At 47.1% G+C, this 71,349-nt stretch overlaps 1 protein-coding gene across 1 annotated transcript; it reads left to right on the forward strand.

Moving 5' to 3' along the window:
- The first annotated feature begins 6,071 nt into the window (after nucleotides 1-6,071).
- LOC124246350 (myosin-13) lies at nucleotides 6,072-53,760 on the forward strand. Its single transcript, XM_046674410.1, has 39 exons — nucleotides 6,072-6,275; nucleotides 7,983-8,126; nucleotides 8,213-8,369; nucleotides 9,840-9,867; nucleotides 9,956-10,067; nucleotides 11,087-11,179; nucleotides 13,033-13,096; nucleotides 13,186-13,284; nucleotides 13,390-13,493; nucleotides 15,884-16,022; nucleotides 19,192-19,310; nucleotides 20,015-20,164; nucleotides 20,283-20,453; nucleotides 21,524-21,833; nucleotides 22,649-22,722; nucleotides 22,818-22,905; nucleotides 27,633-27,750; nucleotides 29,064-29,187; nucleotides 30,248-30,384; nucleotides 32,020-32,275; nucleotides 33,780-34,022; nucleotides 35,795-35,971; nucleotides 37,017-37,162; nucleotides 37,284-37,374; nucleotides 38,529-38,918; nucleotides 41,030-41,156; nucleotides 41,245-41,363; nucleotides 43,129-43,325; nucleotides 43,706-43,889; nucleotides 44,290-44,455; nucleotides 45,103-45,227; nucleotides 46,016-46,324; nucleotides 46,406-46,609; nucleotides 48,624-48,749; nucleotides 49,027-49,197; nucleotides 51,365-51,469; nucleotides 51,565-51,660; nucleotides 53,153-53,287; nucleotides 53,731-53,760. The coding sequence occupies exons 1-39, from the start codon at nucleotides 6,072-6,074 to the stop codon at nucleotides 53,743-53,745; spliced, it is 5,817 nt and encodes a 1,938-aa protein (XP_046530366.1). The 3' UTR covers nucleotides 53,746-53,760.
- The last annotated feature ends 17,589 nt before the right edge of the window (nucleotides 53,761-71,349 follow it).

Here is a 71,349-nt window from a genome sequence, read left to right on the forward strand (position 1 = left end):
GTTGGTGGTTGAAGGGACATGGTTATGTAGGATTGGAAGTAGTTCAAGCTCTTGGAATAGAGAAGAGGCCAATTAGTGGACTTTCTGGGGTTAGAGTCCAGGGGCACCAGGAGTCATGTCAGAGAGTTGGATCACACCTAACAAGGCAAAGTTTATCAGCCAAGAAAGAATGGTTTCACCCTTGGGTCCCAGAACACAGGTGCATAATATGGGGAGAAGATTTGACTTAGCAACCACACGCACGCGGAGGATTGAGGGGCTTTGCTCAACAGTGAGCGGTGAGTCAGCAGTGTGACGAGGCTGCCAAAAGGCAGTCACCACCTCAGGCATTACACCTAGGTCAAGAGAGGTGAGGGCACATGCTGATGGAGGATGACGCGTGGTTTGGATGTCTCACTTTAAGAGATTAACAGAGGTAGGTTCACCGTGACAGTAAAGGAGATTCAGAAGTACATCATGGAAGAAGCAGATGAAGGTAGAGCTGGGGCTATTTAGCATGGAGAAGCCAAAGCTAAGGAGAATACAGAGCAGCCAGCAAATGGGTGAAGAGGGGTGTTGCGGGAAGAAGGTCTGAACTCTTTCTGTTGTTACCAAGAGCTGGAATGAGGATAGATCGACCTGAAGTTACAGAAAGCCAGATTTTAGTTTAAAGCAAGAAGAATCTTTGGCCTGTGAAACCTGCCCAAGATGGAAATGAGTTGTCCCTGAACAATTTCAAGTAGGCCAGACATCACTTTTGCAAGAACATTGCTGATACAACTCACATACCATCTAGGTAGTAAAATTAGGAGCCACTGGGTTCTGAGTCACCGTGAGAGTGGTCTAGGGTGAAAAGAGAAAAATCTCCACCTCAAAACTGGTAGTGACTTGAATCCCAGATGGAAAGTCTTCTTTTTCTAAGAGGCCTAAAAAATATAGCTTGACTATGAGCTAGTGCAGTCTTTCCCCAACTTCAGGCTTTATTCTCATACCACCACCACAAATTTTGCCATATCCATTTAACACCATTACTGTTAATTCACTTAATATTTTTATTTACTTTCATTCCTTTCTTTTTCTTAGGTTTGTTTTTTAAAGTAACCCTATATACTTGCAATGAATGCATGGACCATCTACATCAGCATCAGCTGAGTCATTCGTTAGATATTCAAACTCTCAAACTCCACTCCAGACTTGCTGAATCAAAATGTACATTTCAACAAGACTCCCAGTTGGACTCATAAGCGCACCAAAGTTTGAGAAACACCATTTTATATCACTAGTATAAACGGATATCACACAATCTATAAATGGGAAGCGCATATTATCGTATTTTATCAATTCTAATTTTCTTCACATGTTTCACAAAATGTTATCTCAGAACTTGGGATGCACCTTATAATCAATGGAAGGAGTATCATAATTAGCTGTATTTTTTAATTGATTTGGGAAACACAAAATAGTTTATTTTACAATTGATGGCATATTTTGATAGAATAAGGTAATAGGCTTTAAATGAGTATATAATTATTAAAATTAAGAAATATTTGCCTAAAATCTTTTTGTGGATGACCAATGGGACCATGCCATTGTTTTAGAAAGAGTGGCTTTAGAAAAGCAAAATAATGCTTTAAACCAATGGTTCCCACACATCACTGTGCCTGAGGCCCTTGGGAAAAATTCAGATTCCCCAGTCCCCACCACAGAGATACTGTTGCAGAAGATTTTAACGTGGATCATCTTCCAACACTTTGGGTATCGTGTTTAACACTAAGTCAAGTTAAGTAACACAAGGTCATAAACCTGTAACCTGACAAGATTCCCTCTTGCCACAGTGCAACCATTCTCCACGTGTGGCCGTGGAACCTTGGAGATCCCTGCGAACTTTTCAGGAGGTACATGAGGTCAAAACAATTTCCATAATAATATCTGGATGCTATTTGTCTTTTTCACTGTGTTTTCCCAATGATGCAAAAGCAAGGATGGATAAAACTTCTAGTACTTTATTACAAATTGAGGGACAGCACCAAACTACTAGAAATCATTGTATTCTTTACTGCCATACACTGGCACTGAAAAAAAAATTTTTTTTAATTTAAAAAGCCAGCTTCGCTTTAAAATGACTTAAAATTTACAGCAGTAAAAATTATTAATTTTATCATATCTCACTTGTGTACACATCTTTATAATATTCTATGTGATAAAATGGGAAGTCTGCATAAAGCACTCCCGCTGCACACCAGAGTTTGGGGTTGTCTCAAGGAAGAGCACATGTGCAGTTGTATAAGTTGCAAGATGAACTAGCCACTTTATTCTCAAAGACCATTTTTACTTGAGAGAACAACTAGTGGGCAAACTATGATTATTCAGAGTTGGATATTTGGCAGCCATTTTCTTGAAAAAGAATAGTGTGCTCATTATTTCAAGGAAAACAACTGATAATATTTGCTACTAATGACAGCTTTGAGCTTTCAAGCAAAAATTAGAATTTTGGAAAATCTGTACCTGCCACTATTAGCTTGACAATTTCCTAATACTGAAAGAATTTTTTAATGAGAACAGTGCTGATATTAATGATTGTGATTTTTTTCTATTAAACAATGAAACGTGTCAACATTTGGAAGTTCTGTATAATTCAGTGAACCAATATTTTCCAAATAACCAATGTATGATATTCACACATGGGTGAAAGATCCATTCAAAGTTTAAGCCAGACCAACGGATTATAATGTAACTGAGCACAAAATGTTTGTTGATGAGATTTCAGATTCCACATTGCAACTAGCCTTTAAGAAACTAGCACTTTTCAAGTTTTGGTATAGTCTCGAAGAAAAATATCCACAATTTTTGAAAAGGCAATTAAAATACTCTTTGTTTTTCGAAATTTCATAACTATGTAAGGCCAGATTTTCTATAGTTACTTTAACCAAAAAAAAAAAAACCATACAGCAACAGATTGAATACAGAAGTAGACGTGAAAATCCAGTGGTCCTCTATTCAGGAGACACGAAAGAAAGTAGCAAAAATGAAAACAATACTTCTCTTCTCACTAACATTTTTGTTTTAGAAAATATAGTCATTTTCATAAAATACGTTACTTGTGTTAACATGTAATGGATTTGGTAGTAATTTTAAACGAGTTAAGAAATATTTTTAAATTTTCTCTATTTTAATTTCTAATATAGTAAATATCAATAGTTATGACCAATACATAAGCCAAAACTCATTGAGTTCACAGTCATTTTTAAGAGTGTGAAGGGGTTCTGAGCACAGAAAGTTTGAGAACTGCTGCTGTAGGAAACCCCACCCACGCCACACGTGAGGGTCGGCCTTCAGAGAAGGGGAAAGCAACGCGGATGAATTCTTCCTCCTCCGACAGGTAGAAACCGAGAAAATTTAAACCTGCCTAACGGGCAGAGGCCGGGAGCTCTCTCTGTGGGTGCTATCGAATTCCAGTCTCTTACCATGAAAACTTAACCACAATCCCACAGATAGTTCAGCAGAGTCACCGGCCAAAGTAAAACTAAAATGCAACTGAATAAGGCCCAGAGGGAAGCAGATGCTTCTCTTTCTGCGGGAATCGAACTCTGCAGAATCACAAGAAGGGATGTTACCAATGAAGAGTGCTTTCATGAAGGCTGAGAACGAGGAGGTGACTTCCAAGAGAAAACTATAAAATATTCAACTTTCCCTCTTTTAATAGGGAGCGTAAAGACCTTATTAAAAAAACAGGGGCTGTTTCTTGCGAGATACGGTGATACATGTGTGTAATTGAACTCCATTTTACAGTCAAAGGAGAATGAATGGGAAGGAAAAAAAGAGGGAAAGAAAGGGAAAGGGAAGAGATGTGGGGAAAACAAGTAGAGGACTCGGGAGAAAAGAGATCCAGGGGGAAATGAGGAAAAGGAATCATAAAGCCGCACAGCCTGCAGGGACTTCGAAGTGAGCGAGGCTGGCTGCTTCACTTTCGGAGGGAATAGACAGGGACCCAGAGAAGTTAAGTGATTTGACCAAGTTAAGTCCCAGGACTTTAAGCCAGATTTTCCAGCTTGTCAGCAGGGAAAACACATAAAGAGAAGGGCCAACTGGAAAGAGGGATGGTTTGGGGACGGGGTGACAGGAAGGATGAGTGGGAGTGTAGGGAAGGGAGAGGGAGAGAGAGAGAGGCAGAGAGAACTCCTACACACCACACACATACACGCATCAGGCTGTGAGTTATAAGGCAGATATTAATCTAATTAAACACTGTCACCCCCTGACACTGCTACACACAACTGAAGTTTGGAGACCCCTGCACTAGGCCCCGTATTTCTCATCTCTACTATGTGTAGAAATCACCTGAGGTCTCATTAAAATGCAGATTCTTTTTTTAACCTATAATTCTTTTTTCTAATTGAGGTATAATTGATATAACATTCTATTAGTTTCAAGTGTACAACATAATGATTCTATATTTGTATGTGTTGCAAAATGATCACCACACTAAGCCTAGTTGACATCCCCTGTCTGTTCCTTCTGGGCCCCTGTCTATTCCCACCACATATTCTTAGGAAATTTATTTTTCTTGTGATGAGAACTTTTAAGATCTACCCTCTCAGTAACTTTCAAATATGCAATACAGTATTATTGACTACAGTCACCAAGCTGTACATTACATCCCCAGGACTTATTTATTTCATGACTAGAAGTTTGTACATTTTGATCCCCTGGACCCATTTCACTCACCTCTCCCCTCTGGCAACCACCAAATCTGTTCTCTGTATCTATGAGCTCTTTTTGCTTTTTTAAGAATCCACATATAAGTGAGATATAATGGTCTTTCTCTGTCTGACATATTTCATTTACCCGAATGCCCTCAAGCTCCATCCATGTTGTCACAAATGGCAAGATTTCCCTATTTTTTGTGGCTTAGTAATATTCCATTATATATATATTTTTTTCTTTGTCCGTTTTTCATTATCCACTCATCCATCAGTGGACACTTAGGCTGTTTCCATGTCTTGGCTATTATAATAATGCTGCAATGAACATGGGGGTGCAGATTTTTTTTGAGTTAGTGTCTTCATTTTCTTTGGGTAAAGACCCAGAAATAGAATTGTTGGATCACATGTAGTCCTATTTTTAATTTTGGGGGGAACCTCCATACTGTTTTCTATAGTGGCTGCACCAATTTACATTCCCACCAACAATGCAGAAGGGTTCCCTTTTGTCTACATGCCTGGAAAATGCAGATCCTGATTCCGTAATCTGGGCTGTGTCTGAGATGGTGGGTCTGCATTTCTAATACACTCCTGGGTGATGCTGATGCAACAGGTTAAAGGACCACACTTGCAGTAGGAAGGCTCTGTGCTAACAGTTGTCAGATGTGGTGCTTGGACCAGCAGCAGCAGCATAACTTAGGAACTTACTGGAAATGCAAATCCCCAGGCCCCACCCCGGACCTGCTGAATCAAAAACTCCGGGGTTGGGGCCCAGCAATCTGTGTTTTAATAAGCCCTCCAGGTAATTCTGGTCACGTTAAAGTTTGCAATCATTACACCAGGACCTAATGCTTCTCACCACCTTGTTACCTATCATTAGTTAAATGTGCAGCCAATCTTTGTGTTCAAGTTATTACTTTTCACTGGGCTGTCTGAAATTTCTGCTAGGAATTATCAACATTCCAATAATTCTTTTCAGACATTTGGGGACAACACCGGGACCACAGGGCTCAAACATGATGCTTTTGGAAGTGATTAAGGAAGTGCTTCCCGAGGCCTCTTTATTGGGCTCCCCTTGGCTTCCTCTCCTGGTTCAGACTCCCCCACATGGGGCTGAACTAAGAGATATTCCCAAAACCAACACTCAGAGGTGAAAACAACCCCCCCAAACTTTTGTCTTAGAGTAAAATATCCTCCTTACCTCACTCCCACTTGCCCTCTCTTAGCCCCTAGACCTCATCCTAGGTTCCTGAGGAGCTAGGTTAATCCCGGGAGCTTTTGAATCTGGCCCCCTATCTGAATGGAAATAACAGGGTGGAACCCTTCAGATTCAAGAGTCACCCAGGCTCCAGACTCAGAAGTCCCCCCTGGTCTTCCCAGCCCCCAGCAATCATGAGCTCTGATGCAGAGATGGCTATTTTCGGAGAAGCAGCTCCCTATCTGCGGAAACCAGAGAAGGAGAGAATCGAGGCTCAAAATCGCCCATTCGATTCTAAGAAAGCCTGCTTTGCAGTGGACGATAAGGAATTGTATGTGAAAGGTATGATCCAGAGCAGGGAAAACAACAAAGTCACAGTCAAGACCGTCGATGACCGGGTAAGTGTTGATCTCAGATGTCTTTGCTAAGATGGGCGTCCTCATTTTTCTTTGGAGTGGAATACTAAAGATTGCATGGTCCATGGAAATTTACATCTATCTGTTCTGTAGTAAAGTAGCAGATAAAAACCATCATTGCACACTCCTTTGCTCCTGCCTCTTTGCTTCTCTGAGGACTTGGGCTTCGAGTGTTTTTGTGATATTTGCTTTGGAGAAAGGGGAAGGTGAAGGTGGAAGAGGTTGGACTATTTAAAGGAGAGATTGATGCTAATTGCTGCTGGGTGGACCCAGCAAATAATAACTCTCTAGGCTGCAGGGTGACTTACAGAGGAACTTCCGGAGGCAATGTCTAGTTTAATGCAGAGAATTACAGTGCACCGTTCAATTCAACATGTACTGAACACTCACTATGTTTAGGTCACAGTGTCCATTACTTTGCACATATAAGCAAATCTCAGCACCTGCTTTCCCAAAGCTTACCATCTAGTGTCAGAAGCAAGATGTACATGGCAGATATGAATCTCAGTTCAAAAACTCGGGCATACCAAATAGATTTTTCTTTTATTTATGTTTTTATTATTGAACTTAACCTCTGATTTCAGCTTCTCTTCATTGGGCTGGAAATACATTTTCTTCAGTCATTTTTAGGGCCTCACCAGAATTGTGCCATATTTTCAGAACCTTACACATATCACACTGGGGTCTCACTGCTTCCCTGGAGGATCTTCTAAGAAACAAGTCCCAGTCTCTGAAGATTCAGGATGCACAGACTTTTCCATCTCCCAAGGTGTCTCTCTCTAGTGTAGGGCAGTGGGCGGAAGAGTCTCCTTTCCTCAAGAGATGTGGTCCACACCAACACATCCTCTTTCTTTTGTCTTTTCAGTAAAACCCTCCAAGCTCTTCTAATGACTTAGGCTTTTAGAAAACAGAAGCCAGAAAGCCTTATTGGCTCTTTCTCTTTTCTGCCCTATTTTCTACCTCTCCTGAGTAACAGAGTGCAGAGCCAGCTATATGCTTGAATGGGGGAGAAAGAAGGGAAAAAATGGAAAGGAGAAAATTAAGTGATAGTCTCAAAGTATTGTTCAGCCATCCACCATGCTGCAAGTCCAAATCCAAATGTTTTAACTATCAGAGCAGAGGTACAAGGAATTATGAAAGGCTTGAAAAGACAGGGGAGAGAGGAAATGGGTCATAAGAGAAGGGACACTTAAGAAGAGCTTTGGAGGTTTCTAGACACCGTTTCAATGAAGATATTCCAGACAAAGGAACCCACATGAGCAGAGGTATTGAGGTGGAAATACACAGAATGCATTGGAGTAGTTCTTCCCAACCCTTTCTCATCGCAGCATTTACAGCAAATGGGGTAAACAGAGGCAACCTGGCCTGGCCTTGGCCACCCTGAGTCCCAACTGGCCACCCTCAGAGCTAAAGGGCACTATCACTCTGTACACCTGCAACCTGCTCCTGGCACACAGGATGGTATGCCTCCTGGGGGGCATGAGACTAGAATTGGTTGTGCAGTTTGACCAGAATTAGATTAATCAAGGACTGTTATTTACAGATCATCTCTGGGCGTGGAAATTATCCATGAAGTTATTCATAGTAATGGGGTAATCGCACCACAACATCTCTCTACTTCCAGCATACTAGAGTGAGGTATGGATCTCAGCTCTCCCCTCATCACGTACTTTTTCTCTCAATACCCAGACACTGACTCTGAACAGTGACCAGGTGTTCCCCATGAACCCTCCAAAATTTGACAAGATAGAGGACATGGCCATGATGACTCACCTGCATGAGCCTGCTGTGCTGTTCAACCTCAAAGAGCGCTACGCAGCCTGGATGATCTACGTGAGCGCTCCTCAACATCTCTTTATTCCACTGATCTCTCTGAGTAAAAATAAGATCCACATGTTGAATTTTCTGATTTTTCTCAGACCTACTCAGGTCTCTTCTGTGTCACCGTCAATCCCTACAAGTGGCTGCCGGTGTATAACCCCGAGGTGGTGACAGCCTACCGAGGCAAAAAGCGCCAGGAGGCCCCGCCCCACATCTTCTCCATCTCTGACAACGCCTATCAGTTCATGCTGACTGGTGAGTAATTTCTTCCAGTCAATTTTTTAAAATAGTTTTTAGTTAATTATTCAAATCCTTTAACTGGACTGGTTCTTAGTTATTCACGCCCTTCACAGGCCTCGGTCATCTTGTGCAATAATCAAAATGACCTTAAGAGATTCCAATGATTTCATGATGGAAAGCCAGGGGTGCAGGATCTTCCATTACCAGTCACGATGCATGGCCGGTGCTCATGACTGAAACCACACCAAGGACATGCTTATTTGGGGGGAATGTGGAACATAGAGAGATACCCTGGCCCCACCTCCAAAGAACTCCCCAACATGGACGTGCTTAGAAGAGAGATTATATTAGTAGCCAGTTAGGAATGCAAAGTTGGAGAAACAGACATAGCAATGTCGCTTCACCTGTCTTCTTCTCCAATCTCAGGCTCCTCTTTCTCCTCCCTAAGTTGCCAGAATGGCCCCGGGAATAGAGATGTGGTACTACTGTCACACCGTCGTGGCTAGTATGCTTCTGTCTGTTTAACTTTCACCTGACTTGACTTGACACAGATACGAGAAGTGGAAGCAAGCATCTGAGATCTGATGATGCTTACATGTCATCTAGTACAACGTTGCCCAAACTTCAGTCATTCTGGTCTCACCTTCATCATCCTAATTATTTCTGAATACTCAATATTTTTCTTAAAATTGGCTGAAGTAACATCAGCTTCAAAAAGGAAGGTTAATATCACTGTTTGTAAGAGTTTCCTAGGCCTCTGTAACAAAGTACCACAGAGCAGATGGCTTAAAAACAACAGAAATTTATTGTCTCACAGTTCTGGAGGCCAGAAATCCTAAATCAAGGTGTTGGCAGGACCACGCTGCTTTTGAAAACTTCAGGAGAATCCTTCCTTCCCCTTCCTAGCTTCTAGTGGTATGGCAATCTTTGGTGTTCCTTGGCTTCTAGAAGCATCACCTTGATCTCTACCTTCATCTTCACAAGGTGTTCTCCCTGTGTGCATCTGTCTCTGAATTTCCCTTTTTACAAAGACACCAGTCATATTGGATTAGTGGCCCACCTACTCCGGGATGACTTCCCCTTAACTAATTACATCTACAATGACCCTATTTCCAAATAAGGTCACATTCTGAGGTACTGGGAGTTAGGCTTTACAAGCTCCGAGTCTGAGACTTGCCTTCTTTATTAAAAAGGGAAATGAGAAAGTGCAGGGGAAGAGTTAAAGGTCTGTGAACAAGAGTAGCTTTCATCCTGGGGGATTCCCTGTTCACCTCCCATGCTGCCCACGTCACACATCCCTCGTTTGGGAAATCCGCACAAAATGTTTCAAAGAAGATTAGAGATGCTGAAATCATCACACCACCCATTAATGGCAAAGCCAGAACTAGAACCCATGTATGCTAACCACCCCTAATGTTGCCCAGTTTTTATATTCTGCCTGTTTGTTGTTTATTTATTTCATTTTGCTTCCCTCTGCACTTCTAGATCGAGACAACCAGTCCATCCTCATCACGTGAGTAACCGTGTTTGCACCATGATGACTTGGAAGCCAGGGCCGTCCCTTCTACTCTGCTTGATCGCACTTACTTTTAAATTGGCAGCGGAGAATCTGGGGCTGGGAAGACTGTGAACACCAAGCGTGTCATCCAGTACTTTGCAACAATTGCAGTTACTGGAGACAAGAAGAAGGAGCAGCAGCCAGGCAAAATGCAGGTGAGCAGCTCCCTGCACCCAGAGGCTGGCTAGAATAAGTATAACTGAAATCCAGGTGAGCACCAAGCGTATGCAGGGCTTTGTGCTCAGCGGAGATGCACAGCACAAGGACTTGCCCCACGAGTGCTTATGGGGCAAGGCAGGAAGTGGTCCCACCCAGTGGACTCAGCCTGTAGCACCAGCTCCATCAGTAATACCGAGAGACCTTGAGCAACTCCACGACCTCCTCTGGAGAAGGAATGGTTTAGGCCAGCGGGTCTCAAACTGGAGAGCACATCAGAATCACCAGGCAAGCTTGTTAACCACTGATTGCTGTGCCCCAGGCCCAGAATTTCTGGTTGAAATTCCTATCTCACATTCACAATCCTGATATTTTGCATTTCTAACATGTTCCCACTTTCATGCTGCTGGTCCAGGGATCATGCTTTGAGAACCAGTGGCTGGACAGTAGTTGCCAAACTGCTCTGGAGCCAGAAAGAGAAGCAATCATGGGGGATGAGGGTGAAAACTCTGTTTTCTATAGGTACTTCTGAGCAATAATTCTGATGAAATATTTTTTGCTACGTAAAATTTTTGTTGAGAACCACTGTTTCTATCATGTGATCTCTTGGGTGACTTTCATTGCCCACATTCTATTTATACTTCTGAACCCAAATATCTGTATTAGATGGGTCATGATGCATGCAGTAACAGAGGTATATATTGTACAAATCCATGATTTATGATGAAATATTATCAGAGAAGAAAGACAGTCTGAGAAATCAAGATGGAGCCCGGAATCTGGTGTGGCCAGAAGTTACTTTGATGCTATACTAACAAGACCCTCCCTAGGATGGGACCTTGAAGACTGCTCAGCTGGGAGGGGTTGGGGGGAGTTGGGCACCTCTGCACTGGCTACCAGGCTGGGCTGGTCCACATCTCTCCTTGGACCCTGCCCAGAGCACCCACACTTCTGAGTCATCAATGGGCTACTTCAGAAGTCCTAAGTCCTCTCTTTTCCTCTTCTTGTGTATTATTAGGGGACCCTGGAGGATCAGATCATCCAGGCCAACCCTTTGCTGGAGGCCTTTGGAAATGCCAAGACCGTGAGGAATGACAACTCATCAAGATTTGTAAGACCCAGTCCAATTTTCAACCATCCCCAATAATTAAATCTTTTCCTCAAATGTCGCATAAACTAGAATATACCTGGCCTTATTCCACCACCAAGCAATTCAGGTCACTCTACCCAACTGATAGTCTGATACACTTTGAAGAATGTGTTGGCTTGTGCCCGGCAGAGGGAAGACCTAGCTGTCCCTCCCAGCTGGTCAGCATCACCTCAGAGCATCCTGAAATCACAGTGATTCCCTAATGCTAAAATTGATCTCTCTAGGTGGGAACGTTTTAAGATGCCGAAGTCTGTTGAGCAATATCCATGGGCTTGTTAGCCACAGAAACTTTAGCGTGAATTAAGTTAGTGGATTTGAACTCCTCCGAGTCAGGAGGCATTGGGAGTAGGGAAAACCTGGTGAAAGCAGAAGAGCTCAAAAATCAGGAGTAAGTTGATATTGAAGATATTGAAGATGTGTTCCATCCTCCAACATTTCACTTTGGATTAGTTCCACCAAAGAGGCATTTACTTCCACACTGGCAAACAAACAAACATCCAGCCTTCTACCTAATTCCACTGGCCAGTAGAGTAAGTACCCTGAGGTCAAGCCATCATTTATGCCTGTAGTTGCAAAAGTGCATCAGAACTTCACATGTCTCAGGAGCTGGTAATTGCAAGCTTGCATTTTATTGTCACCTCTCAAAGATAAAATGGTCACTGATGAGAAAGTAGATACATCCATCGAAGACTGTGGCTCTAAGCTTTGACCTTTCTTTCTTTCCTTTGGTCCCCTATACATTGTCCATTTGCACATCTGTCTTTCCAGGTGCACAACTAAACTCTTCCGTGTGGAGGATCTGGATGCATGTTACACAGCAGGGATATGTTACACCTGCTTAGACAAGTTAGTTACTGCACTAACTAGGCACCAGCTTAAAGTGGAAGACAATGCCTTCAGGCACTCCATGTTTTCACTCCCACCGATTTAGTTCATAGGTCTCTCCTCTTGGCCCTGACCTAGAAATCACGGTCATTCTGATTTTTCTGTCTACCTTCCACCCTCCAAACATGTGCAAGTTAAGAATGACTTTTATCATCTTCCATTAAGCAGCTAAAAATCCTGAAGACCAAACACTTAAAATTTACACATACCTCCACTGAGCCTTTCCTAACTCTTTTTAGGCTTCATTCAGAAATATTGAGAATATTATTGAGTACGCACTACATTCCAGATTCTGTGGGTGAACAAGTAAGGCAGCATTTTTTTTTTGTCCTTAGGTATGCTCACAGTGTGATAGAGACCAAGTAAGTGAGTAATGTAAGAAGGGAGTGTACACACACACACACATATAAAATTTCACCTCTCGATCCCCAAAAACAGGGGAACCTGGACCCTGAGTGAGTCATTTGGGAGGCTGAGAACTAGGTTTGCGTGTAGTAAGCGGTAAGGGAAACTGAGGCAAGAAATCTCAGAAGTAACACCCAGATGCAAAAAAGAAGTCAGAGAGATGGTCCATCCAGGCTATCAATTCAAAGGTGTTATAAAGGTTTTGAGAATCCAAGTACAAGAGAGCAGGATAAAAACCAAAGAGACAGTCTGGAATGAGGCGGTCCCAAGCAGAGATCTGGGCATCTCTTGAGCTGTAGGAACAGAGCCAGGCACTCTGACTACAGCTACGTGAGTCTTGGCTGGCCTAGCTTGGGGACTCTGGGTACCAGGCAAACCAAGAGAAGGGAGGTCCTCATGCTTCCGGTATCACTTCTTCCCTGACCCTACACTTCCCGCCCATCTGTGGTAGTACCTAACAGAGGCCAGCCACAGCACCATATAAATAAAATAACTGAGGTGTTTGTCAATCTGCCATTGGATAGGGGAAGTTCATACGGATTCATTTTGGAGCGACGGGAAAGCTGGCATCAGCAGACATTGAAACCTGTGAGTCCAAACATTCTATTGGGCATGCTGGTATTCGGCATCAGAGGTATCTCCGGCACCTGAAATCACATGATTTTTTGTTACTTTAGATCTCTTAGAAAAATCCAGAGTGACATTTCAGCTATCCAGTGAGAGAAGTTATCATATATTTTACCAAATCATGTCAAACAAGAAGCCAGAACTAATTGGTAAGTTCTTAGGGTATCATTCTCATCTTCCAAACCAGTCACGTTGGATAAAAGCCCCAGAGTAAGTTGTGCATAAAATGCTAAAGGGATCTTCGTGTCTCTCAGACTTGCTTCTGATCTCAACCAATCCCTTTGACTTCCCCTTCGTGAGCCAAGGAGAGGTCACCGTGGCCAGCATTGATGACAGTGAGGAGCTGTTGGCGACTGATGTAAGCATTTTGTTTATTCATTTATTTATTTTTTATTTAAGCACAGGCATACCGAGTTTATGATCTGTGAGGCACCTTAGTGATCTAATGAGAAAACTAGGATGCAGAGATGCTAAGCAATTAGACCCGATATCTCAGAGAATTAGTACAGATTGCACCCCTCTCCACTCAACTCCGCTGCAGGAGACTCCAAAATAGGAATACAGAAAGTTCTCCAAGGCAGGCCTTCAGGCTGTTCTCTAGCATTTTAATTAGAGTCAATTTTTCGTATATAAGGTTTTTAAAGGTTTTGTTGGAAGTTTTCAGGTTATAAAACCATCTACACAGTTCTTGAAGAAAATTTAGAAAATACAGCAAAATATAAAGCAGAAAAAAAAACAACCCCACTCTGTACAGCTGCTCTGTTCCTCCTGCTACCCACCACCTCGAGCTCACCTCTACACTCACCTCCTCTGCAGGCAGGTCAGGCCTCTGGCCTTTGGCTTTGGGGAGTGTCTGCAGGGTCAATAATTCTAATAATAATAGTAATAACTAAATGTGCTGAGCACTTGCATATACTAGGAACTGAGAACTGCATTTTCTCAGTTAGCCTCAAAAAGCCCTCCGGGATAGGTCCACCATTGCCCCCCTTTCACACAGGTGGACGCTGAGTCTTATAAATAATACATAATCTGCTGGAAGACACATAGCTTGTAAATGACGGAGTGTTTGAACCCAGCTCTGCCCAACCCCAGAACTTGCATTTTTAACTAAAATACACCATCTCTGCGCAATTAACCTCCACCCCTGCTAGCTCCGCCCTCACAGAAGGGCAAGAGCTTGTAGAAAGGGGTCTTGTCCAACATCCCAGGGACATTGCCCAGTCCCTGGCTTCTTGGCCTTCATTTTGTGACATTTCCAGGTGACACTAATTGTTTTAAGGCAAGTAGAAAATTTTCGCGATCAAATAAGCTTCAGTTAACTTAAGTCTAGTCATTACGTATTTTTAACCAGGATTCCCCAGCCTTTCCTAACTGATGAGTACAGAAAGGGCTAGTTAATGACCGATGCAGGGCCTACAGCCCTCAAGAGAGGCCCTCGTACGTAATTCTAAAAGTCACCAAAGGTGTCTCAAGTCCTCACCGTACATGCCCTGCTGTCAGGGGCTGCTCTTGTTCATCTCTGTCGTGGGGTTTTCCTAAGCTATGGCTTACGGCCAGGTAGAGGGGGATTGCTTCCTTCTCCAAGGACTGTGTTCTCCGAGAGGCTCCCTAGATGGTACTGCTTTCCCCTGGTTCCTTTCAGCATTTAGTGGAAGTTCTTTTTCTTTTAACCTACAGTGACCCCTCTTTGGGACACATATCTGCATCTGCCAGGGTGGGATATGGATTCAAGGGGGGCCATCAAGGCCTCAGAATCTCCTCCCCTTGGTCAGCTCCTGGCATGGATTCTTCTTCACCCAAAAGAAGGCGCCACGCCAAGAATGCCTCACTTCAATACCATGCTGATACTGACCTACTGGGTCTGTCCCACCAGCTCACCAGACAGGTCTAGAGGTGTTCCAGCCCTACCAATAGACATTGCTTAGGCTCAGGCTGCAAACCCTGCTACCCATCAACATGTATATCCCAGAGGATTTTCTAGTTGAAAGCTTTGTGGTGGAAGATGGAACAAGTGATTATAAAACCAGACCAGCACCTGCTGTAGGCTTTTAAGGGACCCAGTGCAAGTTCCAGTCCCAATATTATCACATTCTGCCTGCATGACATGGGGCAGGTGACTTACCCTCTTAGGATATCAGTTCTTCACCTGGAAATTTAGAAAAATCTGTACCCGTATAGGCTTCTTATAGGTATTTAGTGAAATGACACATGGATGGTGCCTAACCCCTTGCCTAGCACATAGCGGGACTCTGCAAAAGTTTACTCCTTTCTCATTTGAAAAATGATGATATTTCCTTCAGTAATCTTCACTTCCAGTTCTAATATTCTGTGATGCCATGTTGTCTCAATTCTGAACAACACTGGAATTCCTGGATCACAATGCCAAACTCTCAAGCTATTGAACACAATTTCTCAAATACTATCCATGAGACCTCCTTCTCCCAGTGCCCCACAATGGTTCTCAATGCTTCATCTAGAAAACAGCCCCAAATCTATGTACAGTGGGAAAAGATTATAATCAGTTCTTATTGGATGGAAGAAAGCAGATTATTCACATTTTCTTCACAGTCTCCACCCACCCACACAAACACGTTAAAGGAATGGTTTTTAACTCCTAACTTACCATACCCCACCTGTCATCCACTTATTTAGGAAAATGCTATACAAGAAGGTGAAGTCTTTACCAGGAAATAGCTGCACTTGGCTCCCTGGGTCCTAGTGTGATGGCTGTCCTTTTTTAATTCCCAGAATGCCATTGACATCCTGGGCTTCAGCTCAGAGGAGAAAGTTGGGATCTACAAGCTCACGGGGGCTGTGATGCATTATGGGAATATGAAGTTCAAGCAGAAGCAGCGTGAGGAACAGGCAGAGCCAGACGGCACAGAAGGTAACCGCATCTGGGAAGGGGACTGGCTTTGACTCTCCAGCTCTGTTCACAAGTGACTGGGCCCTATGACAGAAACTTGTATTCATGTCAAGAGCTGCTCTTCCAAAGTTGTACAAACCGAATTTGGGTTGTCTAAAGCTCATTGTGCATGCACTGGGGAAGTCCATTCACTCAGTTAAGGATTCCTATTGTGGTAAATCCTTGGAATACAGAAAGCACTGTTCTCAAAACTGAATAATCACTCTCCACTCTGCACCTCTCACCATCACAGTTTCCCTGTTATTGTAAGGTGGACATTTATGAGAGGTTATGAGTAAGTGAACCTCACTTTCTCTCTGTGCATATCAATATCAATATCCAGAATACTGTCCTCATCACCCCAGCCTAGGACAAGGCCTTTGGTAAGGTGGCAGCTAGGTGTCTTCCTCCCATCGCTGTCTCTTCCACTCTGACACCTGTTGAACTTGACCCTGAACCAAGGACTGGTGTACAAATACTCTTCCCCATGACTCTCACCTGGATGATCTCACCATCCTGTCACTGTGCTAACATCTGTGCCAATCTTCCTCCATTTTGTATGTTGGATGCCACCATAGCATGGCTTGATAAGCAGTGTGTAGGTCCACACCCAGGATTGGACCCTCTGAACACCTGGTCGCTGAAGAAGAGCACTTGAACCTTACTACTATGCCACTGGGCCAGCCTGATAATCTCTCTTTTTATTAACTCAAAATCAAGTGACTAGTAACCTCATCACGTAAGTGAAGGAGATTATACAGGAAATGTACACCAGGGGGCACAAATCTTGTGTGCCATCTTGAAATCCTGCCTATCACAGTGGTGCATGCTAAGAAACAGGAGAGGAACTCAGTGTTCACAGCAGGAAGCACTTCTGACTGGGGTAATCAAGGAAGGCTTCCTGTGGAAAGGGAGGGACTGACATGGATTTTGAAGGATGGGTGGGATTCTAAAGGTGGGAGAGAGAGTGCAGTCTAGGCAGAAGGAACAGCATGAGCAAGAGGGCAGAGGAAGGAATGTGATGGGGACTGAGGAGCAGAGAGTGGTCCACTTTGACTACAGAAGAGGATACATGTAGTGGATTTGTAAAAGATGAGAATTAAAAAGTGATTATTTTGGCATCAGTTTGGGAAGGCCTTGAGTGCTAGGATAAATGGTTTAGAATGTGTGTAGTAGGCACTGGAAGCCATGGACCCTCCAAGTAGCAGGAGAAGTACGTGTGACAACATGGAATTAATCTGTGAGCAGCCTCACCAAGAGTGTAGAACCTTGGAAAAAATGTATCAGGCTCCTCAGCAAGGGTGGACCGTATTGAAATTTATCATGGCAGAGTCCCAGGCCCTCTTCCAGCCCTGATAGCTATGTGTTCAGTGTTTAGGAGCAGAGAAAGCCTGGAAAAGGGAAAGGTGGGGGCAGTAATTGGATCTGAGCTCCTCTGCTGATGATACCAATCCAAGCTAACATTTGCTGAGTGCTTGCAATGCACCAGGCCCACTTCACAACCCAATCAGTGGGGTACTGTCACCATCCCCCAGTTTACAAGTCATAAAATTGAGGCATAAAGAAGCAAAACCAGAGCCAGCCCTGATGGCCTAGTGGTTAAAGTTCCATGCTCTCCACTTCGGCTGCCTGAGTTCGCTTCCTGGTTACGGAACCACACCACCTATCTGTCAGTTGCCATGCTGTGGTGGCAGCTCACACAGAAGGACTTACAACTAGGCTATACAACCATGCACTGGGGCTTTGGGAAGGGAAAAAAAAGAGGAAAGATTGGCAACAGATGTTAGCTAAGAGCAAATGCTTCCTTGCAAAACAAAAGAAAGAGGGAGTGAGGGATGGAGGGAGGGAGGGAGGAAGGAAGGAAGGAAGGAAAGTTGAGTAAAAAAAAAGAAGCAGCAAAACCAAAATCTGAACCCAGTGGGGCCGCCCCGTGGCCAAGTAGTTAAGTTCGTGCACTCTGCTGCAGGCGGCCCAGTGTTTTGTCGGTTCGAATCCTGGGCACGGACATGGCACTGCTCATCAAGCCACGTTGAGGTGGCGTCCCACATGCCACAACTAGAAGGACCCATAACTAAAAATATACAACTATGTACCGGGGGGCTCAAGTCACACTGAGGCGGCGTCCCACATGCCACAACTAGAAGGACCCACAACTAAAAATATACAACTAGGTACTGGGGGGCTTTGGAGAGAAAAAGGAAAAAAATAAAATCTTAAAAAAAAAAATATCTGAACCCAGGCAGTCTGACCCTAGAGCCCAGGCTTTCTGCCACTATCTGAGTCCATAACTCTTAAAAACAATGGAGATGCCAGCTATTGTGAAGATGAAATGAGCAGGATTTGGTGCCTGTCTGAACAGAGGCATGTCAGGGGTGAGAAGGAAGGATGTAATCATCCCACGCTTTCAAGTTTAAGTGACTGGGAGGATAGTGGTGCCATCCGCCTAAAAGGGCAAAGCAGGAATAGGAGAGTTTGAGCAAAGAGTAAAGCATGCATTTGGCCTCTTATTAAGTGCTTAACTGGTGCTGCCCTGGCTTTTCGTTAACTTGTCTCTCCAACCAGCAATACGGTGCTGGTCCCAACCAAGGAGGTGTCTCTGGGGAGCAGCATTTCTCTACCTTCTCAATGAACTCAATGTAGGGAGCCAGGTCCATCCGAAAGTCAACAGAACTCCCAGTGAACTATATGAAATTGCCCATATTCAACTGCCTTTGACCATCTCCAAAAACGTGAAGCCTGGGACAAGGTTTTGTACTTTTTTCTCATCTTGCACAAATTAGGAAGGTGCTTAACCTATGTTGTTAATTGTGTAAATGGTGCCTCCTTTACTTATAAACCATTTTGTTATATTATCAGACTCCAATATTACCATGTATCTCTATCTTTTTTTAGTGAAATTTAAATATCAGTAGGTCAAGATCAACCTATATTTAAAGATTGCATCTAAAACACAAATTGAAAGTTCTCGAAAACCTGGGACCCTGGACTGTGGGATTGAAGCTTCACTGGACAAGTCCAGGCCTGGTTCACATAAGAAAACATAAAAACATCAGAAAGGGTTATAGAAAACACTCTTAGGAGGACCCAGGGCCTGATTGGACACTTTATCAGCTGCTGTTTTTATGTGATGCTGTTTTTCCTCTTCCTTCAGTGGCTGACAAAGCTGGATACTTGATGGGTCTGAATTCTGCAGAAATGCTGAAAGGCCTGTGCTGTCCAAGGGTGAAGGTTGGGAATGAATATGTCACTAAAGGGCAAAATGTCCAGCAGGTAATGGAGATGCTGTGAATCCAATTGGCTCAGGCATTTTGCTATTTTAACCATCATCTTAAAGTTCTTTCAGTTGCAGGTATTAGAAATACACATGAAACTGGCTTCAGGATTAAGGGGGAATTTACTCTTAGACCTCAGGGATAACTCAAGGTATTTGAATTAAGGAGTGTCCACTGGGTGCCATGAGCCCTCTGGAGCCAGGCAGCTTCCCTCCACCTCCTTCTGTGGGGCTCCATGGGCTGTCCTCTCTCTCCTTCTCTGTTGTGTCCTCATTAGGCAGATAAGCTTTCACCATCTTTCCAGCTGTGGCCACCCCGTAGCTCCCATGGTTCCAGCCTCACCCTGAGCCTGAGACCAAGGTCTTTTGATCCCAACTGCAGACTCTCAGGCGAGACCCTCTGTTTAATCCAACTTGGATCAAATGTCCATGTCTGGTTCAGTGAAGTATGGCCATGGGCTAGAGTCACGTGTTATAACCATGGTTGTTAGACAACTATCTCGGTAAATAGGATAATTCCCAGAGAAAGAGGAACATCACGAGTTGGCAAACACCTCAAGAAATATTTAATATTAGGGTGGACTGTATGAAGTTGCCCATCTCCAACTGCTTTTGACCTTCAAGACATCAATTTCATATGTTTCAACTTAATATAACCATAAAAACACTAATTGGAGGGTTGAGTGACTGATCCTTCTTCAAGGTGACCAACTCTGTGGGTGCTCTGGCCAAAGCCGTCTATGAGAAGATGTTCCTCTGGATGGTCGCCCGCATCAACCAGCAGCTGGACACCAAGCAGCCCAGGCAGTACTTCATCGGGGTCTTGGACATCGCTGGCTTTGAGATCTTTGATGTGAGTTGTTTGGCTAAAGGACTAGTCTAAAACAGCCCTTCCAGTTTGTGTCTGCTTTGCTGAATCCCCACTGGGTTTTCCAAACTCACTCCAACTCTTTGGCATCTGAAACACCCAGTTCAACAGCCTGGAGCAGCTGTGCATCAACTTCACCAACGAGAAACTGCAACAGTTCTTCAACCACCACATGTTCGTGCTGGAGCAGGAGGAGTACAAGAAGGAGGGCATCGAGTGGGAGTTCATCGACTTCGGCATGGACCTGGCTGCCTGCATTGAGCTCATCGAGAAGGTAGAGAAATAAATGCTGGTCCCCCGGGACAGCTCCTCCTTGGTTGGGACCATCACCTCTTTGCTCAAAGTCTTCCCTGCTAACAGACGGTGTCCCTAACCCCACTCTCCCAGCCTGTGAGCCTCCAGGTAGCTGAATCCCCTTGTGCAGAAAGGCTAAGTGTTTGGAAAGCACCCAGCATCCGTTCAGACACCTAAAGAGGTGCTTATGTGGCTAAGATCCAAGGGCTCAGTTATCCCCAAGAATGTGGATAGGAGACCAGTGGGGACTGTGGCATTTCATGCCTATCTGATTTGTCCAAAGATCCATGGAGGAAGGACCATGGAGCAGTGGGGTTCTTAGAGGAACGTTACTATGAAAACAGCAGATGACATGAACTTTTAAAAAAAGAATTCTCATAACATTTTGACCACTGATCCTGTTGGAATGGGTAGATCTACTTAAGGCGGCTACTGAGAAAGCCAGACATTATTGTTTAAAGTTTTACTCAGATTACTTTATGGCTGAGTATGTACCTTTACATTTTTTTTGTAAACCTATTGCTAAAAGTGAGCTACTTGTATAGGCACATAATTTCATTCTATGTTCTTCTTTTTTTTTCTTGAAGATTGGCACCTGAGCTATCTGTTGCCAACCTTCCTCTTTTTTTTTTTCTTCTCCCCAAAGCCCCCCAGTACATAGCTGTATATTCTAGTTGTGGGTCCTTCTGGCTTTGTGTGGATGCCACCTCAGCATGGCCTGATGAGCAGTGCTGGGTCCGCGCCCAGGATCCAAAGCGGTGCAACCCTGGGCTGCCGAAGCCGAGCGCGCCAACTTAACCACTTGGCCATGGGGCCAGCCCCCCACATTCTTCTGTTCAACAAATATTAATTAAGCACATACTATATGTCTAACACCGTCCTGTCATCACACCAAGCAGACCGACAGGCTTGTTCTTAGAGTGCTTATATGCCAATGCTCCTAGTAACAGAGGGACTGCACCAAAGAAGTTCCCTTTGGCTCCTGTAGACAGTGGAGTCACTGGGATATGATATTAAATGCTGAGGCATAGTCTGTTTTCCTCCTTCCAGCCTATGGGCATCTTCTCCATCCTGGAAGAGGAGTGCATGTTCCCCAAGGCCACAGACACCTCCTTCAAGAACAAGCTATATGACCAGCACCTGGGCAAGTCCAGCAATTTCCAGAAGCCTAAACCCACCAAAGGCAAAGCTGAGGCCCACTTCTCGCTGATCCACTATGCTGGCACCGTGGACTACAACATTGCCGGCTGGCTTGACAAGAACAAGGACCCCCTGAACGAGACTGTGGTCGGGCTGTACCAGAAGTCTTCGCTGAAGCTACTCTCCTTCCTTTTTTCCAACTATGCTGGTGCAGAAGCAGGTGAATTTTTTTTTTTTCCTGTGGAAAGTTCTGTGTAATTACTCACAACCCAAAGCTGCTCATGAAGAACCAGTAGTCGAACATGAGCTTCAGGTGGAGCTTAATGTATTTGTCTGGCTCTGATCTCCATTTTTCTTTCTCCTCTTCTTGGTCTGCCTTAAGAGATTGAGTTCTATGGAGGTAAACAGGGCCTCTGGGTGGACACGATAGCCAATACCACATTCTTTAATGTTTCATTTTGTTTTGGTTTTTGCAGAGGAAGATTCGCCCTGAGCTAACATCTATGCCAATCTGCCTCTGTTTTTTAGTATATGGGCCACCAGCACAGCACGGCCGCTTGGGTTGTTTCTTTTAGATAAGAAAAAAAACATTTACTTGCAGAATATTCTTGAGAAACTTCAGTTGTGTCATTTCCAGTTACTTCCTCATTAAAAGACAATTGGGGACTCAGAATAAAAGGAAGGAAACTCATGAAAGAAACTGCTGTCATCAAGGGGAATGTCTGATCCTTGCCAACTGTTCAGGAGTCTTTCATGTCTGATTTCCAAAGGACAAGATTCCGCTTTGATACTGAGAGTCTAAGTTATACTCCTAGTTAAATGCCACCCACGTCCCACCTCACCCCATTCCCTCAGCGATAACGATGAACGGTCCCAAAGCTGAGTAGTTTGGAGACATGGTAAAAACAAACAAACAAGCAATGCTCAGCCCTGTTATGTCAAAAGAAAACCAAAACTCCCGTTTCAGGGAAGGGTGGTTTAGAAAAACTGTGTCTGGGGCCGCATCTGACACACCCTCTGTCTCTCTGTCTCTAGGTGACTCTGGGGGAAGCAAGAAGGGCGGGAAGAAGAAGGGGTCCTCCTTCCAGACCGTGTCGGCTGTGTTCAGGGTTGGTGTTCCCGCTGCTTCCACTTTGGGTGGTTTTTCTGCCCAGTGAGATGGCATTTGCTAAAATAAATGTGCTTGTTCTGGTTTGTGTCCTAGGAAAATTTAAACAAGTTGATGACGAATTTAAGGAGCACTCACCCTCACTTTGTGCGATGTCTGATTCCCAACGAGACGAAGACTCCTGGTGAGTAAGAATCCACCAAAACAGCACTCCCAGAAACACGCAAAATTCTGTGGGTGTGCGTGCATGGGTGCTCGCTCGTGTGTGTGTGTGCACGTGCATATGTTTCCCTAAGGAAGGGGTTATAATCTTCCTCACTTCTCAAAGTAGCCTATGAAATACAGTTGCCAGAATTAGCAAATAAAAACACCAGATGCCCTGTTAAATTCGAATTTCAGATAAACAATGAAAAATTTCTTAGTATAAGTATGACTTATGCAATATTAGAGATTTACTTGTACTAAAAAATTGTTCACTGATGATCTGAAATTCAAATGCAACTGGGCATCTTCTATTTTATTTGGCGCCCCTACTATGAAATCATACCCAAAATATTGTATGTACGTGTAGAGGTACCTTGGATCCATAACTTTCGTCAGGTTCTTAAAAGGACTCGTGGCTCCCTTCCGGCAAAGTGAAGAACCACAACATTTGGCAGATAATCAATCATCTTAGGTATTCCATAATTAAAACAGCATCAGTAATGACTGTTTTCTGAGCCTATACTGTATATCAGTCACTTTATTATATTATCTCTACCTCTGCAGAGTAAGTGTAATTATCTCCATTTTACAGACGAGAAAATTGAGAATCAGAGCCCACCTGTACAGATAGAGAACGCTGTGCACTACTGTAGCCCTTTAACCACCACCCAGTCCTGATTCACAAATATTCTTAGAATAGTGCTGTGTTTCAGGGTCGTTGTCACAAAGAGAAGAACAAGCTGTCACCCAGAGCTGTGGTTACAAGGTAGCTCACTCAAAGCCGAGTTATTCTGTCCCAAACGTGTGCTTCCGCAGCCTGTGAGTAAGCGTCCTGCCCTGCGATGCTACAGATGAACAGAGGAATCAGGTGGTGGAAGAAACAGTTCCCCCTCCACCTTGCTGCTCATGGGAGCCTGCGCCAAGTACTTTAGCTTTCTGCTCCATGAAACAGGAATTAAAATGGGAATTTTACTCATGCATTCACATGGTTAGTTAGTTATTCACTCATTCGTTTATTTATTTATTTAATGAGCACTTATAAAGTGTTTACTCACTTTGTAAATATTAACTCCTTGAATCTGCCTTGGAGGGTTGCTGCGCGGATTAAGTGAGCGAGTACATGTCAAGCATTTAAAACAGGGCCGAGCACATTGTGAACGCTCAGTAAATGTTGGCTGTCAATTAGAATAATAATTATGATTATTACTCTTAGAATAATAATTATGAGAATAACGTTATGTATAATGATAATAATGAGTGTGATAATAAGAATATTGTGGGAATTACTATTATTGTTACTGAAAACCAGAAACTTTAATTCCCCAAACAACCTGTCCTCTGTTTCATGGAATTCCTCTCCTGTGGAACACAGGTTCTAAAGTCTGAATTCCAGGCAAAATCAGCTGCACGAACTTGGCCTGCCTTGTCTCGGGCAGGCTGCCCCGCTCCCAGGGAGGCCAGCACAGCCAGCTTCTCCTCTAGTCTTAGAACAGAGCTGTTTCTTCAGTTAAGCATCAAACAAAATTGTTGCCTTGTATGTAGGTGTTTTGTCATAAAGAAAATTGGTTTCCGTTATTGCTGTTGCTGTTGGGCCCATATTTGCACAAATCAGATGTGCGTGTGGCAGGACTCTTCTGTGAAGCACCAGCAGGCAGGTGTCAGGTGACAGGAGGATGGACTGAACCTCTGTGGGGTCAAACTGTGCCTCTGGGAAACCCGTGGTTTTGTTAATCCACTGGATTACTTTTTCTTTTGAAGTCAGTTTCTTTTGGAAGATCAATTTCCGTGAAACCTCTGTCCCTTCTCCTGAGTTTTGCCTCTCCTTTACTCTGGCACCTGTCTATTTTCCTTCCCATCTCTGGGAACAGACTAACGCGCTGATGCGGGAGCCTGGGTGACACCTTAGAAAGCAGCTGAGTGGCCCCTTCATCTTCCAGAACAGGAATGGAGACTTTGAGACTTCCATGCCTCCCAGGGCTCCCAGAACTGGCTGGAATCACGGTCCTGGATCAAAGTGCAAGCCGCTTTCCCCACCCGCAGGCTCGTTTGCGCACTGTGGCTGTCCTCCCGCTGTCCTCCAGGGCTTCGCTGCACAGGTTCTCTTCTTGCCAACCGGAGCAGGAGCCCCTCGGAACAGGCTCCAGCCTCCATTCCTCTTACCCTCCGCTGTGGCAAACCTGAGTCCTGCTAAACGCCTGCTGTTGACTGGCCAGCGGTTGACTGACTGCTGTTCTCAACTGTAGGTTTTATTATTATTCAGGTATGAGGAGGCCAACAGATCAGGAGACGACTGCCACTGGAAAGATAGTTACTCACAGTGTCCAAGAAGAAGGGGCATGCCACACATGCAGGGCCACATGGGGAGGCACCAGGGCTAGTCAGGAGGCACAGGGAGCAAGGAGAAAGCATGGGCAAGGCCTGTATTGTGGTTTCTATGGAAGGAATGGGCGAGCAGGGTAAGCAGGTTTACGATTGACTGGTGTGAATAATTTCAGCAGGCTCCAGGGTGCACAGCCTGTCCCTAGTGGTCTGGTGCTTGGCCTGGGGTGATTAGGGCATGGGGAGACGGGCCCTGAGTGTGAGGGCCCAATACACAGGGTGGCTGGGGGACATGGGCTTTGGATTGGGTGGTCTACATATGAAAGGCATGCTTGCAGGGGAGTAGTGTGGTATCTCTAGGGATTGGCTAGCTCTGGGAAGGGCAGTCTCTCCTGGATTAGCAAGGCCCAGCATGTCAAAGCATCATAAAATACCGAAAACGTGATTAATACAACTGCTGAGATGGCCAGAGAAAGGAGGGGGAGGGAAATGACAGCTGAGGGAAAGAATAAAGAGAAGAGTCCTTCAGGGACTGTGACATGAGAAGATGAGGCTCAGGGAAATTTCTAGAAGTTTTGCTGGTTGGTGCAATGGCAAAAGGGGGATTCTTTTCATGGACCTTCCAGACCCTGTCTCAGCCTAGGTTGGGAAGGACAGAGGTGAGCCCCAAGAGAACTCAACCAGAGTTCTGAGCCTGACAAGCAGGAGGGGCCCTGAGAGGGGAGGGAGTCCAATATCTGCAACGCTACCAACCTGCAAGACACTCGACCTCTCGAGGCTCAGTGCCCCTCAGAGTCCTTCCTTCTTGTAGGATGCCTTTGTGGGAATTAGAAAAAGTCTCCCCTCTGAGTGGACGCAGCCCCAACACGATGCCCAGCTTGGCAAGCAGAGCGGCAGCTCTCGTCTCCCCAGCGTAAAATGATAGTCTTTGAGTTTTCTTCTGTCTCTCGAAGGATCGATTGTCCTCTGCTTATGCCTTTTCTCCCTTCTCTGGCTCTTGTGGAGATGGAGGCCTCCACCACGTCTTACCCATGCCTGTTGGTACCAAACAAAGAACAGCAATAGCAGGAGTCTCTTGTGCCCCGACTGTGTGTCAGGGGCTATTTGAAGCTTTTTCCTCATGTTAACTCAATCCTCACAACAGCCTTATGAAGTAGATACTCTCATTATCCTTATGTTATAAATGAAGAAACTGAGGCATAGAAAGTCAGAGTTCACGCAGCTAGTAAACAGCACAGCTGGGATCTGAACCCCTCGGAATCCTCCTCCAAGAAGTAACGGGAGCTGGACTAGATGATTTCTAAGGTTCTCTCACATCAGAGATTCTCTGAATTTTTGATATATTTTCTCCTTGGTCTTAACCACTTTTTCCTCAAGAGAATCACTGTCCACTGGAACTTCCAAGAATGATGGAAATGTTCTATATCTGCGCTGTCCAGTATGGTAGCCACTATTACATGAAATGTGGCTGGTGCAACTAAACACACGAGATTTTCATTTTGATAAATTGAAATTTAAATAACCACATGTGGCCAAAAACTACTGGATCAGAAAATGCAGCCCTAGCAGAATCTTGAAAATTGTATAAACGTATCATGGTCTTTCCTCACAACAACTAGGGAAACGGGAGCATTCTGTAAGTTTCCAGAAAACGAAGTCAAAGCCAGCTTTAGCCCCACCTCTCCCTGATAACTTAGGGAACCCACAATGAGAACCCATTCTGTAGCCATAGTACCTTTCCTCAGACCCCTCACACAGCCCCAAGACAGAATTTTCTTGATCTCTGTTTGACTTGTGCCTGACCCAGGCTGGTTACCAAGAGTGGCCATGTCACCGCCCCCATGGGGGCTTGTTCCTCTAGCTCGTCTTTTTCCACTCCAGCTTCAGTGATCTCCCCCTTGCTTCCCAGAGCAGATGCTCGACAGTCGGCAGGTGACTGCCCTGCATTCGACTTCCTCCCTCCCTCCCCCAGCCCTCCGTCTTTTCTCCTCTTTCCCTTCTCCCACTAAAGGCACAGCCTGAGATTGTACCTCCCTGTCCCTGAGCAGAGGCAGAAGGGCATCTCAGCTTATCTAATGGGAAGCCCGAGGGGCACTCCATACTCATTCTGCCCTCTTTGAAGCCTAGCTACAAAGTTAGGGGCCATGAATAGTAAAGATCAATATTTTGGCTTTCATTCCCATGGTTCATGGGGTGTTAGAGTGCCCCCAAGAGGTTGGGATTATTTCTTCTGTGAGACTATAGCAGGCTCCAGCCACTCCCAACCCTAGAGCTGGCACTAACCCTTTCTACTCAAGTCCGGGTGTGTTGGAGTGTCTCATGGTGCCCAGATCATCAAAGGAAACAATGAAAAAGCCACCGACACATCCCGGGACACTCTCTCCCCAGGCGTGATGGACCACCACTTGGTCCTGCACCAGCTGCGCTGTAACGGGGTCCTTGAGGGCATCCGGATTTGCAGGAAAGGGTTCCCCAGCCGGATTCTCTACGCTGACTTCAAACAGCGGTAGGTCGCCTCGCCTCTGCGTCTCTCCTTTTGAAGCCTCCTCTTCCGTCCCCCAAAGGCGCTCCTTGGGCTGGGCTTTGGTGAGCTCACAAGCCTCCCAGGGTTTCCATGGGCTTCATCTTCTGCTGAAGGAGTGATCCCATGTCCAGAGTGAGTGCTGGGCCAGCCCAAAGTGGCTCCAAATTCAGAGCCCAGACCACTCTAGTCTGACTGCGACTCTAGATCAGGGTTTCTCAACCTCCGCACCACGGGCATTTGGGGCTAGATAGCCCTTTATTGTGGGGCTGCCCCGTGCATTATAGCATTTTACCAGCATCCTTGGCCTCTACCCTGGCTGGTAACAAACCACACCTGCCGGAAGAGCTGTGCCAATCAAAAATGTCTCCAGATTTTGCCAAATGTCCCCTGGGGGGGACAAATCGCCCCCGTTGAGACCCACTGCTCTAGACCAACTCTCTCCTCCCAGCTGCCACCTTGGCCCACAAGCCCAGGCCATGTCCAGAGTGGAGGAGGGGAGAGGACCCTCCAGAGCTGGGAGAACCGGAGGTCTGCAGGTCACAGCTGGTTTCAAGGCTCTGTTGCATCAGATGAGAACCATTTTCTCTGAAAGCAAAATTCCATCCATGCTGTCAGCTGAGCTCCCTTCTGTTATGTTTCTCTCCCTCCTGCCCCATCTTGCTTGTCTAGAATCAATCCCTAGATTCCCCTTCTTCCAGATTAGCTGCACAATATTCCATTTTCCTCTTAAGCCTGGAGCAGAAGGTTCTAGAAGGCCTGGTCTCAGGTATGGGGCCTTTCTCAGGGATTGACTCCAAGCAGGAAATTTAATCCCTTAACTGAAACCACCACCCTACCCAGCCCTGCCAAGCTGTGAGGAGGATCTGAGTAGATGGGAGGCCTGGCCCCACCTCTCAGTGCAGGGCTTCAGTGAGAGTGAGGCATCTCTTCTGCTTCCTGTGTGCCCGCCCAACTGTTGGCAGACTCTTGTCACTAAGCCACAGTGGCTTTCTGAGTCTGTCTTCCCTCAGTCTCATGGTTCCCATCCCAAGTACGATCTACACCACCTGCTCCTGTGCAAGCCTCACCCATGGGAAGGGGGAGGGCATGGCCTGGCCCAGGTCACCACAGAATGACTGGGCTCTTAGGACCCTGAGCCCGAGGGAGAGGAGCGCGTGCAGCCCTCAGGAAAAAGCACGGGGAGCGGGATCCCGGCTCTGCCCAGGGCTGCGCGGCCAGAGGCCCTGCTCCCCACATGCCGCTCACACCCAGCTGCCAGCAGGCCCTTGAACTGCGCCACGGTGCTCGCTCCTCAGGTACCGGATCCTCAATGCCAGTGCCATCCCAGAAGGGCAGTTTATTGATAGCAAAAATGCTTCTGAGAAGCTTCTGAACTCCATCGACGTGGACCGGGAGCAGTACAGGTTTGGCCACACCAAGGTGAGAACAGGTGAAGCTGGGACACCGCCACCCCTGTCACCCACAGCCCTGGGCTACCTGCTAGCTGATCAGAGGAAAGGGTCTCCCCCTTTCCCCGTCTGGTCAACCTGATGACCCGTTGCCCAGGAGCCCAGGTGAAGGGAGCCTTGCGTCTAAGTACAGACGGCTCCATTTCCATGTTGGTTTTTAAGAGTCTAGAGCCTTAATCGGAAGCCCAAGCCCCATCAGCCGTGGAAGAAAGCACTCGGGAGCTCGCTTGTCCCGGAGGGAGGAGAGGAAAGGCCCTCTCAAAGGGGATGAGAGAGCCAAGGGAGAAGAGAACACAGAAAGAGTTCCAGGACAGTGAGGATGTGAGAAGAATAAATATAACCGAAAAATGGCTCCCATTTGTTGAGCACATGTGCATCGAGCCCTGTGACATGCCATCTGCACACCTTCCATTGAATCCTCCCAATAACCTCATGGTGATAAGGGTGGTACTGACCTCAGGGGGTCATTGGGAGGGCAGGGGAAGTGGAGGCTCCCAGAGGACAAGAAATTTGCTCCAGGTGACATGGATAATGAGTTGGCAAAGGCCAGCTTCAGATCCTGGCCCAACTCCAAGACTCTCCATCCCAGAAAGGGCCAGGCTTTGGGGGAGCATCCATCGTCACCAGGGAAAAGCCTGCTGCCCCCAAGGCTCCCTGTTTCCTCGGAACATCACAGGGACCAAGGAAGCTCTGCCGGCATGGGCAGTGGGTGAACGGGCCTGAGGTGGGACCAGCCTCCTCAGCTGGGCAGAGCGAGGACCACGAGGAGGTTTGCTGTATGTGAGCTCTGCCACAATCGTCCATGTGGGTGCTGGGACCTGGAACATACTTTGGAACAGGACACAGGAAGGGCCACTGCAGAAACCAGAGCTGCCAAGAAGCAAGTCCTGGGAGGCAGATGGCTGCCTGTCCTGACCCAGGGCTCTGGAAGCCCAGGGTTGGGGTTGGGCGGAAACAGGTCCCCATAAGAGCCCAGTTTGAACGCCTGCTGAGGACAAAGCAGGACTCAACTCATCTCTCCTTTAATGCAGGTGTTCTTCAAAGCTGGGCTCCTGGGACTTCTGGAGGAGATGCGAGATGAGAAGCTGGTGACCCTGATGACACGCACGCAGGCTCTGTGCCGGGGGTACCTGATGCGGGTGGAGTTCAAGAAGATGATAGAGAGGAGGTGATGCAGACCCTCCCCCACCTTCCCCTGCCCTCGCTACAGGGCTGATTATCGCTCCCTGCTTTAGTTTTGGGATATTAATTTACTCGTTCGTTCATTGAACCAACCTTCACTGAGCAGTAGTTCTGTGCTTGGGATTCTTCTTGGCACTGGGCATGCAGAAATGAACCCTGCCCGCCAGGAGCCCACAGTGAGCAGGAAGCAGACATGTGTGTGGCCAATTTTAACACCTGTGACAAGCACAATGTCAGAGTCATATTCAGGGCAATGGGGACTGACAAGAACAAGCCCCCAGTCTGGTTGGGTGTTGGCGTTGGCATGAAGGGGTCAGCAAAAAGAAAGAACTTTCTAGAGGAAGCTTTGCGTAACCTGAGAAAGGTGGCCTGGGAGGGAGACCGACAAGCAAATCACTGTGCTGGGAGCATGGGGCAGGAGGCAGGCTCCCTGGAGATCCCCACGCACCACGTTAATGAGCCCAGATGGGATCATCTGGTTGCGGGGAGCTGTGGGAGGCATGTGAGGAGACAAGTGAGAGGATCGAGTTTGCAGCTCGGAGAAATCACTCTGGCAGCTCTGAGAAGAGTGGACCCAAGAGGACAGGAGAGGCCAAGACCAGGCTGTGACAGAAGTCTGAGTAAAAGATGACAAGAACCTGAATTAAGAAATAGTTGATGGGTGAGAGAGGAGGGGATGGATTGAAGGACTATTGGAGAGTCTTAGTCCCTCAACAAGTCAAAAGAAGCAATAGCAACATGGATGGCTGGTTATGTGTGGGAATTTCAGGGAGAGGGGAATTTGGGTGGAAGCCCATTCCCCCTGATTCCCTGATACCCTGTGTAGCTCTAGCATTGTTCTTGCCATGATGGGCCGCCATTATGTATTAGTCAAGAATATCTCCCAGGCATCTAGCTCAGTGAAGCAGATAGAAGCCAGCAAGGAAATGAAAGAAATCCCAAAGAAGGTGCCAGTTTAAGAGAAAGGGAAGCAAGAGTTCGGGTACAGGCTCAGGTACACATGAGCTTTGTGTTGTGAAGCTGTGGAGGAGGAAAAGTAGGAGATAGCGTGGGTGTCGCTGGGATGTAGGCAACAGTGGAAATTAGGAAAATAGATCAATTCCACGAGGGCTGGAGTCTGGGAGATGAGCAGCAGAGTGAAGACAGGTCCTGGGTGCACACTAGCACTCAAGCAGAAAGAGGGAGTCCGTGCAGCCAAATGCTGTGAAACAGGAAAGCTGCTTCATCTTGGAATGAAAGGCAGAAGGGAGACTCAAAAAGGTGAGAGTTAGCAACTCAAGTGTGAGAGAAAGACCCCAAAAGCTAGGAATGAAAGATGCTCATGGCATTAGTAATTAGGAGGCCCTGATACGTGTAGGCACAGTATTCTTAATAGGGTGGTGGAGGTGGAAGCTGGTGGATGGAGATCCACACATGGCCCCATGCCCTCTCTCGCCTCCCAACCTTTGCACGTGCTGTTTCCTCTGCCCTCACCTGCAGAACTTCTCTGAGGATCTGCAGAGCTTGCTGGATCTCCTTCCCACCCACCCAGGAGGTGGAAGGTCCTGGGGCCCATGGGGGCAAGTGGGGGTGGAGACTAGACCCTGCTGTGGTTCATTAATCCCAATCCTGCCATGTACAGGGACTCCATCTTCTGTATCCAGTACAACATCCGCTCTTTTATGAACGTCAAGCACTGGCCCTGGATGAACCTCTTCTTCAAAATCAAGCCCCTGCTGAAGAGCGCAGAGGCTGAGAGGGAGATGGCTACCATGAAGGAAGACTTCGAGAGGGCCAAGGAGGAGCTGGCCAGATCTGAGGCTCGCCGGAAGGAGCTGGAGGAGAAAATGGTGACCCTGCTGCAGGAAAAGAATGACCTCCAGCTGCAGGTCCAGTCTGTAAGTTCCTTCCTTCTTCCTGAGAACAGAAAAGGATGAGCAACCTTGAGGCCCCATCAGGGGTCTTTTCAAGAGACAGTGGTGCCACCCAGTGGGCGGACAAAGTATTGCAGCCCCACCCTGCCGAGAAAGGGGGGCCTGGCCCTGGCTTTGCCCAGGCAGATCCTGCTGGAAAATAGATCTGCAAAGTGAGTTTCTGCTCGCCCTGATTTCTCCCTGTCTTCAACAGTGGGTTGGACATATTTAGCTGTGGGTATGAGGGGTATGTGTCTGGCATCAAAATAAAAAGCTGTCAGGAGTGCCCCAGGTCTTTAAAAAATCTTATAAATAAAAATAAAAATAAATCACTAAAGTTAAATAATTCAGTTCGAAGCATAAAGAGTAATTTTCTATACATGATTTTCAATAATATGATCTTACTCAAAAAATACTTTGAAGTTACACACTTTTATCGAGGAAATAGCGGAAGTGAAGCCACATACACGGTACATAATATACACAGTGCATAATATATGCAGTTCATATACACAGTACTAGCCGTGTGATCATCTCATTTCACGGAGTTAAGGCATTTATCTTGTGCCTTACATAGAAAGCATTTTCTCTTCCCCGTTCGCTTTCCGGTCAGTATAATGTGGTTGTTAGGAGCACTTCCCCAAGCACAGTGGACTGGAGAACAGGTTCCGGAACCAGATCTCTGGGTTTACATCCTCGATCCTCCATTTGACAGCTGTGTGACCTCGGGCAAGTTGCTTATCCTCTTTGTGCCTCAGTCTTCTCATCTGTAAAACAGGCATAGTAATGGTACCCGCCCCATAGGGCTGCCGGGAGTAGGGGATGAGTCCGTGGGTGTGAAATGCCCAGCATACAGTGCAGGCTGAGTAGACACAGGCTCTCATTCCCTTTTCATCCAAAACTTTGAGATGTGTGTCCAGTTCTTACAGTGCCCTTGTGTGAGAAGATGTCGCCCAGTGAAGTTTAAGAAGTCGCTTGGCCTGTCCTAGCGACTCATTAGAGTCTTCTGGCACATGGATTTATTTATTTACTTATTCTCGTCTATTTTGAATTTTCTGTTCTGTGGCTCAGGGAGGCCGGGCAAGAGGTGGGCAGCACTTTCCTAGTGAAAGTCAAGAGGTAGCAATGTTTTGGAAATATTGTGATAACATAGAGTAGATGACTCATTTTTCCACTGGGGGTGGTAGGAAGCATGAGACGGCCAGGGTTCAAATTTGGCAAATTTGCAGAGGCGTCACGAACTTCATGAATGCCTTGGCTTGAAATTACTTTAGATGAATTTTTACTAAGTGGATGATGTCCTTAGTGGTTAAATATATATATATGGATGATATGTAAGTGTGTGTGTGTGTGTGTGTGCATATATGTGCACATAAGTGTGTGTGTGCATTCCTTGGCTTAGGTCTAGTTAATGGACTTTTGGAGGCCAAGCCCTTCCCTTCTAGGCTGCGTCAAGAGGCCAAGCAAAACAGTGATCTGGTTCTTTCAGGAAACAGAAAACCTGATGGACGCCGAGGAGCGGTGCGAGGGGCTCATCAAAAGCAAGATTCAGCTGGAAGCCAAGGTCAAGGAGCTGAGCGAGAGGCTGGAAGAGGAGGAAGAGGTGAATTCTGAGCTGGTCGCCAAGAAGAGGAACCTGGAAGATAAATGTTCCTCTCTCAAGAGAGACATTGACGACCTGGAGCTGACCCTGACGAAAGTGGAAAAGGAGAAGCATGCCACAGAGAACAAGGTGGGCACACCCCCGGGATCCCCACAGTCTCCAGACCGACCCTGACTCCCACTCCGTAGGGAGGAGCCAGGCGGAGCAGGAGCCCCGCTAACCCAGCCTGGCCTGGAAGTGAGAGGCGGGAGCGAGTCGACAGGTGGTCAGGTCCCAAGGTCTGTCCTCGGCCTCATTATGCACCCTGTAGGCTCCGTTCCTCCCTCCTTCTGCCTGCCTGGATGTGCCACAAACTCCCAGACCCAACCTCCCAGCCTGCCAGCCTCCACAAAGCAAGAGATCCTTGAGAAGGATGGCGTCCACTTCATCTTTGTTTCTCACAGCATTGGGCACAGGAAGAGCAAACCAAAATGCCTCCAGGGGCCAGGCAGATAAAGAGGGAGGCCAGTGGTGGAGGAGGCAGAAGGCTGACAATGGCAAAGATTGGAGGAGGGGGGTACAGGGACCCTCGTGCCTTATTAGTAGAGTATAAACTGATGCAACCTTTGGGAAAGGCGTCCGGAAATACTTAGTCAAATTAAGAATCCACATATCCTTCAACCCAGTGTTTCTGCTCCTGGGTGAATAGACCAGGGAATTCTGCTGGTCCATAAGGGGACATGGACGAGGATGTTTGTGGCAGCGTTGCTTGTGGTGGGGAGAGCTGGAGGCAGTATCAGGGTCTGCACTGGGGAATGGAGAGGTGAGATGTGGAGGATGCACACCAGAGACTTCCACACAGCCATCAGGAGCAACAGGCTCGTGCCCACAGGCAGACAAAACGAATGTAAAAGACCCAGTGCTGAGTTGGGGGGAAAATAAGAAAATGAAATATGCAGCACGATACCATCTATGTAGACTAAAATTACATGCACGCAAAATAGTGAACATTATACAAAAATAAATGAAAAGCACAATACATGATTCATATCATGATGGTTACCAATGAGGTGGAGTCAGGGATGAGGTTGGCCAGGTGTGAGATGACTCAGAGTCAGTGTCGAATAGACAACTGGGAGTAGTGGAAAGACACGATAGGGAGGGGTGCGGACTGTGGCAAACTGGAGAGCACTTGCCCTGTCCACAAGGGGCAACCATGACTAGCTCCTGGCACTGTTAGCAGGTGGGAATGGCAATCCAGCATTGCCAGAGCTTCCAACTTTCTGTAGGAAGCCAGAAATCCAGATTTTATGTGAAATCTCATTTTCTTCAGTGTTGATGACTTATTTAAAAGTTGTAAAGCACTCTGTGGACTAAAGAAAAGATGTCTGTGGCCAGATTCAGCCTGTGGATCGAGAGTTAGCCGTCTCTGATCTGGAAGAGCGTTGCACATGGAAACAAGTTCGAGCTCCGTGTCTGGTGCCTTGTCCTGCTTCCTGACAACACGGGACACCCATTCTGGATATTCTTGCGTATCTCCTCGTGCCTCTCCTCCCCCTTCCTGCCTCCTTCTAAACCCCCGTCAGCCAACCTAACAGCAAATTCCCATGGATATATCATGGCAAATATAGACTGATGTGTCACCCTTCAGAGGTAGCATATTAGCGTTTAACGGTTGTAACATATAAAGCCCTCTTGAAAGACATAGTCCTAATGGCAGGATTTCGGGCACGGGGATAGGCCAGTGAGGAAGATAAAGAACCGAGAGGCTGCCAATTCCAGGATGATGCAGCCAACACAGTGAGCGCCTGCTGCGGAGGTAGAGAAGCAGTAGCCAAAACGGAAAAAAGAATCAATAGCCTTTGCTGGAAGCTTGTGGTTTACTTGTTTGAACATTTCAGTTGGTGTTGATATTCTCGTAGGTAAAGAATCTTTCTGAGGAAATGACTGCGCTTGAAGGAAATATTTCCAAATTGACCAAAGAGAAGAAATCGCTGCAGGAGGCCCATCAGCAAACCCTGGACGATCTTCAGGTTGAAGAAGACAAAGTCAACGGTCTGATCAAAATAAACGCCAAGCTGGAGCAGCAGACCGATGACGTGAGGATGCTTTACCGCGGGGCTCTCATGGTTATCACTTGTGGAAGCACAGGCAAGACAGGGCCGACATGGGATGCAGAGGTCAAGCGTTCAGCCTCTGGAATGAGAATCCCTGAGTTCAGATCTCAGTCCACTCCAAACACATCTGGAATGCTGGGCGAGCCACTGAACCTCGCGTAGGCTCAGTTTCCACCTTGTGAAACGGGGCTACAACTAGCTCCATCTCGGAGGGTTTCCATGGGAAGCTCAGCACGTACAGAGCGTTCCAGAAAACATTAGCTGCTAGCGTCATCATCCTTGTTATTATCATTATCAGCATCCACTTGTCGGTCCTTTGGGTTCCAGCAGCTCTAAACCTGTTCTGACATTGTTCAAAACGAGTTCCATTTGTGGCCGTGAAAATTTCCATTGGTCCCCCAGCACTTTCTTGACCTAAGAGCCAGCTTTGAAGTTTTCAGGTTTTCCAGTTTATGGCTAGAACTTTTCCAGATCTCTAATTTTTCTGAGGCCAGAGCAGGTGTCCTCCTCCCCCAGCCCCTTTCCACTGCACCCACACAAATGCCCACACACACACACACACACATACACACATTACACACACACACACAAATTCTTTGCCTGAATCTCCCCACGGTTGCATGGTGTAAGTGGGGGAGGAGTGATGGTGAGCAGTCCGGACCTTCACAGGCACAGGTGCAGCAGTGCCCGTCCATACAAGCCCCATTTGTTCCTGTCTGGGCAAGAGCATGCACCTGCAGGCACCATGTTTCTACTGGGAACGTGGCCTGAGACAGGCCAAGTGGGAATCAACTGAAAGAGGCACCAGGAGGCCCCTGGGGTAACCAGCCCTCTCGGGTAGCCTTTGCTGGAGGAGGAGGGAGTGGGGAGACAGGGGAAAAGCTTGCTCCCTCTTGGGGCCAGAGGAAGGCAGCCACACCCTACGGGACCCAAGGAGGCCCCAGGCTGTGTGTGGCTGCACTAGCTGAAGGGACAAGCTCATTTTCCCAGAAGGTTCTCAACCTTCCCACCCACCGTGTCTTCCCAGCTGGAGGGCTGCTTAGAGCAGGAGAAGAAACTGCGGGCCGACCTGGAGAGAGTGAGGAGGAAGCTGGAAGGAGACCTGAAAATGTGCCACGAATCCATTATGGATCTAGAAAATGACAAGCAGCAAGCAGAGGAGAAATTGAAGAAGTAGATATTGCATTTTTGTTTGCATTTTCACTCATGTTTGAGCCTGAAAGCCAACTTTCCCCTTTAAAACGCTTGTATTTCATCTTATTTTAAATATATATATATATATGTATATTTGCAGGAAGGAGTTTGAAATCAGTCAGTTACAAACCAAGATTGACGACGAGCAGGTCCTCAGTTTGCAGTTACAGAAGAAGATTAAAGAACTGCAGGTAAGGGCGTCAACCCTCCCATCCCGAAAACCGCTTCACAAGTGTCCTTCCGTGCTCCTCCCCTGTGTTTCTTCAGCTGCTTCTCTTCCTCCCCTCGGAGCTGGAGAGAACATCCTGTCCTGCTCTTTATTTTTTGAAATGATATTTTAATTTTCTAAGTAGCACATAAATAGACGTCCTTGAAAATAATTAAAATGTTGCCAATAAGGCTAAACATTGCTGATAAGGATGCTTTGGCCGCCACCCGTAAGCCCAGTGACCTCGCCGTCTTCTCAGAAGTGACCACCAGTTTCAGGTGGACGTGCCTCCTTCTGGATCTTTGGCTATGGATTTATGTACACATTTAAGACCCCTCAAAAATATACAGGATAGGGGCCAGCCCCATGGCCCAGTGGTTAAGTTCTCGCGCTCTGCTTCGGTTGCCCGGGGTTTCGCTGGTTCGGATCCTGGGCACGGACATGGCACTGCTCATCAGGCCATGCTGATGTGGCGTCCCACATAGCACAACCAGAGGCACTCACAACTAGGATATAAAACTATGTACTGGGGGGATTTGGGGAGAAAAAGCAGAAAAACAAAAAAAAGAAGATTGGCAATGGTTGTTAGCTCAGGTGTCAATCTTTAAAAATATATATATAAGACATATATATATACACACACATATATATGTATATGTATATACATAAAAATATAAAGGAATAAGAACATAAAATATATATAATGTACACATAAAATATATGTATATGTATATCTATACAGAAATATATAAGATATAAACACATAAAAATATATACATAAAATATAAAGGAACAAGAACTATTTAATCCTTTATATTTTTCGGCCTAAATATTATCATACTGAGACGATCATTCTGCAGCTTGCTCCCTTCACACAGCAGTGCATTCTGCAGAGCTGTCCATGGTAGAGGTGGGTGGCCATCTGGCTGCTTCATGGACCCTGGAGCATGGCGCCAACGCAGCTGACTTGACCATTCCCTTGTTGATGCACATTGAGATTGTTGCCAAGTTTTTTTCACTAATTTAATGGGACAGTATATTCTTTACTTTATCGTGCCTACTCCCAACCCTCACCACCCACCCCTCCCAGAGTGGGCTGCTGTCCCCACAACATTCCTGATACGGTGACACTTTCAGGCCCGCACAGAAGAGCTGGAGGAAGAGATTGAAGCAGAACACACTCTCAGAGGCAAGATTGAGAAGCAGCGCTCGGATCTGGCCAGAGAACTGGAGGAGATCAGCGAGCGGCTGGAAGAAGCCAGTGGGGCGACTTCAGCCCAGATTGAGATGAACAAGAAGCGGGAGGCTGAGTTCCAGAAACTCCGCAGGGACCTGGAGGAGGCCACCCTGCAGCATGAAGCCACCACTGCCGCTCTGCGGAAGAAGCACGCGGACAGTGTGGCTGAGCTCGGGGAGCAGATAGACAACCTGCAGAGGGTCAAGCAGAAACTGGAGCAGGAGAAGAGCGAGCTGAAGATGGAGATCGATGACATGGCCAGCAACGTGGAGACTGTCTCCAAGTCGAAGGTACCTGCCCCTTCTGCTTTTGGCAAATGCAAGGCGAAAATATCTGGCTGCCCAGGGCGCTTGTGTAATTCAGTACCCCAAACTCCCTGCGTGTTCTAAACTGAAACCCTCTCCCCCACTTCTGCCTGCTCCCAATCCCCCAAATTCATTCAAGTCAGTCAAGCTTGATCCAATGATATGCTACGACTCAAGGTCTCATCAGCCTTCCAGAACCTTTCAGAAAGCTTCTGATCCATCTGGCATTTTCTAGAACTAAACCTGTGGATGGATCACACCACGGGGCCTTGCTGGGTGTGGTTTTCTACAAGTCTCTGTCTTAGCCCATACTATTAGTCCCTGGGAGGCACAACCACCGTGAGGATATGCATGAGAGCTGGGGTGGATCCAGGTGTGGTGGCACTCGAAGCATATAAAACTCGGGAGGGCTCTTAAAGAAAGTATACGCAAAATTGTGAATGCAAAATTAAGCAGGTAAATAAGTATTTATTTAGAATGAGAAAAATAAGTCACAAATTACTGGCGCCTTGGACACTCAGGTCCCTGTCTTCTGAGACCTCTTTAGCCATTTTTCAGAAATGCTTACCTAGAAATATATTCTGCTTGCAACCCTCTTCTGCTCCCGACCTGGACCCTTCTACAGCAACCTGCACACTCTGGGGCCCATGCAAATGAGGGCCCTGAAGCTTAGATTTCACCAGCTTTGTGGTAAACCACCTCTGCGTGTGACTTCAAAGCAAAGGTGTCCTCAGAGCACGACCGCGTGCTCCTGGATTCAAGAGTGGCCCTCCCTCCAGGGAGCTCAGAGCTGTACTTGTGGCTGCTGAGCTGGGCTGGAAGCAGTGACCCCAGAGAGGGAGCCGTGGGCCTCGGGCAGAGGGTGCCCAGAAGGTCAGGCTGTCTGTGGAGAAAAGGAGTGGGAGATACCGGTCAGAGAATGAAGGTGGTCTCCACGCTGTCCCTTGCTGTCCTTGTGTGGGTCCAGTCTGGGTCCACACAGCTGTGCTTTCTCTTGATTTCTTCCTCACTCCCTGACGGCAACTCCTTTCTCTCTCCTTCCTGCTTCCCCATTTTTCTGCCTGTCTTGGTTTTTTTCCTTTCTCTGAGAAGTTGTGTCTGTATGTATATTCTGTAGCCCCCCTCCCCATTCTCTCTCTCTCCCTCCCTCTGCTACCCTCTCTCTCCCCTGTAGCAAGCCAGGCTAGATTACAGAGTCGGCTGCGTTAGGAGCGGCTCCAGCAGCACCCACGTGCCGTGCCTATGGCCAGTCCCTCCCTACAACCTCCCTGTCTCCATCATTGCTGTCTGCTCTCTGTTTCCAATTTTAAAACCCAGTAGAAGAAGCATTTTATATTTCTTTACACTTTTTAAGTTGTTGTATCCTTTGCTTTTTCTCCTTCTGAGTCCCCCTCGCTTTTTCAGCTTCCCCAGATTAGATTCTTTTGTGTTCGTATGTCATCTTCTCAAAGATACCCTAAGCCCCTTGAGAACTTCCTTTGGATTTCACATTCCTGCCTCTTCTGCTGCCATCTCGTACTTCACAGTCGAAGGAAAAATATATGCTTGATATATTTATTTTATATTATATGAGGTGGAGGAGGAGGAGGGAAGAATTCTACAACACATGCAAGGTTTTAAACACATTTCACAAAAATACAGGCTGACCAGAAGCCGAGGATGAGAACCCCTCCACGCTGCCTCCACTGTAGGGAACCGTTTATATAATTAAATGAACTGCTCAACAGTGTCACCTGAATATATTGCTTGCAAACAGACACATCCAAGACAATATTATGCACATGGCAATAAAATTGCTTATGTTACAAGAAGATCCCGGGTTTCTTTGAGTGGCATCTTCTCAAAGGTTTGTTTACAAATCATTAAGTACTTATCTACCAAAAGCTGATTTTCAAGCTATTGGTGATTAAGCAGCAATACAAATAAAAGTGAAACAAATGTGAAATGATTATGACCTTTTAAACTGACTTTATGTGTTCTGTCTTTGTATTTTTGTTTTACCTGACAAGAAGCTAAACCGTCAGATTGTCAGTTCAATATTGAGCACCAGGAATCCATTTTTCCCATTCATGTTGATTCTTTTTTTTTTTTAAAAGAGTAACATAGAAAGAATGTGCCGAACTGTGGAAGACCAATTTAATGAAATCAAAGCCAAGGATGACCAACAGACACAGTTAATCCATGATCTGAACATGCAGAAGGCAAGACTGCAGACCCAAAATGGTGAGGATGAGCAGGGCGCTGTGGTCCAGCTGGGCCGTGGGAGAGGATGCTCAGCGGCACTGACACGGGGGCCGCATCTGTTTGGTAGGGGAGCTGAGCCACCAAATGGAGGAGAAGGAGTCTCTGATCTCACAGCTGACCAAGAGCAAGCAGGCCCTGACCCAGCAGCTGGAGGATCTTAAGAGGCAACTGGAAGAAGAAACCAAGGTGAGGATGCCTCTTTTTGGAATGGCAGAGTTAGAAAGAACCCAAGAAGCCACGAAGCTGGTTGGAGGCAGAGCTACATCGCCAAGTCTGGTGCTTCTTCTCTCTGCCTTGTAGTATGGTAGGAACCCGTTCTTTGAGGTTAGAGGACCTTGGCATTGGGTTTCCCTCCTTAGAACTAGAAAACTGTAAGGGTGGTCCATCCTCTGGGCTCTTCTGGCCCCACAGGGTGGTCTGATAAAATCCGCTCTCCAACCAGGGCCATCCCCTCCATGTCACTGCACTAGCTGGACCATCTCTGCCTCTGTGTTCCTTTACTCTGCCCCGCAGTGCATCCAGGTTGCTTGAAATGCCCTCCTCTTTCTTCTACATCACACTTTGTGTATTACCTGCTACAACACCTGATTTTAAGCTCCTCTTCTCCAAAAAGACTGCATGGTTTTAGAGGCACCCTTGGGACATTTGTGTAAACACAAACACCATCATCATCGTGTTCTTGACGTCAATGTCCAGATGCGCATGTTTGTAATGCCTGCCTCCCCACTGATCTGTAACCTCCTGGAGGGCAAGAGGAATTTTTCCCCACTGTCATAGTAAACAGCAGGAACAGCGCACAGTAGAACAGTGCACACAGTAGATGCTTAGTAAATGCTGCCGATGTGTGTTCAAGTATTAGAATAGGAATCCAGGCATTGGCAAAACTGTGTAAATGTAATTCTGAGGTTGCCACGCACCAGCTAAGACTTGTAAGGAAATCTTTTGGAATTCTCACAAAATCCATCTGCCTCTTCCAAAAAAGAACAAGCACTATGTTTGCCTCCATCTTTCTAGTGCACGGTAAGGCTCTTTGGTGGACCGAGGGGGCGCGGGGAGTGGCGAGAATCAGAGTCTGGATGAGCAGTGAGAAGGTCCATCCCAGGAGCGAGGCCAGGATTCAGTAGCAGCGAAGTTTTCCTTCCTGGGCAAAGTTTTGCTGTTTATTTGTGTTTGAAAAGAATGAAAATGTACCAATGTACATCATCTGTACTGATGTACAGATGACTGCGTTGCGTCAACAGAACTCTTTCTTTGATGTGACCGTCATGATGAGAGCTGAACTGTCCTCCTAACCAGACGGGAGGGAGTCATGGAGGCCTCTGGCGTGTCCTTCCCTGCTCAGGAAGAGGAGGCAGAGCCACGGAGATGGTGCAGCTTGAATCAGAGCTCCCCGGTGTGGGCACACAGCCCCCTGGTGACCCCAAAAGATGCTTTTAGGTTTTTCATGGTCACAGCATTTCATAACATTGCACCTAGCAGGGAGAAAATTCTTCCCTTTCTAATTCTGCCTCAATTCTTCTGATTCCATCAAGGAAGAGGTCTCACTTTGGATGAGTCTCTCCAGCACATGCTTATGTTCCTTATTAAGCAATAGAGAGTAGGCCTCAGGCACAGAGCACAGCAGCCGAGTGCCTACCTGGAAGGTGATAACGTTGCTTTATTTCCATTGCGTTTGTTCTTATGTTTACCTTCTATTTATGGCAAACGTTAATGGTTTTCCAGTTACTGTAGTATAGTCATTTACTTTTTAAATAAATATATCTGAATATAATAAACGAGCCAACTTTTTAAAAATTCAGTAAATAAAACAGGCAATACGCTAGTAGAGAAAAATTTGTGAAGACAGCATGGAAACGATTCAAGCTGGGAAACGCCAGTTTAAATGAAAATACCTTAACTTGGAAAATGGCCAAAGGTTTTTTGCGATTTGGTCACCACTGTAATTCGGCAGGCCAAGAACGCCCTGGCCCACGCCCTGCAGTCCTCCCGCCACGACTGTGACCTGCTGCGGGAACAGTACGAGGAGGAGCAGGAAGGCAAGGCCGAGCTGCAGAGGGCGCTGTCCAAGGCCAACAGCGAGGTTGCCCAGTGGAGGACCAAGTACGAGACGGACGCCATCCAGTGCATGGAGGAGCTGGAGGAGGCCAAGTATGGGCTCACAGGTTACTGTAGGAGAGGTGACCCTAAGACGCAAGTGAAGGGACAGAGAGTTCTTCCCACCTTGGGATAATCTCTCTTCCTACCCAGGCCTTCGAGCTTTCTTAAGTTTTCAGATAGGGTCTCTCTGTCCCTGCCTTGGAACTGTCCATTCCACCTGCTTCCCTTGGTGCTTCCTTGGTGACCTGCTTTGCCACCAAGAATTTTGGGACTCTCCAGGTGATTCTTAGATCCCGTCCATTCGTGAAACTCTAGATCTGGGTCTTCTCAAGTGCCAGTCCCATATAGACTCCTCGTTTCTCTTTAGATTTGACAGTTACTTCTAAAATAGTCTACCTTTGCCAACAATAGAAAAGGTCTGGTTCTCTTAGGAAGAAACTGGCCCAGAGGCTCCAGGAGGCCGAGGAAAACACAGAGGCGGTGAGCTCCAAGTGTGCTTCCTTGGAGAAAACCAAGCAGAGGCTCCAGGGAGAAGTGGATGACCTCATGCTGGATCTGGAACGGGCCCACACCGCCTGTGCCACCCTGGACAAGAAGCAGAGGAACTTCGATAAGGTCCGTCCCAAGCTCTTGATAGCAGTGATGAAAGCCACAGCCTTTCAGGCCTGGATGTGTGAGATGCACACACATTCCGGGAGGCCCGCAGCGGGAGCATCAAGGCCCAGTTTGGGAGAGGGGTGGGATTTGCAGTGTCTCTTTAATTTTGTGCTGCTCCCTCCAAAGGGAACTTTATTTTTACTTAAAGCTAATTCAGATGACTCTGAGATCAAAATGTGTTTTTAAGAATGCGGCAGATCACCCGAAGTGCTATTGTGATCTAGAGTGCGGCCCACCCTGTGTCTTTGGTCCCTAAGGATGGATGGGTAACCTTGGCGTTGCTGACAGCCCTGGTTACATGGACTCTTCAAGTCCCTGGGCCGTTTCTGCTTCTCACATGTCCCTTTTCATCTTCTAGGTCCTTGCAGACTGGAAGCAAAAGCTGGATGAGAGCAAAGCAGAGTTGGAAGCTTCTCAGAAAGAGTCCAGGTCACTTAGTACTGAACTCTTCAAGATGAGGAATGCCTACGAGGAGGTGATGGATCAGCTAGAGACGCTGAGGCGGGAGAATAAAAATCTGCAAGGTGAGCTCTCCCCACCACAGGCGTGTAATGGTCCCCTGCTCTTCCTGCCACCTCTCCCCGACTTGGCCACAGCCGCCTCCAAACGTGGCCTCCTTCCTACTGCCCACAAAATGCTCGCATTTACTCATTGACTCAGTTGACGTCCTGATGTGGGACATAGTGGCAGCTACATCATGTCCTTGAGGGCGGAGGGTACAGTGGGCTGCTAAGCTGTCCGCTCTGTGAGAGAACAAGATCTTCCACGGATTCTGTCTCCACATGGCTTCGTGTCCTCGGGCATGTCACTAAATCCCTTAGGACCTCAAACTCCTGACCAACAAAATGAGACCCGTCCAATGTGCCTTAAAGCCCCTTCTAGTTCCAAAAGACTACGATTCTATGGATTTTTGCCCACCAGTCTCCCCTCTGGTCCACTCTGTGACCATCCGTATCCTCTGTGAGGTTTTAGGGCTGTCCAGAGTTCTTGTTGCTGTTCTCTCTGCATAGTTCAGGTGAGGTGACATGCCTGTACCTTGCCAACACCTCCCCCAAAGGGCTCTACCGCATTCTCTTTGATATAAATATTGTGCATGAACCGCCAGTCCCCAATGCCTGTGCTGCCAACCGGAGCCTGTTGCAACAGCCTAAATTGAGCGTGTCCTTTGCAGAAGAGATTTCTGACCTAACTGAGCAGATTGCAGAGACCAGCAAGAATCTTCAGGAGATGGAAAAGAGCAAGAAACAAGTGGAACAAGAGAAGTCAGACCTCCAGGCTGCCCTGGAGGAGGCGGAGGCAAGTGTCTGGGATCCGACACGGGGGAGCTCAGAAGGATGGGACACTGAAGGAGGGCAATTCGACCGCCCCTTTGGGCGCTTCCTGCCAGGAGGAGCTGAGGCTCCACTGGGGAAGAACATCCAGCCATCCCTGGGGAAACAGCCGGGCCCCGCTGCTTCACCTCCTGGGTGTCCGCTAGTCCATCGTATTTCTCCTTTGGAAAATAAAAAAATTTATTCATTATGCCCTCAATATCTTCCTCTCAAGAAGCGAGAAATCAATCACCAAACATCGTGAGAGCCGGCTCAGAATCCCTCCGTTTTGACAGAGAGTTGCCCACGATCGTCTCTGGCTATTGGGAAATCTGTAGGATCGAAGTAGTGCAGGGTCCTGATGTAATAATCAGCGGTGGCCAGTGCAGGGCGGATGGTCGAGATGTTTCTGTGGATATCTCCATAACACAGGATAATGAGAGATCAGTTGCTCTGTCATTTCAGAGAATGGATTGGCTCCTGACTTATGGTCATTATTAAAATAGACACCCAATAAAATTTTTACTAATTCAAAAAGATGCTCTGTCTCCCCGAGACATAAGATTGTTTGTTAATGACAAATACAAAGTTTCAGTTCCAGCTTCATTACTAGTAGGGACATTTGGGAGCAAATCGTTTGACCTTTTTGAGTGTTGTTCTACTCATCCGTAACGTGGGTATGATAATACCCATTTTATCTTAATGGGGATAAAAATACTCATTCAAGAATATGGCTGCCCACGGCACTCCCAATCACTGCTTTGCTTTTATCAGGGTTCCTTGGAACACGAGGAGAGCAAGATTTTGCGTGTCCAACTAGAGTTGAGCCAGGTGAAATCCGAGCTTGACCGCAAGGTCATCGAGAAGGATGAAGAAATCGAGCAACTTAAAAGAAACAGTCAGCGGGCCGCAGAGGCCACGCAGAGCATGCTGGATGCTGAGATCCGGAGCCGGAATGACGCCCAGAGGCTGAAGAAGAAGATGGAGGGAGATCTCAACGAGATGGAGATTCAGCTGGGCCATTCCATCCGCCAGGCGGGAGAAACCCAGAAACACCTGCGCACAGTCCAGGGCCAGCTCAAGGTGAGCGGGCGGCCTGTGCTGGACCTGGCCTGGCCCTCAGCCTGCCCTGGGCTCTGGCCTCACTCCTGGTTTCCCCTGAAGGATTCCCAGCTGCACCTGGATGACGCCCTGAGGAGCAACGAGGACCTCAAGGAGCAGCTGGCCATCATGGAGCGCAGGAATGGCCTCTTGCTGGAGGAGCTGGAGGAAATGAAGGTGGCCCTGGAGCAGACAGAGAGGACCCGCAGGCTGTCGGAACAGGAGCTGCTGGATGCCAGCGACCGCGTGCAGCTCCTGCACTCCCAGGTGCGCCCATCCTCCTCCACTCAGGGTCCACCCTGGGGGCAGGATGGACGCCGCGAAGTGGAAAGGAGCACCCGCCGTTCCTCCCAGACTAGTGGTCAAGACCAAGTTTCGTTAAGCTTAGTTCTTGGAATAACTTTGACTCCAGCTGGACAGATTTCTGAGCTTTCTTTTATCTGAAGAAGGAAGGTCATGCATGTTGTGGGGAAATCAGAGCGAGGAAGGATAAATTTATTACATAAAGGGGCTGAAGAAGTCTTCACAGAGGAAGTAACATCTAAGCCGCAATCTTAGAATTAGGATTGTTTTTGAAATAATTATTTTGATTATTTTTATGAAAGATTTTTAAAATTCCTTGTTATAAAAAAATCGAGAATAAGGGGCCAACCCAGTCGTGTAGTGGTTGGATTTGGCACACTCCAGCTTCAGCTGCCCTGGTTTGGGGGTTCAGATCCCAGGTGCAGACCTACACCATTCATTGGCCATGCTGTGGCAGCAACCCACATACAGAGTGGCGGAGGATTGGCACAGATGTTGGCTTGTGGTTGGTCTTCCTCAAGAAAAAAAAAAGGAAAAGAAGGGGAAGACTGGCAACAGGTGTTAGCTCAGGGCTGGTCTTCCTCAGCAAAAAAAAAAATAGAGAATACAAATGAACAGAGGAAAAATAACCATATTGTTAACATTTTGAGATCTTTCATTCTAAGCCCTTGTCTGTGTACATAAGTATACTTTTGGAAAAAATGTGATCAATCTTTTTGCAACTTATTTTCATTTTAAAAATGTATCATGAACATATTTCTACATCTTTAAATAGTCTTCTTGAATTTTTTTTCTTTTTGAGGAAGATTAGCCCTGAGTTAACATCTGCTGCCAATCCTCCTCTTTTTTGCTGAGAAAGACTGGCACTGAGCTAACATCCATGCCCATCTTCCAATACTTTATATGTGGGACGCCTGCCACAGCATGGCTTGCCAAGCAGTGCATAGGTCTGCACCCAGGATCCAAACCGGCGAACCCTGGGCCGCTGAAGTGGAACATGCAAACTTAACCGCTGCGACACCAGGCCAGCTCCTGAATATTTTTAATGGCAGAAAAGTAGTCCATTATAGTTGTGTATTACAGTACTTTCATTTAATCAATCCTCTGTGTTGGATACTTTAAAGTGATTTCAATAAAATTTTTTACTATTAGGAAGATTGCTATGATGAGCTTCTTCATAACTAAATTTTCATATATATCTACTATTATTAATGTTCCTAGAAGTTAATACATTCCTAGAAACAATATTTCACAGTCAAAACAATGAAGACATGTGCAGTATATTGTTAATTGATTGTTAACAAGGTTGTCCCAATTTTCATTCCCATTGGGAAAATATGTAAGAGCTCTTTCCTATAAATTGTCAAGACCCTAGCTATTATTTTTTTAATTGTCACCAATTTTATTGTTGAAAAATACGTCATTTTTTAAATTCTTGCTTCTTTGGTTACTAATGAGGTGAAACGTTTCATCATATTTCTTGGCCATTTGTATTTCTTCTGATGTGTTTTACCTGTTTGTACTTTTTGCCCTTTTTTCTTATTTGCATGATTTGCCTTTTTTAAATGTTAAGGAAGGAAATATTTTTTCAGCAATATACATTGCAAATGTCTCCCAGTTTGTCATCACCCTTTCAATTCTATTTATGGCATATTTTGATCATGAGAATTATTTTTTACTTTATATGGTTATGTCTATCAATCATTTCCTTGTTCCAGCGCCTTTTATTGAACAATCTATCCTTCCTCAAATATTTGAAAGTCTACCTTTATCACTCACTCAGCTCTTTTATGTACAATTCCTGGGTCTGTTTCAGGACTTTCTGTTGGATCAAGAATGAAACAGTGTCTAGCAAATCCCCACATGAAAAATAAGAAATAGATCATGATTTATTTCCTTCCCCACCCAACTCTCTCCCTTCCAGTTGTTTTAAGTGTCCAAATATAACCTATACCTTGGTGTCTCATTTTTCTTGTAGAACACGAGCCTGATAAATACGAAGAAAAAACTGGAAGCTGACATAGCCCAGTGCCAGGCGGAGATGGAGAACTCTATCCAGGAATCCAGGAATGCGGAGGAGAAGGCCAAGAAGGCCATCACAGATGTGAGCTCTGTTCTTCCTTTTCAGAGATGGTGTTTGGAGATAAGAAAGGGGCTTCTAAGCTAGAGCATGGCAAGTAGATTTCATCTCCTTACCGCCTACAGTCAGTTAGTCATGGCTTCTTGGAAAAACGGAATGAGATGGAGTCTCAGGAGACGCAATGTGCTATGGATAGTCAGTGATGGCTGAGTGAGGGAGGCACATGTCAGCATGCATCTTCCCTATGCTCCAGGTAGGGATGGGTGGATGGCCCACTGATATTTCCTGTGAACTTAACCAGGCGGCCATGATGGCTGAGGAGCTGAAGAAGGAGCAGGACACCAGCGCCCACCTGGAGCGGATGAAGAAGAACCTGGAGCAGACGGTGAAGGACCTGCAGCAGCGTCTGGATGAGGCCGAGCAGCTGGCCCTGAAGGGTGGGAAGAAGCAGATCCAGAAACTGGAGAACCGGGTAGAGTGGCTTGAGACAACTCTCATCCTCAAAGTGACACCGGTTCAGCCACTACAGGCAGAACCACAATCCGGAAATTTAGCTTGTGGGAAAGTGACCACTGATTGAGTTGACTGCAAATTTAGTTTGAGGACTACTTGCAAAACTCTCTGTGAGCCAAATTTCCCGCCTATTTCTCCTTCACGGGTTCCTCTCCCCCAATGAGCACAAATCCATTTTAGAATGCTTTTGCCTCAATAACTGTAGTGTAATGACATTTTTAAATGTTCACATTCTGTTTTTTACACAGATTCAGATCTACATAAATGGGGTAAATGTACTTTACAGTCATAAAATTCCACATTTTGGTGTAATTTACATTTTGAACCAAATTCCACTTTGATAAACAATGGCCCATCCTACATAAAATCTGTATTCTCCGTTATCTCCCCACTCCCAGGTCTCACTCCCTTCCCAGATTTCCTAACCACGATCTGCAGTGTTGGTCTGTTTCTCACCCCATCCTGAACGGGGTGATTGGCGCTTCCTCCAGGCTAATGCGCCAGGGAGTTCAATGCCCCGCACGGGACAGTCCTGCTTTTTGTTTATCTGGAACATATTTTGCACTTGGTTAGTTCCTTTGCTGATTGCTCCCTTTGTTTCCTGTACCCTTGCTTTTCCCTTAGACCTGGGATAGTTTATTTCATTTCTTTTCAAAATGGGCTCCGCTACCAGTTGACATTTTAGAGAAGGGCTGCGCGGAGGAGGTTGTTAGAACGTCTCTGTTGTCCCTGGATGAGAGGAAATGAGAGTGGGAGGCAAAGAGGATGAGGAGCAGGCAAAGAGAAGGAAGCAACTTCCCCCAGCAGAAAAGCCCCAAAATGCAGTCATTCTTTATGCCAGCCTCTAAGGATGTGGTCACCCACATTTGTACACTTTAAATGTGAAAGGATTTTCTGGCTAAGATCTACTAGGCCATGGACACGTGAATAACAAAAGTAAATGTCAGGGAAGACAGAGCTTCCCAAAAATTTCTTTAAGTGCTTATGTTTAATTATTCCCAGTCCTGTTCCATTAAAATGAGCTTGAGCCTGTCCTCCTCCTGGATCCCTCCATCATGGGAGAGATTAGATCCTTGCCACCCTCTATGATTCTCTGATTCCTCTCCCCCTCGCATGGTAAGGCACCTTGACTGCACCGATTTCCAGCTGCCCGCTTGTCTTAGTTCCGTAGACCTTACAGAGGCCTTGAGCGCATTCCCAGGGGAACAAATGTTTTGTAGAACCTGGTGGGAGACAGCTTCCCAGCCCCCAGACGGTAGGGATGGGAGGTGGGATCTTTGTGGGAGCAGCGCCCAGAGTCAGCCTATTCCACTGGTAAATTTCAGGGTTTCTAGTGAGCCTACAAGGCCAAAGTCACCTACTCTCCACAGCCACTGGGATTCCCAGTGGCCAGCCACCACCCCTGCTGCTTGGCTCTCTCTGGATTGTAGAGTTGGGTCACAGTTGGTGACCTGCATTCTCGATGGCTGTCCTCTCACCTCAAGACTTCAGGAAAGGCATAAGAAGCTATGGAATTAACAACGCCTGTGTAGCTCTTTATCATTTAAAAAATACCTTCACGTACTCTGTCTAATTAGAGCCCCACATTTGAGGTAGGTTGGGCAGGAATTATAACCTCCATCCTAAATACACAGAGACTCACAGAGATGGCAGCTGACTTGCTGATCAATCAATCAGCTGAACCTGGGGCTTGAACATGCCTTTGACTATTCCTGGCCCAGGTTCTCTCCATGACCCCTGCTGCCTTACTTAACCAGGAATCAGGGCCACCATGAAGGGCCATGCAGGTTTTGCCTACAGGAACAAGTCAGGTCTGAAGCACGGTCTTCGCCAAACTGTGTGACCCCAGGAAGGGGTATCTTTCGCAAAGTCCAGCCCAGTAGCCAAGCTGTGTGCACCTGGGCGTGCCTCTGCCCAAAGAGGGCATCTTATTCTCATTTGCACAAAGCTACTGCAGGGACTAGTGCTGGCCTTATGAACAAACTTTGGTTCTTGAGCCCTAGGAGGAGACACATTTGCAAAATATGGTTAGAGGATCTTGAGTTCACCCTGCAATGACTAACACACAAGTCCATCAGAGAGGCCCGGGGACCCGACCTGAACCTGTGTTCTCTTTGCCTCACCAGGTGCGCGAGTTGGAGAATGAGCTAGACGCTGAGCAGAAGAGGGGAGCTGAAGCTCTAAAGGGGGCCCACAAATACGAACGAAAAGTCAAGGAAATGACTTACCAGGTAGAGGTCTCAGAAACCTCCCCAAGCGCTTTGCTGCTCAGACCCCATCGGAAGCCACAATGGGTTTGGGCCCTGCACGGGTGCTGTGTTTGCAGGCCGAGGAGGACCGCAAGAACATCCTCCGGCTTCAGGACCTGGTGGACAAGCTGCAGGCCAAAGTGAAGGCTTACAAGAGGCAGGCTGAGGAGGCCGTGAGTGCGGGGGTCCCCGGGATCCCACACTGGCCTGGCTGTCCCCAGCTCTGAGCGGGAGTGCGTTCCTGTTTCCTAGAGTTCCCAGGGCCTGAGTTTGCATTTGCAGGCTGTAAACACAGGGCCGCCTCTCCTCCTCCCGGCCCTGGTCTGCCTTAAACAAACCTGTCCCCTCCATCTCCTCTGGGCCTCGTGCATCACCCCACGCGGCCCAGCCCCCTCTGTCCCCACCCTCTGCCGCAGCCCGCTCACTTTATCCTACCTCCCCAGCCCAGGGCGTCTTAGCCCACCCTGCCGGCCTCGCTTCGCCCTGACTCCCTAACCACTTCAGCCCACCCCACCAGCCCTGACAGCCCCTGTGACCTGGCCCGAGGCCCCTCATCCTAATTCACATCATCCGACCTCGCCCCCCTCCCTGGTCTCCACCACCTCGTCCTTCCCGGGCCCTCCCTGACTCCCACTGGAGTCCATCCTTTTCCATCTGCCCTTGGTCAAATAGGTGAAACCAACAGGAAGGAAATGGAGTGGGCTGAAACTGGTGTTTTCCAGAGTATCTTCTGGGGATGCTGGGTCTGAGGAATATTAATAGCAGGAAGCGGGGTTGAGGTGGGTTGGGGGGCGCACTTTTTCTTTATAGAAAAGAAATCATTTTGGAAACTCTGGGGTAAACAAAGTCGAACTCGTTGTTTTACTTCAAGGACTCCTCAGATTTTGTAGGTAAAATGTAATTGACTCTTTGAAGGGGAAGAGGCGTTCTAGAATGTAGCATGTCCCACCCTTAATGGACCTGGGAACCTTTTTATCATATGCAGAGTATCACACATGACTAGGATTCTGAGGAACAAAACTAGGGGGACCCTGCCCTGGAGAAATGACTGAGCACATGGCTTCTCCCCTTGTCCTCTTTCCTGCCTGCCCAGGAGGCTGTTGGTTCCCTCCTGACCTCAGGGACACAGATTGCAACTGGGTAAATGCGGGGAGGGATTCATGCCCATTGCATTGGGGCAGTCACAGCAGGACTGGCCAGCCTGGAGGGTGCCCAGCAGGCCACCTTTGTCAGGAACCCTTGGTTCACACTCAAATAGACCTGCCAGATGGCCTGGCCACAGACAGGATGCTGAGAGTAGGCACAGGGCGAGGAGGACTTGGGCCGTTGGTCTCTGACAGCTCTGGGTGCCTTGGGAGGACTCCGGAGGTGGGTCTCCTCCAGAGAGCTCCAGTGGGAGAGACGGCATAGAGGAGGGGTGCAGGGAAACATGAGCGGGCACCTAGGTGGGCAGCAGCACCCACAAGGTGATCCGGGCAGTATACAGGGTCAGGAGCTGGGGGCATCGTCCTCACCCCAGAGAGCTCAGCTTTCCTTCCTCTGCCAGCAGGGAATCTGGGGCCCAGCTCTCCTGGTTCCCCGGGTCCCCAAAGGCCTTCAGGAACTGAGGGCCTCAGCCAGAGTGAGGGACTCCTCAGCCTCCTACCCGCTCCGTCTCCCATTCAGGAGGAGCAGGCCAACACGCAACTGTCCAGGTGCCGGAGGGTCCAGCACGAGCTGGAGGAGGCCGAGGAGAGGGCCGACATCGCCGAGTCCCAGGTCAACAAGCTGCGGGCCAAGAGCCGAGACGTGGGGGGCCAGGTGAGAGGAGCCTTCTCCAGAAGTCCTGAGACCCGGGACCAAGGGAGCACTGGGAGGGAGAGTGTGGAGGGTGCCCTCGGTGCCTCTTCCCTGCTTGTGCACTCACAGATGCCACTGCTGTAGCCAGGACCCCGTGCTCCAGCTCGGGGGAGGGAGCAGTGAGGGACCAGGGGCTAGAGACCTTATCATCCCCAACCCTCCCTATTGTGAGAGATGCTGCCCAAGAAGCGCCTGCTTTCCAGGGGACTCGCCCTGTCTCCAGGGGACTCATCTCATCTCCAGGGGCTCAGCTGCTTGGCTCTGACAACGCGCAAAGGGAAATAACGCCATTCCTTGATATTTTCCTGAAGTTCCAGCCTCCCCAGCTGCCCCACTTGAAGACGATGCTCTGCCTCGCCTTCCGTTTGACTCATTTCCTGAGTCTGATTTTTTTCCTCCCACAGAAGATGGAAGAATGAGTCCTTCCCAATGCCCGTTGCCATGGGACACCTTGGGAGAGTGGAAGGAAGAAGTGAGAAATAAATTCTCCTTACTACCTGGACCTCCAGCTCTGCTGTGTTTATTATCGCGGCCCATTCCTCTTCCGTGGGGTGGTTTTTAGATTCTTACCGGCTCCATTGCACATATAAAGGGAGTGAGGATATGAAAGTGGAGCCTCCTTGCCCCGAGTAGAAAAGCTGGAAATCCAACCCATTGCCAGCTAAACCACCAGCTTCCTTAGCGTTTAAAAATAAAGACCGTTTGAGGTGACGGTCGCACTTTTTCTTCCTGGGAAGAAACTCCTAAATTCTTCCAAATTCAGTTCCCCATTTTCTCCCTAAATTTACAGACAGGGAAACTGAGCCCAGAGGGACTAAGCACTCTGACTTAGTTGTCCAGGGCAGGGCGGAGACTAGACCCCCAAGCTCCCAGCACCCCAGGCAGTGCTCTTTGCGCCAAGCAACTCAGCTCTCCCACCCCATCCCTCTTTGGGACTACATATACGCTCCTCTCAGACTCACCCAAAGCTCCCGATGACATCTGAAATGGTAGTGGGGGCTCTCCACCTCATTTCCTCCTGGGAAGACAATGCTTTGGAAGAGAGTGGATAGGGGCTCACCAGTCTTACAAGCCTGGCTCCTCCTTCTGGCTGGGGTCACTCCTTCCACCTGCGTAGTTCCTCCCCACCGTGCTCAGGGCCAAGGGTGAAGGGAGCAGCGGGGCCCGGAGAGCCATTCACATCCAAAGAGCAGGCTGAGGCTGGACCCAGGCACCAAAAAAGAAGCTCCTGCTGGTTTTAGGGCTCGCTCCTGGATCCTAGGATCCTAGGATGCCGCTGCTTCTGATTATGTTGATTTGTTTATCCTGAAGGGGTAGGGATGCAGCAGGATGGAATAAGGATAGGATGAGGAGCCAAGAATAAATTTGAACCTCAGCCTGACCACTTCATAGCAGTAGCTGTGTGGCCTCAGCTGGTCACACATACTCTCTGACTCTGAGTTGCCTTAATGGTCAAATTGACCTGTGTGGCCGGGAGCGTAGGCTTTGGGTTCCAGTAAACTTGGATGGAATCCCGATGCTGTCACACACCAGCCATGTGGTCTTGGGCAAGACTCTCTGAGCCTCATTTTCCTTGTTCTGTAAGGTAGAGATAACAATAAAAGTCATGGTTTTATTGGGACAGATGAAGATTTGGTTGATGGCAAGGGGTGGAGGCTTTCTTTTAGGGTAATAAAGATGTTCTAAAATTGATTGTAGTGATGGATGTATTTGTTGTTAGTGCCGTCAAGTCAATTCTGACTCCTGGTGACCTCATTTACAGCAGAGCGGAACCCTGCCCGGTCTTTCTGCGCCATCCTCTCACCCCCCAGCACTGTATCAGACAATGCTCCGCTGCTACTCACAGGGTGTTCATGGCCAATATTTTCAAGAGTGCGTGGCCAGGTCCTTCTTCCCAGTCTGTCTTAGTCTGGAAGCTCCACTGAAACCTGTCCACCATGGGGGACCCTGCTGGTATTTGAAATACTGATGGCACAGCTTTCGGCATCACAGCAACACACAGCCACCACGGTGTGACAACTGATGGAAGGTGGTGTGGTTCCCTGACTGGGAAATGAGCCCAGGCCGTGGCAGTGAGAGTGCTGAATCTTCACCACTAGACCCCGACATGGATGTGTACCTCTGTGAATATACTAAAAGCCATTGGATTGTATGGTATGTGACCTGTAGCTCAATAAAACCATTAACTGGCAGTCAGTACTGGCTTACTGTGTACCAGGCCTTGAGACAAGCGCACTGTCCTCTAGCATCTTGCATCACCCCTTCTCTCTGGCCTTCTAGGTCCTCCTTTCCATCTCATCACCAGCCCACCCCACGTGCCTTTGACACAGCGGGGTTGGAAGTTGAGGAGAGCTGGAGGCACTGGTGGCGGCAGGAAATGATTCTGAGGTCAGGTGACCTCAGATGTCTGACCTCATCATCATCACCACCCTCACCATGCTCATCATCACATTGTCACCACCACCACCATCATCGTCATTGTTAAACTTTAGGACCGGAAGAGTCTATTAACAATGAGATCTTCAATCTCCTCAATTTTACAGACAAGGAAACTGAGGCCATTCTCAAAGTCCCCAGAGACCAGCCCCTAGTCCAGCCTTCCAGCCTCCCCATGTCACCTCCCCAATAAGAGCGATGACACCATTTCACATACACAGAACAATTTTGTGTTCCTGAGTGTTCACGTGGCCGTTTCCATCTCAGCCTCCAACAAGCCTGCTGGGAGATTGGGCAGGCATCAGCACCCTCGTATCTAGAGGTGCTGCAGACAGGCCAGGGCTCACCAAGTGTCGAGAAGCAGATGAGACGGCCGCTCTTCAGCTCGCCCTACAGCACAGGGGGTTCTCACCATGGTGGGCTTTCCTGCTGTGTGGGCATGTGCTGCAGAGGTCAGAGACCTGGATACCAACCTACCCAGTCCAGTGCTGCCCACCACTCACTAGCTTTGTGATTTGGGACAAGTTACTTCATGACTTTAAGCCTCGGCTTCCTCATGTGTGAAGTGGGGTGTAACAATGTAGGTTACAGGATTGTTGTGAGAAGTAACTAAGAATATGCAGGAAGCACCTCTGTCTAGAGCCTGGCACAGGCTGGCACTCTGGGTACCTGTTATCATGATGGAGAGGGGTGAGACACGGCTCAGGAATATGTGGGGCGTAAGACGGGGGTTCAGACAGACAACACTCTGGGGCTTTGCCTGTGTCGCTAAGGGGCTTCCTCTGATGTGAGGAGTTAATACACCATGCAGTTAGGGGTCCAAAACAATTCCTATGGAATCACTCCTCCCGGCTACCCCAACCAAAGCAGATCTGAGGTCCATCTGCTCAAGCACTCCCCACTTCTCTGGGGCTCCCTAGAATGGAGACACCCCCAAGTGTCTCTGCACTTACCTGGCCCCCCACATCCCAGCTCTGGACCCCCAGATCTCTGAATTAGAATAGAAAGAACATTCCTCTATTCTTCACAGTTAATACCAGTGTCTTATACTACATTGGGATCCTGATTATTGGATGAGGGATGAGGGAATGAATGAGAGTCTTTCATACCTAGACAGCAGGTGTGCCCTGATGAGAGTAAAATAAAGATAAAATTTTTTTTTCAGGAAAAGATATGCCTTGCAATTGCTCTGATTGCTCTGTTGTCAATCGTCCTAATTTTTTTTTTCCTCTGCAAAGTTCCAGTACGTGGTTGTATATTCTAGTTGTAAGTCCTTCTAGTTCTTCTCTGTGAGCCACCACCACAGCATGGCTACTGACAGACGGGTGGTGTGGTTCCACAACCAGGAAACGAACCTGGGCCACCAAAGGAGAGCGTGTCGAACTTTAACCACTAGGCCATGAGAGCTGACTCAATAAAGATAAATATTTTTTATTTTCTTTTCTGAGGCCTGGAAGAAAGAGAAGGAAATAAAGATGAGGGTCCTGTGCTGAGTCTTCTTCCGAGCATCTGCATATCGAATCCCAGCTGGAAGCCAAATTCAAGCCCTCTGGCTCTTTGGTTGGGCACCAGGGCCCCTCTAATTCTCTTGTAATATGAAGAGGGAGGCGGAGGACCTCACCTTGGGTCTCCCACACAGTGAGAGAGTAGAGTGCACAGGACCAAAACTTGGATTCCTGTCCTGGCACATCATACTTTCCAGAAGGCTTTGGGCAAGTCAGGGAATATCTCTGAGCTTCAACATGCAGCTGAATGTCCTGGGACTCCCCACCTACTCCACAGGGCTGTTCAAAGATTCCTATGTGATCCTATGCAAAAGGTGTCCTCAACAACTCAGCACAGGGGCTGGCCCCATGGCCGAGTGGTTAAGTTCGCGCTCTCCACTGCAGGCGGCCCAGTGTTTCGTTGGTTCGAATCCTGGGCACGGACATGGCACTGCTCTTCAAGCCACGCTGAGGCAGCGTCCCACATGCCACAACTAGAAGGACCACAATGAAGAATATACAACTATGTACCGGGGGGCTTTGGGGAGAAAAAGGAAAAAATAAAATCTTAAAAAAAACAATGTAGTACAGCCCAAACTGGAGAGGGCATGTGGCTGCTGTCTTCCTAACAGTAATGAAAAGAATGGTATTTTTATTATTGTTATTGTCATCACCATTACTATTCAGCAGTAAAACCTAGCCACCAAACCTGGACTTTGAGCCCCTTCCAAACAGAGCTTTGCTGCCACCTCCTGGCTGTGGAAAGATACACTTTTCATTATGCAAATAACCTAGAGATTACACTCCTTAAGTCTTGAAATTAGACATTGGAATCAGAGGTGTCCCTTGGAATCATGATCATCTGGTCCAGCTCTCTAATTATGCAAGTGAGAAAATTCAGATTAGTGATAAAATCTGGTAACCCTTCAGAATATAGTGTCAGAGCCAGACACCCAGGTCTCCTGGATCCCGGGCCAGAGTTCCGCCAACTGAGTCTCGGTAAAGGAGGCCCCTGAAGGATCTCGAGATGGAGGACCAGCCAGGCAGAGAGTGGTCCCTGCTGGTGGCCCTGGCAGCAGAGGGTGGGACCATGGACAAGGGTCTGCTCCCCAGACCTCATTCTCCTCATCCCAGGAACGTTTGCCAGGCTAGAAGACACATGTTCGTCCAGGGTGGGAGTCAGTACACCCACACAAACAGCCTCCTGCCCCCAGACCTGAATGTCTCTGAGATGAACATGGCCTGTGGCAGTTCCAAAGGTGAGGCTCCTTTTCCGAGGCCCAAGACAAAGGGTCAGCGTGTCTACTCTGTGGTGAGAAATCCAAAGTCAAGACCTGTGCCATGTGACCCTTCAGACCCCTTCCGCCTTTCTCCAGTACCCCCAAGAAGTTGGCAACAGTTGGCTTCCTTGCTCTCTGGCCTTTGGGTGGGTCCAGCCAATGGGGAGCTGGGATGGAAGAGCAGAAGGAAGGAAAAGAGCAGGGTCCATGGTGTTCATCCCCCATCCCTCCCTGCAGGCAGAAGTCCCACTTCCTGTCAGACTCCCACCCCTCCAGCCCTCTGCCTCCATCTCCGGGCACCGGTCCCCGCAGCCCTGCTTGCACCTTCAGGCCTGGGGAAGGTAACTGAGTCGGGGGATACTGGACCTGGATTCTGCCTTTTGTGTCCCTGTGGTTTCCCGATACTGGCCAACCTTCGTGTGGAGTCTCTTCCTCAAACGCTCCTCACATTCTGGTAAGCTGGAGTGCCATCTGTTTCCCGCTGGAGCCCTGACTGAGCCCTGACTGCCACAGAACCCCGGTCCCGCATGTCTATTTCACCGCTTAGGGAGCGGGACCAGCTGACCATGCAAAGTGAGAGCACTACCTGTCTGCACCGTGCGGACCTCCCCGGGGCATAAAACCCATTCAGATGGCTAATTACACATTGTTTCATTGCCCACGTCAACTTGGCGCAGGCCTGCACCAAAATCAAGCTTTCAGGAGTGCTTCCAGTTCCCCTTTTAAATTTAAATCAGAGCTCACACTCATAGTTCTTGAACCCGTGAAGAAGCGGTCATTCTCTCTAGGATCTAGGTGGAACCAGAGGTGTATCGAAATCAGCTTGTAACAGCTCACAAGAGCCGATTATAAAATTTTCAGGAATTTTGTGAGCTGGTTGTTATACACAGACGGTAATAAAAATTAAATTACATAAACTTACAATGAAATTAATTATATTAAAAACAAAGCTAATAAAAATTCAGAACATAACTTCCTAATTAATTACTACATTGCATTATTATCTATGCTCTTGAGGTTATTTACAACTATCATATCTGTTTGGTGGAAATACTATTGAATGGGATGCTGCGCGCGTCTCTTCCCACCTCCGCATTCAGTGATGTCATGTTGGCAGCTTGAAATTGGCCGTGGTGGAAATATTTACACTACAGAAACTGGCGAACGCTACAAAGCAGGGCTTTTTATTTGTTTGCGTGTTAAACATTTAACATCACACCATTAAGTGGAACCAAGGAAACCCAAGCAAAAATCAGTCTGCAATTCTGTATACCTTGGAGTATGTAGGGCCAAGCCACCCCCAACCTCCCACCAGTCCTGGTAGGTCAGCTGATGCAAGGCAGCAAGTTGAGAGGACCCTCATGGCTAGGGATGTCCACCCTGCAGGGAGTGGGGAAGGAAGGTGTGGACCATGTGGTCCAGGTCCCAATTCCACCGCCATACCCTGGTCATAAGAACTCATTCAGCTGTGACAGAAAGTCAGCTTCAAGTTTCTAGGCAAAAAAGAAGATTTATTGGTTCACTTAAATGAAAAGGCCAAGGGCAGTCAATCTTCAGGCTGACTGGAGGCACGGATATGTGGCTGGATGTAGGTTTTCAGAGGATTTCTCATTTTTCTCTTTCTTTCCATCTCTCAGTTCTGCTTTCCTCTAAATTAACTTTATTCCCAGGAAGCCTGCCCCTTTGTGATTACAAACGGCCAGGCTTATATCCTATATCTTAAAATCTTACACTAGCAGCCTGAAGGAAAGAGCTGCTCTCTCCCAGGAGTCCCTGCAAGAGCCCCAGGCTGGTTCTCACTGGCTCTGATGGCCTGGGATGGGGGGACTCCCAATCCTGAGGTGGAGGGGATGTGGGACTTTGGTCAGGTCTGAGTAAGGGGCACCAGCCCCACCCAAACCCCATGAGCAGAATAAGGAGGGGGTTTCCTCTCCCTCCTCCAAGGTCAAGTTCCCGTTCCCAGAGGCGGCAGTGTGGGGGAACGGCACCAACTCTGCGTTCCGAGGGCCTGCTAGCAGGTGGCTGTGGGCCTTGCTGAGTCTGCGTCTCATTTTTGAATTGGGCTGACTGTGCTTTCCCGCAGGGTCATTGTGCGGACAAACCCATCCGATGGCTGTAAACCCCCGGCACAAAGTGGGCTGTCTAGGAATGCCAGTTGGCATTTTCCTTTCTTCCTTACTTATCCTCCCTTGTCTCTTTCCCACAAAAGAGAAACTGCTGCTAATATAAGATTCTAAGATATCGGGTACGTACATCACATCTTTTCCCGCTCACGGTTGAACCAGCTGGCACTCAGACCCAGCAGACACCCTCGTCCTTCAACACTCCTGCTAAGAGTCTAGCTTCCCATAACATAACATCATTTCCTCTCCAGCCAATGCCCCAAATTCCATGGAGAGCCTCTCACTGCTCACAGGAGGAGGGAGAGACTGTTGCTCAGGGGCGCTGCCCCGCAGCCAGGAGCTTCCTGTCCTGTGAGTCAGGAAGGAGAGGTCCAGACAAAACATCTGGGGCCAGACGAGGACATGGCTGGGATCCGAACCCAGGGCCGGCCCACAGCAGGCTGGTCGCACTGCTGGGGCATTGCTCCTTCTGGAGAGCAAGCAGACCACTCATCCATCCCCAGGAAATTGACTGAGGCCCTGCGACAAGCCAGGAGCTGTTCTAAGTGCTGGGAGTGCAGTAGTGACATAAATAACATGTGTTAGACGGGCTTCCTCTCAAAGATGTTCAAATTCATCTCAGATGTCAACTGCTCCCCCAAGCGGTTCCTGGCTCTCATGTGCCTCACTTGCTCGCCCCAATCCCTCCGCAGACGCACCCCACTTCCTATCCAGCCCTTGGATCACTGTCATCATTCATTCCCCAGTTTCTCTCCGCCACTAAACTGCCAACTCCACCAAGGCCAGCACTCTCTTCATCATCTTAGAATCTTCTAACGTGCGCGAGGCAGTCCACAGAGGTTGTTGGTAAAGGATGAATGTTCATAACAGCATTTTCATAATAATAAAATAATTGCAAATAACCAAAAATGCTTAGGAATAGAGGACTGCCTGAATACCTTATGGTTATACTATAATAATACCAGCTAACATTAATTGAGCATGTTTTATGTGATAAGTACTGCTTTAAGAACTTAACTTGTATCATCTCATTCAATTCTCCCAAAACTCCTATGCCGTAGGCTCTTATTTTATCCTCATTTTACTGGTGTGGCTCAGAGAGGGTAAGTATTTGCCCAGTGTCACACAGCTAGTAAGTGGCAGGGCGGGAGCTTGCACCCACCATGCTGGTCTAGGACTACTTGGAGAGTTTGTATACTTTAAAAGGCAAAAGCAAAAATGACATTTGGCTACATTGACTTGTATTTATTAATGCATTTACTAAAAGAAGTTAAATGAAAGAAGTGAAAGTTAATATATACATACTGATTATAGCAGTGTGAAAACGTGTGGACGCATCAGACAAGCCCACGATTGGGGTAACGAAGTGGAGTTTCTAAACTCCCTGAGGCTTCATTTCTCTGTAAAGCTATCTACCTGTCAGTTTGATGCCCTGGGGCTGCACAAACTATTCACTGATTTGATAGATGAATCCTTGCTGAGATGTTAAGCGTGGGACCGGCTCCACATTTCACAGGGACCTTCTGGAACAAAGCCTCGGCTGAAGGCTGGCTTTGGGGGAGTGGGGTTGGTCCTGACAGATGGAGTTGGAGACTTCAGGGTGGTGAGGACAGGGGATCCTCGTGAAGAGTGTCACAAAAGTGTCAACTTTGCCACAAAAGCTACTTCTTCTTGGCCTGGGAGAAACCCCTGTTCCCAGCGAAGAAAGGACCACTGTCTGCTCTGTGCTGCCTCCCCAGCCCCCCAAGTGCCCGAGGGTGCTTTAAGGGGCAACAGAGATCGGAAAGTCCAGGTTGCTAGTGTTGTATTGAGGCGACTCTGGCAGGGGCAGGCAGGAGTCCTCAGAGAGGTGGAAGCAGGGGCCGCGGGGCATGAGTCCAGGTTGGGCAGACGCATACTGCACTGTCCAGCTCTTGAGTGATTTCCTTCCTCTGGCCTGAAGAGCTTCCCAGAAGCATGAGCGATCTGAAAATCCCCCAGGACTGGAGCCAGCCTGGGAAATACTGAAGGTCCAGTGCCAAGAGGAGGTGAAAAGGATGATGAGAGAAGAGAAGGCTCATGCCGAGGGGCAGGGAGTGGATGGTACCCATGGGGGCAGCCTGATAGAGGGGTAGGATGTGGAAATATGGCTGTCTGAAGAGCAGTTGAGGGAACTGGCCATATTTAGCCTTGAGAAGAAGGCTGGGAGTGGGAGCACAATGGCTAGCTTCAAATATTTAGGTAGACGCTCAAGAGAAACGAGGTAGAACGTGCTATGTATTACTCTAGTCTAGAGCCTTGTTACTCTAAATGTGGTTCACGGGCCAGCAGCACCGGAATCCCCTGGGCAGAATCTTGGCCCTTCCCAGACATGGTGAATCCAGTTGTGCACCTTAACTAGATCTTCAGGTGATTTCTGAGCACATCAAATTTGAGAAACACAGATCTAGAGCGATTCCACTCACACTGTGTTCCAGGGACCAGTGCCCATCTCTGAACGGTTTGTTAATGGCCTCCCAGGATAAGTACAGAAACTAAGATGGGAAGTTTTAAAGCAGCTTGACGCTGCTGTGACACCCAGGTTCATGGTCAGTGGACCCATCCATTGAATAGGACACATCTTCAGTGTTGCAGAACTGGCATTGTAAGTTTGGCCTGTGATGTGAGGTGAGTAGTAGCCACGCCCCCGCTAGGTCCATGTGGATTGGAGAAAATAACTCCTTCACCACAGACAGTTTGAGAAGCTGTGCTCCAGATCAGCGGTCCTCAAACTTTAGCGAGTCTCAGAATCACCAGGAGGGCCTGTGAAAGTGCAGACTACTGAGCCCCATCTCCAGAGTTACTGATTCACTGGTTCTGGGGTGGCGCCTGAGAATCTGCATTTCTCACAAGCCCCCGGGTGATGCTGATGCTGCAGGTCTTGGGACCACATGGTGAGAACCACCACTCTAGACTAGAAGACAGGTCCAGATGGTGGGCAAGAGTTACAGGACTCAGATTCTTGCTTAATAGAAAAAAGAATGTTCTAGTGTCATCTAGCACAGAAACAGGTGAGCTGACAGTTTACAAAATGCTTTAACACACCCTGTCTCCCTTAGAGCTCACAATGGCCCTGCGAGGTAAGTCCTTATCTTTTCTGCTTTAGAGATGAGGAAGCTGACTTGCCCGGGGTCAAATGGCCAAGCAGGTCCACATCACAGGGGTTCAGATGGACCCCGAGCGATCACCCTTCAGGCAATGCTGAAGGGATTCCGGCATTGGGTGGGAGCTCGGGTCTGATGGTTTTAAGGCCCCTCCTCCCTTGAAAAAGCTGGATCTTCTTCTTCCACGAACTCCAGCCATTTGCTTCACAGGAGCTCATGCAGATCCATCAGCCTCATTACCTGTCTTCCTGGGGGAAGCTCTCCTTGCACTGGCAGTCAGGCACTGCACTAAAGTACTCAACAGTCTTGAGCCTCAAACCCTATAGTGGATGCTGTGGTGCTCCTCCCAGGATCCCTCCGGATACCCAGGCACCTGTTACTAGCACTATTGGCAGTGTTGGTGGCTGACAGCACTCAGCTAACTCTCTCCCCAGGAATTGCTTTCCACCCAAGGAAGTCACCTCACCCAGGGCCATGCCCCCTTACCCAGGGCAGTCTGCATCCAGTGACTGGGCAGAGAGAGGATAGAAGATGATCCCTTTCCCAAAGAAGATAACACTGAAGAACCAACCCAACCCCAGAGTCACACCCCATCGCCCCACACCCATGGGAGCGACTGAGACCTCTGTCGTGACTGCATCTCAATTCACCTTCTCCCAAGACCAGTCCTGCTGCTTTCATGCCCCCAGTAGGTTGTTCAGGAGAGCTGAGGAGATCGCGTTCACAGGTCTCCAGCTTCCCAGCTGGATGGTCTTGGATACAGCAAACTTGCTTTCCCATCTGTGAAAGGAAAATCATAAAGTCGATCTCATAGGATTGTTGTGGGAATCAAAAGAGACAGTTCATGTGGCGTGATCAAACGAGACCAGCCACACATTCAGCTCAACACATGGGAGACATCATCCCCGTCATCATCATCATCATCATCATCATCACCAGCACCAGCACCTTGAGGGCTTATTGGTCCTTGGGAATGATCAAGTTTCTGTAGGTCCAGCTGAATTGAGGTCAGAGTGTGTCATTTCTCAAAGTGTGGTCCGTGGACCTCTGGGAGTCTTGAAGTTCCTTTCAGGGGGTTTGTGAGATCAAAACTATTTTCATTATAATTCCAAGATGTCATTTCTCTTGTTCACTGTGTTGGCATTGGCACTGACGGTACAAAAGCAGTGGTAAATTATTGATGCCTTAGCCCAAACCAAGGCAGTAGCAGCAAACTGTACCAGCAGCCATTGTATTCCTCTCCGCGGGGCACTCAGAAAACACAAATCCAGTTTTACGTAAGCCAGTCCTTAACAAAGCAGTGCAAATTATTAATTTTACTAAACCACAACCACAATACATTTTTTAAATATTCTGTGTGACGTAATGGAAAGAATACAAAAACACTTCTGCTGCAGACTGAAGAAGAAGGAGGAAGGAAGAGCACTTGTGCAATGGAATTGCAAGTTACACTAGCCAAGGTTGTTTTTTTTTTTTTCCCAAGGAAGATTAGCCCTGAGCCAACTACTGCCAGTCCTCCTCTTTTTTGCTGAAGAAGCCTGGCCCTGAGCTATCATCTGTGCCCATCTTCCTCTACTTTATATGTGGGACGCCTACCACAGCATGGCGTGTCAAGCGGTGCCATGTCCACACCAGGGATCCGAACCGGTGAACCCTGGGCAACTGAGAAGCGGAACGTGCGCACTTAACCTCTGTGCCACCAAGCCGGCCCCTAGCCACGTTTTTCATGGAACACTAATTTCACTTCATATATGGGGCTGGATTTTACAAATTGCGGGTATTTAGCAAACAATATCTTGAAAGTGGATCAAGGGTGCTTATCACTTAAGAAAACACAAATGACAGGCCGGCACTGGTGGCCTAGTGGTTAAGTTCAGCACACTCCACTTCATCAGCCCAGGTTTGGTTCCCGCTCACAGACCTACACCACTTGTCTGCTAGTGGCCATGCTGTGGCAGTGGCTCACATACAAAAAGAGGGAAGATTGGCAACAGATGTTAGCTCAGGGCAAATCTTCCTCAGCAAAAAAGAAAAGCAAATAAAACACAAATGACAATATTTGTGACCAACAATAAAATTGGAACTTTCAAACGAAAATTAGAATTTTTGAAAACTTGTATCTGCTACTCTGAGCTTGATAGTTTCCCACTACTTAAAGACATTTCTGATGAGATTGGTGGTGATATTAATAAACGTGATTTTTTAAAAATATTTTACAGTGAAATGTGTTAACATTTTGTGATATCTGTATAACTCCATGAACCAATATTTCCCTCATGACCAGTGCATGATGTTATAAATCATATGTGGGTAAAAGATCTAGTCAAAGTGCAAAATAGACCAATAGATTTTGATGTAGCAAGGTCTGAAGAGTTTAAGGCTATGGTTTTAGATTTCACATTGCACCTGACTTTTAGGAAACTACCAATTGTTAAGCTTTGGTGAACAATCAAAAAGATATTCACAATTATCTGAAAAGCTGTTAAAATATTCCTCCTTTTCCAACTACATATCTCTGTGAGCCTGGATTTTCTTCACATACTCTAGCAAAAAAAAAAGAAAACTTATTGCAATAGATTGAAAACAGAAGCAGACATGAGAATCAGCTGTCTTCTAATAAGCCAGAAATTAAAGAGATCTGCAAAAATGTAAAACAATGTCACTCTTCTCACTATTTTTTTTATTTTGGAAATTACAGTTATTTTTCAAAAGTATATTATTTATTTTAATTTTAATGGGTTAATTCTTCTTTTTATCTCTCTTTTTTGGAGGTAGGGGTGAGGAAGATTGGCCCTGAGCTAACATCTGTGCCCATCTTCCTCTATTTTGTATGTGGGATGCCACCACAGCATGGCTTGATGAGCGGTGTGTAGGATCCGAACCTGCGAACTCAGGGTCCTTGAAGTGAAACGTGTGAATTTAATCACTATGCCACCAGGCTGGCCCCTTAATGGGTTAATTATTGTTATTTTAAATGAATTGAATATTTTTTAATTTCTCAGTTTTACTTTCTAGTCCAGCAAATATCAATAGATGGGATCCACAGAGATAAAAGTTCTTGGGGGTCCTCAATAATTTTCTGAAGTATAAAGGGGTTCAGAGAACAACACTTTTTGAGACCCACTAACACACGAGTTTAGCTAAAGTTTAGTGAAGGGGCCTGCTGCGGCTGGAGCTTTGGAGAGAAATGTAGACACCTCCTTCCACTCGTTTCCCAGCGCAGCCCCGACCTGCCCCCAGTGAGGCGAACATCCCCAGGGTGCAGTATAGGAAAAGGGAAAAGGAAACCTCCCGCTTTCTTTCCTGGAATGTGTCCTGACGGGCCCCCTTGCGGAGTGTCACACCCTGTCCTCCCAAACAAATGGCGGTCGAGGTTTCCCGTCACAGACGGTAATGAGAATGTCCTGGCCAGCTGGGAGAGGCGAGAGATGGAGGGAGGCCACGGAGCCAGAGAGCAAGGAGAGCTTCTTGTCATCCGCACGCTGTGATGATTCTGCTGCTGGCCAGTTCTCTAGTGCACAGCTTTGGGGTGAACGGGGGTGTAGCTGCTGCACTGGGTCGCTGGGGTTCCACATACCTCAGCTTTCTGTGATCCTCCAGGCCCTCCCCACCCCGAAAACACAAGCCCCGGGGCACCTCCTCCAGCCGTCACATGTCCCAGGAGCTTCCAAAGCCAGTTTTCCGCTCAGCTGAAGGAGAGGCTGCTGCAAATGATCTGTGGCCTGCTGGCTGCTTCCTGCCTCGCAGAGCCCAGAGAGGACAAGCGATATACCTGTGCTCCGCTCATTTCTGTGAACCGTTAGTGCAGTCACACGGGTGCTCCGGGGCTCTGCAAGGAAGCAGCGTGTTTAAGACAGCTGTGAGACCCTCAAGTCAGGATCCCCATATTTCTGGGCTTTAGACATTCGTGGAAGTGAAACATTTAAAGGAGAAATAATTACAAACTTATCCAAATTCTTCCAGAGAACGAAAAAAAAGAAATTTATGCTCCACCTCCTTTTATGAAGCCAGTGTAACCTTGCATATCAACAAAAAATAATAGGTCAAATCTCAAACATGGACACGAACATACATGCAAAAAAATTCTAAAAAATATGTTAAACTGAATCCAGCAATATATAAGAAAGATAATATATTGTGGGATAAGATTGGGTTTATTCCAGGATTGCAAATTTGATTTAATATCAGAAAATCAGTTAGTGTTAACACTCTACATGAACAAATTAAAGGAAAAAAATCATATGATCATTTCAACGGGAGCAGAAAAAGATGTTTGATAAAATTCGACACCCATTCACCATTTTAAAAACGCTGCTTCTTAAACTGGGAATGAAAGGGAACTTCTGTGATCTGATAAAGAGTCTCTACAAAAAGATTTACAAAAACATCAGACTTAATGGTGAAATGTCGAAAGCTTTTCCTTCAAGATCAGGAATAAGACATAGATAACCACCATCATCATTTTTATGAATCCGAGTACTAGAAGTCCGACCAAAATAATACCACAGGAAAAAGAAATAAGAATACAGGGATTGGGAAGGAGGAAATAAAATCATCATTATTTGCTAATCGTATACATAAAATTTTCCAAGGAACCAATATATAAATATTAGAATTAAAAGGAGAGGGGCTGGCCCCGTGGTCAAGTGGTTAAGTTCGCGCGCTCCGCTGCAGGCGGCCCAGTGTTTCGTTGGTTCGAATCCTGGGCGCGGACATGGCACCGCTCATTAAACCACGCTGAGGCAGCGTCCCACATGCCACAACTAGAGGAACCCACAACGAAGAATATACAACTATGTACTGGGGGGCTTTGGGGAGAAAAAGGAAAAAAATAAAATCTTTGGAAAAAAAAAGAATTAATAGGAGAGCTGAGCAAGGTAACTGTTTTCAAAAATAAAAACTCACTAAATGCAATGAGGTGTCCTGGATGGGATCCCGGAACCAAAAAAACACTATTGGAGAAGCTGATAAAATCTGAAGTTCATGTATTAGTCTTGTATCAGTGTTGATGTCTCAGTGTTGACAGAGGCATCATTGTTGTGTAAGATGTCAACATTAGGGAAAACTAGGTGAAAGGTAGACAGGAACTCCCTGTGTTATCTTTTCAACTTCTCTGTAAACCTAAAATTAATCCAAAATTGAAATTTTATTTATAAAAATTTTAAAAACCAAAATACACAAGTAAATTGTATTTATATCTAGCAGCGCCAAATAGGTACAAAATGATTTTTTAATTATGCTATTTGTAATTGAATAAAAAAGTCAAGTACCTAGCAGCAAATAAAGTAAGAACGTACAAGACCTCTACAGAGAAAATGATAGAACTTTATCACTAAGAGCTATTAAAAGAGACCTAAAACAAAGACGCAGCATGTTCATTGATTAGGAGAATCAATAACCTAAAGCTATCAGTTCCTCCCAAAGTGATTTGCAGATTCAGTATAATCCAGGTTAAAAATTTCGACAGGCTTTTTTCTTTGTTCCTTACTCCTTCCCTCCCACCTTCCATCCCTCTCTCTCTCTTTCTTTCTTTTGGCAGAAGTCGACAAGTTAATTCTAAATCTTACAAGGCAATGCAAAAGATCAAGAATAACTAAGGCATTCTTGAAGAAGAAGAACAAGGTAGAAAGATTTGCTCTACCAAAAGGGCCCCGTGGGGCCCTGGGAAGAACGTATTTTTTAAAAAGAAGCAGTTTCCCTTTAACAGATGGTATGCTACAGAAGATCGCTAATGTTTACTGAGAGCTCATTATATACCAGGCACTGTTCTAAACGTTTTTGTGTATATACCCATTCAATCGTCACACAACATTTCAAAGAGGAGCTACTGTTATTACCCCATTTAACATCACTGGGAATACCAATGAGAACCAGGCCAGGCCAAGGCCCACAGTGGAAGCCCTGGTCCCCAAAGGGCTCCGCCACCAACACCCCAGAGAGACTCAGACGCACCCTGAGCTCCCCATCTGAGCTCCCTGCTCTATGAGAGTTATCTCCAGAGCTGGACCCGAGGGACCCATTGGGACCTCCAAGGCCTTGTTTCAGGCTCAAATTAGTCCCAGACACTCACAAAACTCTGGAAAGTCTTAGGAGGAAGGGGGCCAGAGGGGCGGAGGGGAGGGAGATGCAGAGAGAAACTTCCCAGGGAATTAGGGTTCCTACTGGTGCCAAGAACAGACTGGGAATTCCCAGAATATTTCCTTTTGTTTTTTCCTTTTTCACACTGTGCCCTTCACAAGACCCCTGGCATCTAACAAAAGCTGCCAAAATCCTGTTCTCAAATGTTATGCAAATCGTCCCCGTGCCCCTGCCTCCTCCCAGGGCCAGAGAGAAACCGAGCAGAGAAAGAGCGAGGGCTGCACCAGCTGGACAGAGTCTAGAAGGCACAATGTCGTGGTGGCAGGGCTTAGGAACTCCCACACTGTCTCCCCAAAATGAAGCACGGCCTTGTGGGGGGAGGGGGGCAGGCAGCTGATGCCCACATCACCCCTAATGTCATTCAGCTGTTACCTCTTCTGGAGGGGAGTGACAATCGGGCTTGTTTCCAGGCATGCCTCCTGGCAGTTATCAACCCAGGGTCATGTCCCCCCTGAGGGGCTTCTCACTACTGGCCAGGACAAAGGAGGAAGGAAGTGACAGCTAAGAGGTCCGGAACTTCATTTTAAGATTTGTCCTTAGACTTCACCCTGTACTGAAAAATTTTGGTTGCCCTTGAAACTAGGGAACAAGCAGAAATAGTATATTCCGAAGAGTGTGTGCGCTTCCCTTGCCAAACAACTCCCAGGGGCAATAATAATAATAACAACTATTATTTATGTTTATTGAGTTCTTACTATGTTCTTTAAGTTCCTCACTTCTCTTGTTACTGCACAAAGGGTACAATCTGCTGGCTGCAAGACAAAAGCCTGCCATCAAGAGGCAAGATGGTGGCAGAGAAAGGGCATTTATTAAGTGATAAGCTAGCAAATCTGAAGATGGGGGGACTAGTGTCCTAAAGAATCATCTTAAGGGAGGCACAGAATCTTGAAGCAGTTATACAGGCCAGTGGGCCATAGGGGAGGGGTTAGGAACGTTGACCCTCTGGTATTACAGACTGGGAGTCAGCAGAGCAGATCTTCCAGTTGTCATTGATGATGACTATCAGCATAGACTCTCTCTCCGGGGGTCACCACATTCCTAAGGACTCAAAAGAAAGAAGTTATCCACTTATCGCAGCTGGGAGGTATGCACACAAGCAGGGGTCATAAATCTACAGAGCAGGTGCGTCTCCTGGAGGGTGCAGATCCAGCTGGGTTAGTCAGAGGTCATTCAAAGTTACAGTGTGGTTTCTTTTCTACAATATGGCTTCCCTTATGTCAACCTTGTGTTGAGCTGCTGTCAGTCTTTGAACTCCACAGATACTGCTGTGCCCATTTTCTAGGTGCAGATACAGAGGTTAAAATTTGCCCAAAGTCACACTGTAGAAAGGGTAGGAGCCTGGATTTGACCCTGAGGGTGACTCTGGAGCCCACACTTTTCAGCACCTCATTACACAACCCTTCTAACAGTGAGGGATGGCTGGAAAGGGAGGAAATCCCG

Source organism: Equus quagga, chromosome 11 (assembly GCF_021613505.1).
Source record: "Equus quagga isolate Etosha38 chromosome 11, UCLA_HA_Equagga_1.0, whole genome shotgun sequence".
In the NCBI taxonomy this organism is placed as follows: Eukaryota; Metazoa; Chordata; class Mammalia; order Perissodactyla; family Equidae; genus Equus; species Equus quagga.

Coding starts and splice junctions, on each gene's coding strand:
- LOC124246350 (XM_046674410.1), top strand. CDS start 6,072: ATGAGCTCTGATGCAGAGATGGCTATTTTCGGAGAAGCAGCTCCCTAT. Junction 32,276..33,779: donor TCCAGCTGCAGGTCCAGTCT/GTAAGTTCCTTC, acceptor TGGTTCTTTCAG/GAAACAGAAAACCTGATGGA. Junction 37,375..38,528: donor AGAAGATTAAAGAACTGCAG/GTAAGGGCGTCA, acceptor TGACACTTTCAG/GCCCGCACAGAAGAGCTGGA.